General features: G+C 43.9%; 2 protein-coding genes across 3 annotated transcripts; one reads left to right on the top strand and one right to left on the bottom strand.

Annotated features, from left to right (window-relative positions):
* The first annotated feature begins 21,230 nt into the window (after window positions 1-21,230).
* On the top strand, window positions 21,231-33,664 carry kcng2 (potassium voltage-gated channel, subfamily G, member 2). Its single transcript, XM_076301847.1, has 3 exons — window positions 21,231-21,355; window positions 21,416-22,127; window positions 32,804-33,664. The coding sequence occupies exons 1-3, from the start codon at window positions 21,231-21,233 to the stop codon at window positions 33,662-33,664; spliced, it is 1,698 nt and encodes a 565-aa protein (XP_076157962.1).
* Window positions 33,665-37,151: 3,487 nt separating this feature from the next.
* slc66a2 (solute carrier family 66 member 2) lies at window positions 37,152-67,441 on the bottom strand. 2 transcript variants are annotated; one of them, XM_076301653.1, is made up of 5 exons: window positions 66,435-67,441; window positions 66,126-66,259; window positions 64,453-64,503; window positions 53,756-53,972; window positions 37,152-41,156 (listed from the first exon to the last, which is right to left on the bottom strand). In XM_076301653.1, the coding sequence occupies exons 1-5, from the start codon at window positions 66,635-66,637 to the stop codon at window positions 40,949-40,951; spliced, it is 813 nt and encodes a 270-aa protein (XP_076157768.1). In that variant the 5' UTR covers window positions 66,638-67,441; the 3' UTR covers window positions 37,152-40,948. The 2 variants fall into 2 exon arrangements, with proteins under 2 accessions (XP_076157768.1, XP_076157769.1); XM_076301654.1 differs by lacking the exon at window positions 64,453-64,503.
* Window positions 67,442-72,089: the final 4,648 nt, after the last annotated feature.

The raw sequence follows: 72,089 nt of genomic DNA, 5'->3' as shown, positions 1-72,089 counted from the left end.
CTTCCTTTATTTTTTTCCTCATGTTTTTCACTCCCTCCGTTTGTTCCAGGAGAAGCTGGCCCAGGAGTCCACCCCCCTGCTTCACTCTCCCCACCTGCCCCCTGCCCCGGCTCCTGTGGTCAGTCACTGTGATGGGCTGCACTAGTGGGCTTCGCTTTGAAGTCTTCTGGAGAGCCGAGGAGGTGCCGTCGCCGGCAGGCCGGCTCTGGAGCCACAGAGGACGGAGAGGCTGGGAGTTAATGACAGGATGTTCAATTTAGCTGAGCTAATGCACCACATACAGACAGACGCACAGAGATCCCAGTCAGTGGCCACGGCTTTCAGCTGGAGAGTTGCTGAAAAATGTCACTCTGAACCTCTCAATGAAGGGGGTTATATGATTATCTCTTTGTACGTACAGTACATAAGTCTTATTCACCCAAGTGGATAGATATAGATAGATATTATATAGAAGAGGTGTAAAGGAAAATATTCATAGGTTTGCCAAACAGCCATAAAACAACTTTGTAAATATTTATGAAACTGCTCATAAACTATTCAGGACAGTAAGATTCAATTGTTCTAACAATTGTTTAAAAATTCTTAAAAATCCCCAATTTCCAAATTTGCTGACGTATTCAGAATTCATGATGTATTTATTCCACATTGTTATTAATTTCCACTGACAGAAACAAAATATTTCAGCTTACCAAAACAATTGCTTTTCTGCATTTTGTTTGTGCTTGTGTGTGTGTGTTTATGGTAAGCAAAATGGGGATGTGTTTCATTGTCAACTTACCTCTAAGAAGAGCAATTTGTTATTGCTGTTTTTTTATGAAATTGGAAATATTGTTATACACTGTTTTATGAAACAAGTCATGCATTCTCAATTCTTAACCGATAAAGTGTCTGGAAGAGCATATAGTTTATTCAGGATACTTACAACAGCAATGGCAGTGATACACCCAAACCACCACCCATTTCCTTTGATGTATTCTATAACACAAATGTTTCACAACCTTATGAATTATCATTTAAATATGGTTTGGTCTTTATGTTATTAGTTTCAGTTTTTACATCACTGTGTTTCCCTGGCTTAGAAGCAAATTTAAAGTCAGATTTTCATTGGTTCTGTGGAGGTTAGCACAAGTGAATGAGTGCTATTCCTTTGCCCCTACACTCAACCGGAGACAGAAGGATAAAATATGGATCAATTTGGCCCTGATCACACAGAGGCCCAGTCAATTCAGATGGAGTTGGGAACTGCCCTCTGCCGCACCAGTGAAGTTAGATGATGTGAAGGAACTCATTATGACTAATCATTACATGGGTCATTACTAACCATTTCAAATGTGCAATTTATAATATCGGCAAAAAACTGCTGACCGCTGTACATGCTTCTTTGACCGCCTCAGTTGGACAAGCTGTTGCTGAAGGGCATGTTCTCACTGTGAGTTTGCCATTATGTTCTTGTTCCACCCAACTCATCTATCTTTCCAGTGGCTGTGCGGTAAGAGGCGACACCTTCTCACTCCATTGCTCTACTTTTCCTCATCTCTTTATCACACCCTCCACTCCTCCACTCCTCTCCTCTGCTCCTCTCCTCCGCTCCTACCCTCCACTCCCCTCCACTCCTCCCCTCCACTCTCCTCCACTCCTCTCCTCCACTCTCCTCCACTCTTCTCTGCTCCTCTCCTCCACTCCTCTCCTCCCCTCCACTCCTCCCCTCCACTCCTCTCCACCACTCCTCTCCTCCACTCCTCTCCTCCACTCTTCTCTGCTCCTCTCCTCCCCTCCACTCCTCTCCTCCATTCTCCTCCACTCCTCTCCTCCACTCCTCTCCTCCGCTCCTTTCCTCCACTCCTTTCCTCCAGTCCTCTCCTCCACTCCTCTCCTCCACTCTACTCCTTTCCTCCACTTCTCTCCTCCACTTCTCTCCTTTCCTCCACTCCTCTCCTCCACTTCTCTCCTCTCCTCCACTCCTCTCCTCCTCTCCTCCACTCCTCTCCTCATCTCCACTCCTCTCCTCCGCTCCTTTCCTCCACCCGTTCCTCCGGTCCTCTCCTCCACTCCTCTCCTCCACTTCTCTCCTCTCCTCCACTTCTCTCCTCTCCTCCACTCCACTCCTCTCCTCCACTTCTCTCCTCTCCTCTCTCCTCCTCTCCACTTCTCTCAGTCCCCACATATAATGGATGCCAGCGCTCATAAAAGAGGCCCAGTCCCTGTCAACGTTATAAAGGTGACATTTCATTTGAAAATGAAAATGGCAGGTGGCATAGAAGAACCCACTGGGCACTGTGATTCAGAGGTGTTACGTCACACAGAAATGTTGAAATAAGCACACTGGATAAGATGGAAGGGATGATTATAATACAGTTATGTCTTAATAACTGAGTTTTGTGTGGCCATATTGAACACCTCATCTTTGTGATGACCATAGTCATATATTTTTATATGAATTAAGGGTTGTTTGGAAACAGAAATGGTCTGGACAGGAAAAGGTGCATTAATTGTCTAGAGAATTCAGAGAAAGATCATGATTGTTTTGCATTAGACGGACCAGCTCTCAGTAGTTTCATAATTTCCTCTCAATGGTTCCAAATGTGTAGACGTTACTAATGGCTCCAGACAATGTGCACTCTGTGAAAAACTATCATCCAACTTATGAGCAGCTTTGCATATAAGAGTTGTTATTAAAGTTGATTTTGTGCACATCTTGTGCACATTTATTGTGTAATATACAAGTGTTTGCACATGTGTGTGAATGCGGATGTTACATAATATTGTAATATTGTTTACAGTGTTGTTTTGTTTGTTTACACTAAGGCAAATTACGCATTCCTCTAGCAGGCTCCTTACACTTCAGACGCTGGGATCAAAGGGATGGGCTTGGGCCTTATTATCATCTGATGCCTTTTATATTTGGGTCATCAGCAGCACCGGTAATTGAACGCACATCAAAAGATCACTGCCTTTTACTGTAGTTTGAAACGTTATATTCATATTAATGCATCCTTTTTCCGTTTCAACGACACACGTGTTTAGTTCAATGATTTCCTGTGGCATTGGAACTGTAACAGCATGTGTCTTGGAATTGTATTTATATTTGGTAAATGTCATCCATTACTGTGAGTGTGAGTGTGTGTGTGTGTGTGTGTGTGTGTGTGTGTGTGTGTGTGTGTGTGTGTGTGTGTGTGTTTGTGTGTGTGTGTGTGTGTGCATCTGAACTCTGACTGTCATGACAGAAACATGATAGAGAAACCTTGTTAAAGCCAGCATGATGCCTTACAATTGTGGCCAAGCCATGATGAAACCCTTAGCAGGGTAATGTCATATTACTGCTCCCCAGATGGTGGTGGAAGTCCCCTGGACAAATAACTCAATAAGAACTGATAGACCATATCCTCAATGGAGGAAAAACAGCAGAGATGTCTGCCAATGCCTCTGGGTTTGGAAACAGTCAATGTCTCATAGTCATTTGCATAGGAAACAATGATTTTCTTTGTCCACCTTCCTATTCAAGTTTTTCCTTTACAGTAATTTAACTTTCATGAGAATCCAATATGCCTTCTTTCTTTTGAAGAATCATGTCACCATCATCTAGGTCTACTTTGTGACTATCTTTTGTCTGACACCCTAATCTGATATTGCTTAATTGAATGGAAATTTGCTTTACCAAGATCTTGTATGCAATGTAATTTAATAATCTGCAGTTGTGCAGACATGACTGTATTAATCCACGTCGCTAACTCGCTTTTCAAAGCAGCGTCTCGGCCTGTAACAGGATTTTCCGTGGATAGGCATTTGATCGCTCTTAATCAGGGGCCGGCAATCATCAGGCAGATCCGTGCAGCCGCGCTACTTTTCCAGCTCCCTGTTTGGCTCATTAACCCGTGATGTAAACCCAGAGAGAGAGAGAGAGTAGATCAGAAGGTTGTAAACGACACGTCACAAATGCAAGCCCAAAGCAAAGGCAAAGATCCGGAAGCTGATGAATGGACTCTGATATGGATAATGGGGTTCCGCAGGCTGTCCATTCATTTGCTCGCTGTTTGTTTGTTAAGACTAAAAGGATATCCGCTTGTGTGGAATTGATCCCGTGGAATCAATAGATCCTGTGGGTTGCAAACATCATTAGCTAGGTGAGAGTATTGGCCTGGCAGCCCTCAATATACAAGTGTTTGATTGGACACCCGCATTTGCTTCATTATTTTGTACTTAAACGGTACAAACCTCTTTCATTTCTGTTTTCATGCATCCAGTAATTATGTTTAGAGCAAAAAGAATACACAAATGAAACGGTCACATTAATGGGGATCGATGATATACATTTGCTCAGTATCCATCAGTTTTTTTGAGATACTTTATGTTTGCTATGTTTGCAAACATTTTCACTATGTGTGGAGTCGAGAGAAAGGAAAGGTTCTGGAATTCTCTCTCTCACTCTCCCCTCAGTGTGTGTGTGTGTGTTTGTAGAGTAATCAGACTTCCTAATGCTCCCGAGGGAGCACAGTGCAGCACAGTGGGTGCTCTGTAATTCTTCTTTGTCGGCAGCTTCGTTCTACTCTAGATTGTAACTCTTGTCAAGCATAAGACACTTTTATTCATTTGATCTGCCACAAAATATGAACCAGAGTCAGTATTTTGTGTGTGCTGACTTGTTTTCATATCAAACTTGTTCACGGTTATAAAAGTTTCAAAATGCTACACAGACTCAGTTACTCTGTAAATTATAAAATGTGCTGACAAGAAAACCTATTTAACATGTGTAGGAAACATTGCTTTGTACCAAGCCATGATGAATGAGAGCTAACGGAATGGAGACTCAAGTTCACTCAAGGCACTTTGTTTTTTAGCAAAATGCAGAAAATGGGTTTTCCAATTGCTTTTACGCCTAGAACAGTGTGGGTGTGTTTCTCAATTAGAGGATATGAAAGGAGGATTAATAGAATGTATCAAAGATCTGTAACACAATGTTGATCCTACACTAGGCTGCTAACACTGTGCTCTGCCACCTGTTTCCTTCAATATGATGGGGGCAGGTGGGCAGAGGGGGTGGGGTGAAAAAAAATGTCAATGAGATTTGCGAAGCGACTGTACAGGGAAGTTGACATTTAAGATTCAGTGTGTGTTCACTGAGAGACAGGAGGATAAGTCACAGCTGTGTGTGTGTGTGTGTCTGTGTGTGTATGTGTGTGTGTGTGAGTGAGTGCGTGAGTGAGAGGGTGAGTGAGTGAGTGAGTGAGTGTGTGTGTGTGTGTGTGTGTGTATGTGACGGATGTGAGGTTCTCAGCTTTATGCACACACACACACACATACACACACAGCGGTGTGATATCACACACGCAATATGAATGACATCTCAGAGGGATGAGTCAGCCATGACTCTGTCACACAGCCATGCACACAAACGTGTGAACACACACACACACCAGTCTGGGACAACAACAGAGAATTTTGCTCAGCAACTGAGCATGTATGTGTATGTGTGTGTGTATCTTTCCAGTGGCGCCCCAGCACCTCCTTCTAATACGTCTCTCTTGTCTGACACCAGTTCACCACTCAGCTCACGCTGGCTGTCAATCAACCCCACCCCTTCACGCTGGCAGCCAATAAACTACCCCTCTGAGTGTCTGACACTCACCATGTCACCACTCCCTTCCATCCATCCATGTTGTCTTCCCAGTTCAGCATGTCAAAGTGTGGATACAAATCTGTGCAGTGGCTACTGTTACATACATTACTGTTAAATACGTTTTTCATAGAACTATGCAGTTGTGTGTGTGTCTCTCTCTCTCTCTCTCTCTGTGTGTGTGTGTGTGTGTATTTTGAAAGCATAAAATATGTGTGTGTGAGTGTGAAAATACAAGATTGAATTTCACGCACCATGCCTTGTGTTCTGCTGTGTAATTGTTGTCGTTGGCATGTGGTACACAGCGTGTCCCAGCCTACCTCACTCACTGAAAAAGGGGAAAAAACATAGACACACACACTCTCTCTCTCACACACACACACACACACACACATTCACACACACATACAGAGCTTTCCCATATACACACAAACGTACACACCTTTCCCTGTAGCATACATGCAGCTACATCTCCGCATGACTGTATCTCTCTGCAGGTCTGTGACACTGTGACACTCATCACACATGCAGAGCTCAAGACAAATGGCTCCCAGTAGCTCCTCACTCATATGGCCAGCGCTGTTTGTCACACAGACACAGGCGCATCAATATGAGTGCTCCTTCCCTAAAGATTGCGTCTGCTTGGCCTGATTAATTGCATCTCCTCTCTCTAGTGTGCTATAAATGACTTTATCAATAGCCTGCCCAGGACCTATTGCCCTGGACCACACCAGGCAGTCTGCTGGACAGAGGAACCTCTCCGATGTCTTTATCTCGTGTCCAGAACAGTCTCATATTACATGTGAATGTAAGTTGTCTTCATCTCATTTTATCCACTTTTTTTTTACATTAATACACAGGATTAGATGTTAAAATCCCTTGTGCCAAAATCCAAGGTAAAAAAACACATTCAGAAGCCCCTGCTCACGTTTAACTTTAAAAAGCACACTACCCACAAATCCGCCAACAAATGGTCACAAGCACAATGCAAATGGCCTATCCAACAGCAGTAGCCTATATAGTATGCGGCATGTCATTGGGGTTATCAAGTGGGCACCCTCATTCACCGATGTTTCGTTAAGTTAGGCCTACGACACCTCATGAAGGCTTAACAGTGAAACCAGCGTCCTGGAGACACTCCCCTCCATGCTGCCACCATATTACCACATTGAAATATCCAATACTCAAAATACTCTTAACCAGCCCAGGCATGGTCTAAGTTGGCTAGGTCGGTCCGTCCCGTTGATGTGGACTGAACCATAAACCATAAAGAACCTTAGCCAAGTACCATCACCCTAGGCACAGCCCATCACAAACACAAAACAAATTAGACAGTTAGCTTAGCCCATTATCTTAGGCCCCATCCCAAACACAAAACAAATTAGCCAGCAGTTAGCAGTTAGCTTACGCCCCATGCTGCCCCATATTACCACAACAAGCATCCAAATACCCTTAACCAACCTAGGCATGGTCTAAGTTGGCTAGGTCGGTCCGTCCCGTTGATGTGGACTGAACCATAAACCATAAAGAACCTTAGCCAAGTACCATCAACCTAGGCACAGTCCATCACAAACACAAAACAAATGAGCCAGTTAGCTTACCTTAGCTTGCGCCCCAGGAAGGGTAACTTCTCCTTACCCACCACCAAAACAAATGAGCCAGTTAGCTTAATCCACATGTATTTTTTCCTTTGCTGTCCAATCTTTAAATCGTACTAATTTATATTAATCTTACATATTTTACGCAATCCCATATGGTTCATGCCATCCCATGTGGTTCATGCCATCCCATGTGGTTCATGCCACGCCATGTGGTTCATGCCATCCCATGTGATTCATGCCACCCCATGTGGTTCATGCCATCCCGTGTGGTTCATGCCACCCCATGTGGTTCAAGGGAGATGCTTTGCTGTCTTGTTGTTTTATACAATGACAACAAAGATACCTTTACATGATCTCATGGTGTGCCCAGAAAGATCTCAGACCACATGCATCACTTAAGCTGATGTTTAGTTTTGTGTCTGTTGCCATTTTGCTGTTCTTCGTCTTAAAAACTCCAATGCAGATATTTTAAATTACAAATATTATCCTGCGTCGTAGAGAATGGCTTCAGGCAATCTCCCTCATCTCAATTATAAACAAGGTCAAAGATCCCCTTTATGACGGTATGTGATATGAAAATGTAATCCCACTGTATGAGCTTCAACACAATTTTATTCCACAGCCACAAATAACGGTAATCTTACCATAGGCCTACTTTTTTTTGTTGTGTATACTTTCCATTTTGTTTATCGGAGGGGTAACAGCTGCCACATTTATAATTTCCTCCTAGGCCTACAGTAGCTTATTTGGTGTTTTTTTTTTTATTATTTTAAGCCAAAACTTGGTGGAATGGAATCTAATGGAAACACTGACTTCAGTAAAAAAAAATATGTGCCCCGATAGATAACTAAAGCCCTACAGATGTTGGACAGTTGTTGTAGGCCTATCCTTTAAGTCAAGGCCGTAGCCATGATATCAACATTGGGGGGGACCAAATCTGTGGTGCGGTCTGAATTTCAATAACAGAATGTCAATACATTTCCTGCCATGCAAAAATATTATTAAAATCACAAACAAGTCATTAGTTAAGTCAATTAGGATATACCAAACTTTTGACGGACATAGGCACGGATGGATTATGAACCCCTGGGCATAGATGCAAAAAAAACCTCCCCAGTTAAGATAGGGGGGCCCGAGGGCATACTCCCCTGGAAATGACCCTTTATATTATGACGACTTGTGAGTTTTGTGGAAATAGAAGAGAAGGGCGGAGAAGCAACTTCACACAGTCTTAGGCTCCCCTGAGCTCTTGGGCCCAGTAGGTCGATTCAATAATCCATCCCTGGACATAGACCTGTGGTATGACGGTGTATGTGGTATGACTCCATTTTTCTCCTAAATATATATTTTAAAAGAAAATACAAACTAGAGTATCTTTGATAACATCTATATTACACTGAATGCTTATAGGTTTGGACCTATAGCCCAATCATATTTTGTATTTTGATTTTATTATTCTGGTGGCTAATCGCACAATTTTAAGGTAGTTTGAAAGGGATGGGATTCAAGATAGGCTAGACAGGTCCCTCTTCTGTCTGACTCACCTCAAGTTACCCTATGCATAGGCTGGTTTCTGACAGAAATTACTTGTGTTAACATGTAGAAACACAACCTTTATTTGGTGAATGGAGGTGGAAATTACTTTCTTTGGTTATTGTCCGCGATTCACATTAACTGTAGGCTATCACCGCCATTGTAAAAGTTTTTTCAACTTTTGTGCCATCGCCACATTTGAGTGCTATGTTTTGCCTGCATGGATGCGCGATTGAGTGCGCATCTAAATGTAACATGCAAGATGCAACAACCATTTCTAAGAGGCTTATAAACCGGTTCATTTCTGACATTACTACTAGCATATGAATCCATTATTTATGTTGTAAGACATGTGAAAGAAATGAATGACACAGGCACGCACAAATTCAAATAAAAACACACTACGTTTCACTTTCGCTATCATTGCGAGAAAATAGGCTACAATATGGAAAATGTTTCAAAGTTCCCTTTGAGTCTGATCAGCTTCAAAAATGAATGGGGTTTCCTTAGTCAGTGCTACACCTTTCCAACAAGTTTTGTGAGAATTGTACCGGTATATTTTGCGATATTGTTGACAGCCTGCACTGCAGTAGGGTGCAGGAAGCTTTTGATAGCACACGCCTCTAACGAAAAACGCAAAACCACCAGGACAAACCACTCTAGGCTACTCTCTCTGAAACCATCAATAGCTCACTAATTTGTGCGTTATTTACGTTTGATTGATTCAGATGGTGGGACTTGTTGGTTTCCTGTAGCCTATAGCGTTTTTTTCTTTATTTATTTTTCTATGTCCGAATATTGGGGGGGGGGACATTTTGGTCACATCTGAATATTGGGGGGGACACGCACCCGCAATGTCTATGGTGACTACGGCCCTGCTTTAAGTAAACGGCAAAACTAATATAGCAGACTCGGGCTAGTGACATCAAATATATAGAATTCTCGCCCAACAAATCAGTTGTGTCTCGTCCTGGAAAGCCTGAGATTTTCATAGCTGCTCATTTGCTGCTTATCTGATTCCAATCACAGACGGAGATCGGGATGCAGCTGAATTGCTCCTCCATCTCTCACCTCGAGCTCCACTTCTTTGTTGAGTATTTGATATGACCGCTAAAAAAGGTCTAGGCTCCCTCCAGTGGGAGGAAGAGCTCGGTGGTCGAATGATGCAAGGGGGTAAGTGTCACACTGTGACTTGAGGCTTTTTGATGCAATGATTTTGGTCAGACAATGCGCTGAGGTTGATATTTCTGGAGATAAGGCATAGGCTACACTAACTTCAGCATTCTGTGAGCATCGTTGTGTGTCAGTGAGCGAAAATAAAGAAATACACTATAGTCTACTGGCCAGTGGCCAACCGTCAGTTGTGAAATATTTGGCCTTACCAGGTTCCATTTAAGTTTTAGGTAGTTTTATTATAAATCAATATTTTAGGTCATCTCATTTTAATTTCCATTTCATTTTAATATCTAAATCTAGCTTTCGATACGAGATCCACAATTTAGGTTAGAAATTGAAATTGACAAAAAAAAAGGTAACACAAGGTAACACAAATATTAATGCTTAAAACATTCAAAACGTGTGGCAGGTTTTAGATAAGCTCTTTTTCTCTGTAAGCCCTGTTCTTGAACGTTTTGTCAGACAGCACGCAACCTCTTCTTCACCAAACTGGCCCAACTAGTCCAATAAATTGGCGCAAACTGACAAACGAGGTGAAACTGGTGCGTGCGGCTCCGATGTGGAGGATGTGAGGGACGAAACCACTACACCCTTCTTCCAGCCAACTGTAAGAGCTGAGCGAATTCCGCCTGTTTCTATCACTCTTTTCTGGTGGGATGTTATGCTGATTTTATGTAGCCTATTTCCTCCTTTTAAACGTTTGCCAGCCAGCTTACGACGACTGTGGTCAAAAATCGTAACTTGAGGAAGGCGTGAAACTTGCTCTCCCTCCTTCGCCTCTCTCTGCGTCTGGATGGAAGAAACCTGCGGAGTAAAAGATCGGCTGTGCTTACCTGATTGGGGTGATGAGGATTCGTGAACGATATGTAGGATCGATGGAGTCGCCTCAGTTATCTTTTTCATTTTTTGCATGTTGAGCCCCGACATGCAAAGAAGTTTCTTCTCAATGGGTTTACGCCAGACACAGCGGGTGAGTTGCAGATATGAATATTCACCTTAAGTTTGAGAATAACATAATTTTTCGTTTGTGTGAGGCTGTTAGCCTCTTCACAAATTTAAATGAAAGACCATCACTGCTGCGTTTTTGTGTTATTCATAATATATGTAGGCTATATTTTATCAAGACCAACACCGTAGGCTACTGAGTGACATGAAATAAGAATGGGTTTAGCGTTTATTTGTATAGTTCAGCAACCTTTTTGCAAGGCAAGCACATTTACTCTACCGGCAGTCTTTTCTTTCATCATAAGCTACTAGCCTATATTGTGCACATTATAACTGCAAAATAAAATCAGACTAACATTTCCCATTAGTAAGAGTAGTTTATTATCTAGAGCTAATTTCTGTGTTTTCCGAAGTTCAACATTTTGATCAGAGGCATGTTGCGCAGACAGATGTAGTCGACCAAGAAAGATGAAAAATGTTCACAGTTATACATTTGCTTCGCGCAAATAACATATTGTGTCTTGTGTCTTTCCACACGACCTGCTTTATGTAAGCTACTAACTTCAGATATGGTCCTGGAAAAAATGCAAATGTATTGGGGGGGGGGGGGTGGTTATGCATTACGGTTCTAGTTCAAAACAGAGAAGGTCCCATGAACGGTATATCTTTAAACTGGTTGACTGTTGGTTATTTCAAGTGCGATGAGGAGATTGTGATGCTAAATGCATGGTCTATTTTTCCTCAAGTTAGAAATGTAATGCAATGCAAACGTGCTAGTAAATAGACTTTGCCTGGTGGTAAATTGTGCACACAAAATATTGAGCATTGCACTCAGAGAGAAAAATCCAGACCACCTCAGAGTTGAAGCAACACCTTGGAGTGTAACCCCTAAGGGCCGGTCTTCAGCAGCCAATACACAGTACATGTGTGGAGGCTATTTGTAGTCTGGCCAGAGAGAAAACCATCTGTGCCCTGGGAAATTAGCTACAAGAGCATCCCACATGAGCCATTCAGTGTCTAGTCAATCATTTGTGGAAGAATTGCAGCATATGTCTTTGATTATGTTTGCCAGATTATTGCTCTTGTGACCCCTTGTGACAGTGTGTCCATGTTAACAAAATTACAGCTTACCCAAGTTTAGGCCTTCAACCTGATGTAGCCTACCTGTCTACCATGCCTGAATTTTAATTATGCTTTGTATTCATGTATCCTTTTGCATGTTGAACCATTAAGTCAAATTTTAAAATCCTTTATTCACTTGTTCCTTTTTCCATTTATTACCTTCAGCTTTTTATGCATGAGTTATTTCTGAAATGCAAGTTTGAGAGAGAGAGAGAGAGAGCGCTTTCTCCTCGGGGTCCTCCCCAACCAACTTAGTATCTTAGTGTTTATGAAGAACACAGACTCGAGTATGTCTCAGACTTGGTTTGCAGTTTCTTAACATGCACAAGCATCCAATACACACACTGGCACTTCCTGATAGACTGGCATGGGTAGAACAGGGGGGTAAAGGGTAACACATACCCATACATCAGGTTTACAACAAAGGAAATTATAGTCCTCAATAGAGCATGCTCGTAATCGCCACAGCTGACTCTTAGGAACACATGGTCATATTTGTAAACATAACACCTTTTCAATCACACAGTTCTGAACGCACTGCACCCTGGGAACATTTAATTCATAAACACGGAACTCTGCTTAGTTATCCCTTGACAATCCCCATGCATACAATATTCTAGTTATGATCTCAAGAAATAAACGCACTGAGCACATTCAGCACTATTCTGATTGCTGAAGGATTTTACAGGAGAAATTATTTAGTTAACTAATCTGCAATTAGTTTGCTAGAGAAAATCGACCAGAAATGTTGCACAGCAGCCGTACACAAGTTGCACAGGGTTTGATAAAGCAGTTTTCAAAACACCAAAATATCAAAACAAGGCTCTGATGTATCAGCAGCACAGCACATCTTCCCACCGTGTCATGAAAAGTCAATCTGCTGAGTCACCACAGCATCACTTAAGTCATTAGACGTCTGCCATCACAGACACACAGAAAGGTCACTGGAACTGTTTGGTGGACACATCATAGCCATGGTGGCCACAGATGTCGCCTTGTTTTTATTCCAACATGACGCTCCGGAGATAATCTCATTTCCATCCATCTTCACAGTGCCCTTTGCTGTTTGTCTAGTGCAGTTCTCAGCCTGGCTCAAAACATCCCTGACCCCCCAGTGAACTGTTTGTAGTGTCCACTAACCAGCTTTGTTTTCTGATGTAGTCAAAACACTATTGTGTGGAATTGCTATCATCTTTATAATCATTATTATTTTCTAGCATCTTTCCTGTTATTAATCCCAAATTGCTGGGATTATTGTCTGGCATGGCACCTACTGCCAGTGAGCTGTAGGGGAGTAGTGGTGATGAGAGTAAGGAAAGGGTCATCCTTCGATATCCACCGATAACAATAAACAGCAGCTGCTGTCAGGGAGTCAGAGGAGACCTGTGGTACCTAGGTAAGTAATGGAAGACTGAGCAGGATGCCTTTAGGCCTTCCAGGGGGAAGGATGGTCAGACTGGTCTCTGTTTAGTTCAGTAAGTTCATTTACATTTCTCTGTCCTGACTCACTCTACGACGAGCAGTCACTTTTCATGTCATTCGGATTGATGACACAGCCCTAATCTTAATCAAATCTGATTGCACCGCATGTTTCCAGACTCTAATGAATGCAGAGACTCTCGTGAATGAATGAGACGATCATGATTCAGCAATAATTGTGGGGGAAATGGTGGTGACACAGCCGTCTGGTTTCATTATAACAAACTTCTGTGCATATGAAGTTTGCAACAGATGGTATTTTACTGTATGTCAGGAGTGCCCAGTCTTCATCCTGGGGATTCACCCTGCTGCATCCAAGAACTCAACACTTTTGGGTACTTGGTGTTCAGGTGCTCCTGAGAAGTCTCAGCAGCTGTGTCAGTGGCCTCACATTAGTCCCTTAATAAAAGGAGGTTTGGATCTGACAGAGAAGGGAATTGAGCGCACCTTCCCAAACACCAGCATGTGACTTTATCTAGCACAGGCTCTGGTAGGCTCTGGTGTTTATGACTCCTGTGGTTAGTTGAGGTAATTTCTTTCTGAACGACATGCCTAATAGTTGATGATTATGCCTGGAAAAGAGCGAGTCTGGAGGAAGCCAATTTAAGCAGACGTGAGCCTCCATTCACTTTCGCTAGGCTGCCTTCCGGTTTCATTACCTGCAGACCCCTCCATCATAATCAGAGCATTAATTCAGGAATTAAAGTTTGTTAAATTGCCTCGGCACTTGGAAGTGTAAAAATTTTGAAGAGTGATTTAAAGTTGTTATTTTTAAAAGGAGGTCACAATGCAAATCTGAGAGTGGAATTCCATTAAGAGGCTGTGATGCATAAAATGCTTTGAACCTTCTGGACCTTGAGTAAAATCCAGCCAAATTGAATGACTTACACGGTAGTTCTGTTGGGCATCTTTGGCATGGTTTGTTAGTAATGCTTGTAAACTTCCTCTTTAAGCTGTGTAAAAGCCTAATAGCCCTATGGGGCTTTTAAAAACTGCCATGATCTTTTATGAGGTTGCTTTCTTATGCTGTTTCAATAATCTCGAATAGGCTTTTCTTTCAGCCAGTTCAGGACAACGTTCTGTTTAGTTTACATTGTCATATGTATCTTTCTGCATCGCCTATACAAGTATTTACAGAGTAACTGTTCACTCTTTGCAACATAACATCTGTCTCTCATCATCATTGTATTAACATTGGAGTCAGAGACCAATTGCTGCCATTAATCAATGTCATTCCTAGGTAGATGTGTACATTGTGGGGTCTTTCACATACGTGTGTGCTTTTGTTCTGTAACCATCACATACTCAATACAACCACATAATTCACCTGAATGGGGTTCTACTGCAGGTGGAGGTGCAGGATTGAGCCAGCTGGTTTCCAGTTAGCTTTTATAATAAACACTTTGGAAGCTTTAAAGGGAAATACAGTAGATTGGTTGAGTCTTGGATATTACCATACTGTCATATCAAGCCTTTCCTGCCTGCATTTGAACAGGACTACAGTTTAGAGATATCTGTCGAGCAGGCTGAGATAAAGATCCATGTCACATGATGCATTGATCTCGCAACTCTGTCATTGCAAAACTGCACATGCTGTTGTAGCACAACGGATGGACGGCAGAGAGAGAGAGAGTGTGTGTGTGTGTGTGTGTGTGTGTGGCACATGTCCCTGTGGAACAGCATTGTGCAGCATCAGCGTCATTCTGATCTCATTTCTGCCATTCCAAAGCCTCTCATTATCCATGCTGTTCTTTGGAGGATCTTAGCATTCATTACTATAGCCACCCCACCCCATGTGTTTGAAGAACATACACTGTACATTACTGACAGAAAAGAACAGTCTTCAAGAACCGTTAGCTATTACCTCAAGGGGCCAATTGCAGCTACTGATAGCCCTAGGGGATCTCTTAGTGCCTTTTTAAGCAGTGATCGGTCTCAATTTTGTGTCCCTCTCGGGTGAAAAGCTTAGTCGGATAAGCTGTGTGTCTCAGAGGCTGTGATAAGATGAGGCTTTGAGCCCCATGGACTTGGGTAGGAACCACGAGACAGTCAGGAAGCAAGACAGACCTCACAACTCACTGGCTGATACTCTAGTCTCTGTTTTGCTGTTCCCTTGCTGTGATCCTGATGCTTGGTGTCAGGTTAGATAGTGTGGGGTCGTGCAGGTGGTTTCAAAAATAACCTGTTGTGATGCTGTTTGTAGATTTCAGTTAAACTAGACTTCAGCTTAAGCTAAAAGTTGTTTTTCCTTCATGGACTCACTTAGTCATACAGTATGTGTAAGAGTTTAGTTGTGTAGATGTTTAGTTACACTTTACTTGAAGGTACCTACATAAGAGTGACATGACACTGTCATGAACGTGTCATAAACATTATGAACAAGTCATAGATGTTTATGACATAACGCTTCTGTCACTCGCTTCTGTCAAGTGTCATTCGGTTTTTGTCATGACAAGTTAGGGTTAGGGTTAATGGTTATGATAGTGTCATGTCACTCTTATGTAGAAACCTAAGGTAAAGTCTGGATGTTCTTACTTTCCACATATTTGAACTTACTGTAAGTGCATGTGTGGTGAAACCTGTTTCTAATGTCAACTTGTTAAAAACCAACAAAAGCAGAGAGCAGCGCTGTGATTATAACCACTGTAAATATTAGCAAGTAATCAGTTGGTGAGAACATGATTTGGGTGGATTTACTCCTTTCGGCCACAGCAAAAATGAAACAATTACAATATTTCCTGCATATTTAATGAGTTGTGTTCGGCTGTAAACATATATTAAACTCATATTTTCATACTGGTTAATATAATAACCCAAACGAGTGATTGTGCAAGTCTCTATTTATGCACAGATAATGATGCAATTCTGAAACCAAAACAAAAAGAGAATGAACAAATATCTCCACTATATTATCCAGCTCAGCTGAAAGAGTAAAATCAAACTATACTAATCAGTCAACCCAAAGCAAGGTTCGGGTCTAACTTCAAAAAAGGCCTTAAGGTCTTGGAGACAAAGAATAATTAACTCCATCTCCTCTGCAGTAGCCAGTACAGTACATCAAATGGAACATGTATAATTTGTTTGACTGTCTGATCTCTCTCTCTCTCTCTCTCTCTCTCTGGCTGCTGTGTCCCAGCAGTAAATTGCACTCAAGGCAAAATGATGTTCCCACATGCAAGGTCTTGGCTCTCATTCCTGTTGCTCTGTCATCTGTTGCCATTAGCGCTGGCTTTTTGGCTCTACCGCCGGCCGGCTCTCTAACTGCTGATGATGACTGTTAGCGCAAGCTTCTCACCAGTTGCTTCCCCATAATGGATTTGGAAACACTATCAATCAATATTTTATGAAAGAGAAAAAGGTTGGACTGACATGTCGGACAAGGACAGTCCAAAAAAAATTAAACACTGTGAAGTCATCAATATTCTCTCAGACTTTTAATGACATGCCTAAATAGACATTTAGCTTACTTTAAAATGCATTTGCAATGTTCAAATTGATCCCTTGGGACTGATTACATCATATGATTTCTTCTTTTCATCAGCATCAGCATAAATAAGTCTGCATCTGATTCGTATCCCTTTTCCCCACATCACATACTGTAGCTGTTTGTTAGGTCCCATCATCACAATGTCTCCCTCATGAGCAAAAGTCAGGAAGGTTCTTCGGTGATGGAGGGTACTCTTTGTTCCACAGAGACCCATCTCTGTAGCCTTCATACAAGCTCATTGAGTTTGCTGTGTGATCTCAATAGTGCTGTAAATGAATCATTTATGGGCAGGGAAAGCCAGATCGTGGTATTTCAGATCATTTTTGAATGTCTTTTGATTCCAGTTCACAATGTGCACTGGCATGTATTTTTAAAATCGCTCCAGACGTGACTAGTGCCGAGACTAGACTTCACTCTCACTCTCTGAAAAATGGTGCTTTCTAGAAATTAACTGTTTGAGTTTACCATAAGGTACCGACCTGTATTTAAATTTATCTGAGTGAATTAGTCTTGCATGGGACTAAACCTCGGGCTTATAGTTGTATACATACAGCCACTGATGTCTCTGGACTCCTCGTCAGTGATGTTCCTGAAATCATCTGGTATTTCAGGTTTTTTAACCTCAGGTCTTTGAGTTGGAGGATCCACCATCCACCAAGTCACCCAGCTGGTGCTGATGCAGACTCCACCGGCAGCATTGAAGTGATATTGAGGTCACTGGGTATTCGCTCTTGATCTGAATTCATGTCTGACAAGTTACTGTCTGTTTCATGCCTGCATTTTAACCCACTGTTCTGTGGGTTGGCAGTAAACCAAGATATAATCAACAATATGCTAAAGACTAAAACCCTAAAACTGAATTTAACTTGGGATAGGGGATATTGACTTGTGCTGCCTCCTTGCAAACCTAGAAGTTAATATATTGTAGTCAAGAAAACAGCGAAGCATGACTTTTAGAAAGGGTCATAAAAATGTGCAGTGTTCCTTAAGTGTTTCCACTCCAAGGCACAAGCTGATGAGCTTCAAAGAGCCCTGGGGCCTATTGCACAAAACTAGGATAAGGGATTAAGCCAGAATATCTTGGTTATCCTGGCTCAATTTATCCGTGATTCAGTTGCACAAAAGCGGGATGGGGGCAGCAGGATATGTTATGGTATAAGTTACCATGGCGATTTATTCAGTGGAGCTAGCCTGCTCCAGACCAGGCTAAGCTCCAGGATCTATTTAATCTCATCCCTTATCTCAGTCAGCAGTCACCACAAACAGAAACTAATAGTTATTTCACTGCCCACTACTCATTGTCATGACATATAACTAGACCCACTGTCATAATGTAAACGTTTGTGATCATTAATTAACTTTTACATACTCGCGACCCGACCATGTGTGACAATGTGACGCCACGGGAGTGCCTAACCATTTCGCGCGTGGTGGTCGCGGAACTAGTTGCAATATTATCCTAAACAGGGGGTCGTTTCTAGAAAAGTTAGCAACGACGTTGCTCAACCACCATGGTACGACGCAACTTGCGACCAAACAACGACACTGTTACACCTGTTTCCAGAAAGCATCGTACCTGTGTCGCAATTCGCTACCTCCGACGTTCGAACACCATAGTTCCAACAACGTTGTTGATGATGCAGCGATACATATCATTGGTGGAAACAGTGACAACGTGTAATACCCCACCCCCTAGAAATGTTCTGTCACGGCCTATGTCGACATGTTTCTAATCTTCTTTTACTGTCTATGATCTAAACCGAGTGATTAATGCTGGTATTGTCATTGCCATCAGCCAAAACCTAAACCTATTGCAAGCATATGAAACAGTTAACTTAAGCAGACCAATATGAGTCATTAGTTGTGTTAAATATCTATGTGTTGGAAAAAATATATAGCCTGGACAAATATCTGGGTATCCCATAGGTTATCAATTGTCTCGTGGCTTAACGGCAGCGCGTTGGTGCACTGCGAGCTCGGCCGGAGTTCGCATCCTATCTCTTCTTTTCATCTCTTAAGAATAGGCCTACGAGACACAACAATAGGTTTTGAATATACATATTTATGTATATAGTTACTCTACATCGAGAGACCATAGGTACAATACATCAGTCAAAAACAATTGAATCTACGTGTCACACAGTTCACCTGCAGGTAGCGAGAAGCAAGAGGACAATCTCACATCATAAGAAAATCGAACCTACAACGTTGGGATGACAAGTCTTCTGCTCTAGCCACTACACCATTTATCACTGCTGTTTTAAGAGTCTGTGAAGATTATAATACTAAAAGCAAGGCAATACTCGAATTAACATAAATAGCAAGAATGAGCCAAGTAGGGGAGTCAGTGTCTTAATCAAAATTAAGCTACAGGATAGATCAATCATTGAGTCACGAGATAAACATCCACTTTGCAGTTTTTGGTTAGGCGGTTGTGGTTTTTGGTTAGGCGCTCGGGACACCAACAGGAACTACCAAGGAACGACACAAGTGCGACTGCCTAGGGGCAGTAGTTCAAACGACCAAACTTTGCGTCCTTGTTTGCGATTGAGAGTTCGAACTACCTTTTCTAGAAACACCAAATCCAAGAACGATGGAGCGTACTACCAAGGTTGCGACGCAAGTTAGCAAACGACGCTTTCTAGAAACGACCCCCAGAGCTGTTTGTTGCTGTTGTGAAAAGGCTATCGCTACCTACTTCACACCGTAGAAGAAGCAATGAAGTGCTCTAGTTGCCATGAGCCATAAGCGCGCACTTATCCAGGATAGGTTTCACCTGGCTTGATGAATCCGTGTCTGCTCATCCTGGCTTGCTCGTTGTGCAACCAATTAAGCCTGTACGCTCTTGTTTTGGATTCATTGAGCGCAGCTCAGTAACTTATCCCGGATGTCTTAATTCTGCTTTTGTGCAATAGGCCCCTGGATCATTCAGTGGCTTGGCTGCCATATTTGTTTGCCCAAATTGAGTCCAGTGGCCACTGAGTGATGAGCATCCTCTATCCTCTAACACCCCCCCCCCAGGGTGCAGTTTCTTCACCCCATGATCCTCCTACAAATGAGCTTCTACTGTGTTCACCACTTAAACTACTCTGTCTTTATTTTGGATCAGTGGGCCGTATGAAGCAATTGTTTTAAAGCAAAGTGTCTCATTTAGATATGCAGTGGTGTGTTCAGGAGAGAAACAACTTAATTAATTTTCTTTCTCCCTCTTTTGCGGATTAGGCAGTGACTTTTTCTGTGGAAGTTTTCTGTGCTTTGAGATGCATGCTGCCAATATAGTTTGACATCTTCAAGATCCTTGACAACTTATTTTGACACGGGTCATTAAAAATTAAAATGTGGGCCTTGGTCTTTAGGTATCAGCACTTTAGAGATTCTCATGTTTGATTTATGCATGCACAGATGTAGCAAACATGTCGTCACAAGCTCTGACATACACTGTTGGCTCAGAAAGAGGTGAGATCATTGCTCAGCAGTAACAACACCCACTGTGTCTCTGTGATGTGATTTTGATTAATTTTCTCTGAATAAATTTAACGTTCATAATCAGCTCTTTAGTAATTCTTCAGATATACATGAGAAATGTTGTAATGCTTTGGGTTCATAATATACCATATTCAGCAGGAAATTGTCTGCTCTTCCAATCTTCCAATGTTTATAGGTTACTTCATCATTGGTTTGGTTATAGTTATCTATGTTTGGTGTATTCATTTATTAAAGCAACAGCAAAGAGTTTTTTGTACCTTAAAATAATGTTTCCAAAATTGGTTCAGTGGTTCATCAACTTGGGTGAATCGCTGCATTCGCTTCGCGACCCTCTATCGGCTATAACCGCACAATGCAAGTTTGGCAGATCGGGTAGCGGATCTGTAGTTCGATGGAATGAGAAACTACAAATTTGACTTGCTTCTGATGTCGCAATACACCATACTTTCATGCAACATATTCTACTTTGTCTGTGGACATCGTTATTTGCAAAGCCGGTACTGGATAAACAAATAGTGTGTGTGCGACAGAGGAAAAGTGCTTTGCTGTTGCTTTAATTTTTTTGCTTGCTTTGAATTTAGAATCTATTTTTGGTTTATTCATTTATTTATTTTTTTGGTTGCTTTGAATTTAACATAAATGTTTTCCTTTGCTCATCCTCTTCCTCCTCTCTCTTAGGGAATATCTCTGTTTCTGGAAGGGTGACCTAGCTGTCCTCATTCCCCCTGACCTTTGACCCTCACAGGGCGGGGACCCTAACCCCCCCGCCCGGCCCAGCCAAGCTGCGGAGATGTACCAGGAAGTAGCCCTCCTGGCTGGCAGCTCTGAGCGCCAGTTCACCACCTTCCACTTCAACCCCGTGGAGAACCCCCAGGAGGTCACCGCCAGGAAGGGCATCTTCTACAAGCGCGTCCAGTTGCTCCGGCTTGACCACGAGTCCTCACTGCCCCCCCGGGTCGATAGCCTGGCCCCCAGCGCCGCCGTCACTCCACCAGCCACCACTGACGACACCCCGGCCATCATCAACGTGGGCGGCATCCGCTACCGCATCCCGTGGTCAACGCTGGACGAGTTCCCGTTGACCCGCCTGTGCAAGCTGCGTGGCTGCAGCAACGCCGAGGAGCTCCTGGACGTCTGCGACGACTACGACGTGAGCCGCAACGAGTTCTTCTTCGACCGCAGCCCCGCCGCCTTCCGCTCCATCGTGACGTTCCTGGCGGCGGGCAAGCTGCGCCTCCTGCGCGAGATGTGCGCGCTCTCCTTCCAGGAGGAGCTGCTCTACTGGGGCGTGGAGGAGCAGAGCCTGGAGTGGTGCTGCCTGCGCAAGCTGCGCCTCCGGGAGGAGGAGCACCGCGAGCAGCTGCGCCGCGACGAGGAGGAGGCCGAGCTCGCCTCCCCTCAGTCCTACGACGAGGAGGGGCACCCGGGCAGCGGGGGAGGCGGAGGAGGAGGCGGCGGCGGCGGCAGCGGGAGCAGCAGGGGAGGCGCAGGAGGTGGGAGCGGGTCGGCGGCGCTGGAGGAGACGCGCATGGCCTGCTGCATGCGCAAGCTGAGGGACATGGTGGAGAACCCGCACTCGGGGCTGCCGGGGAAGATCTTTGCGTGCCTGTCGGTGGTGTTCGTGGCCATCACCGCCGTGACACTCTGCGTCAGCACCATGCCGGACATGAGGGCCGAGGAGGAGCGGGTGAGTGAACAAGAGAGAGAGAGAGGGAGAGAGAGGAGAGAGAGAGAAACGGAGGAAGGGAGGGAGGGATGGAGGTCCGTTGAGCAGATGGGGAAGAGAGATCAAGTGAATACTCGACTAACAAAGTGAATTAATGGGGATGTCAATGTCTGACGCAGAGGAGATAAAAAAAGTAAATGAATAAATCAGTAGACAAGGGACGGAGTGAATGATCAGATGACATTGATTCACACACACGGTGAATAAATGTTATTTACATACTAGTGGTGTTCAGATTGAATATGCATCCCTGTGCACCAGTGAATGAGAGATTCCAGCGGAACAATTGGGGGAATGATGGGAAAGCTACTGAGAACAATGCAATATTTTTTAATTATTTATTGAGGGCAGCCGTGGCCTACTGGTTAATGCTTCGGACTTGAAACCGGGGGGGTTGCCGGTTCAAACCCCAACCAGTAGGCACGGCTGCTCCCCGAGCACCGCTGTTGTTGCAGGCAGCTCACTGCGCCGGGATTAGTGTGTGCTTCACCTCACTGTGTGCTGAGTGTGTTTCACTAATTCACGGATTGGGATAAATGCAGAGACCAAATTTCCCTCACAGGATCAAACGAGTATATATACTTATACTATATATACTTATACAATAATATAAGTGGTGGCAGAGACGGTTCATCAACTGTTCTGTCAAACTGTTCTAGAGGATCTTTGGTGGTGGTGATAGTGGTTATCAAAAAAAAAAAAAAAAGTAGAACAAAAGCAGGCTTGAGTTGTGACAGTGGAGTATGCAGGGACAGCCACAGGCATCTGCAGTCGGCCGGCGTGCTGTTCCCTGGGGTGCAGTGTTGGGCAGGTGAACAGCCTCAGTTCCATTCACATGTACACAGATTAGCATCGCTGAGATATTCACCATTACTGTGGTTGAAGTGAACCGGCGAAAACTTTGAAAACTTTCTTCATATCTGCAACCAGCAAATGAAGTGTGTGTGTGTGTGTGTGTGTGTGTTATTCTGAATAGGAGTTATGATCCTGTATGTACCATATGCTGTATGCTCCTATGCATGTTGATGAGGTTGGTGTCTGCATCCACTTTGGCAAAATATTCTCATCTAATATTCCCTGTGTTTCTATGTGTATGCACTTGTGTATTTGATTCACTCTGTGTGTGTGTGTGTGTGTGTGTGTGTGTGTGTGTGTGTGTGTGTGTGTGTGTGTGTGTGTGTGTGTGTGTGTGTGTGTGTGTTTGTGTGTGTGTGTGTGTGTGTGTGATAAAGTGACTGAGGGATTCTCTTTGCAGCTGGTCTGAGTTCAAGACAGGAGTGACATCCTCAGCCAAGGGACAGCCCTTAGCCAAGTCTATGAATACTAAAACACAGGAGTTGCTCAGTACACACACACACACACACACACACACACACACACACACACACACACAAACACACACACACAGTGTCAGACTTCTGCATATCAGCTCAGTTTACAATATGTTGCTTTCCGCTTGCTTCTCTGTTTTTGTCTCTTCTCTCTTAGCCCATGCCAAGAACTCTGTCGTTTCGAAAGTGTTAAATATGCAACTCATAAAAAATGAATGCATGAATGTGGAAAAACATTTTTTAAAACAAGGCTGTACAGCTCCTGTGTATAACTTCAGAAACCCATTATTTCAAAAGCACACTGTTCCAACAGCTGTAGGGGGCCAAGTCCAACAATCCATAAATCTTACTGCGCTAAACACTGATTTGTGGTGCGTTTGTGTTTCACAGCAATACTTTAAATTTTTTCACAGCCATTACCCAAAGAATGACTGAATTAACAAATGAGCTCAATAACGCTGTGGGACAAAGCTTTCTAAGGCTACCACACATTTTATTCACAATATAAGAAATGATATGCTGAACTACCAAAAGTATTGTCCACATTGCTACTAAATGTCCAAGAAATGTCCATAAACTAAGTAACCTCTCTTAACGGTCAGCTTGTCTGACATGTTGCAACAGTCTTGTTGACATTTATTACTGTAGAGGGGCAGTGTATGTCCAAACCGGACCACAGGCCTTTGCCTTATGCTCTGACTCTTCTCCCCTTACTCCTGTCTCCCCATGTTAGCTCCTGGAGAGAGCCAAGAGAAAGGGCTGGCAGCAAATCTAACAGTCAAAGAGCTGCTTAGAGCCGGGAGGAGTAGAAGGGTGTAGGGAGAGAGAGGATAGGTGAAGGTGGTGGTGGTGGAGGTGGTGGTGGGGAAGGGGGTGTGGAGGAAGCACCTGAACTTCAAAGTGTCAGGCTCGTTGGAGTGCAGCCGAGGGAAGGGAAGGGGAAGGTGCTGCTCTTCAGGGCTGGGGCCATTCATCTCCAATTAACCTGCAGCCCAGAGAGAGACGGGCCCTCTGGGGAAGCACAGCTCACAGGCTCTGGGTGATGAAGGTGCGTCTGTGTTTGTGTGTGTGTGTGTGTGTGTTCGTGCGTGCGTGCGTGTGTGCTGGGAGATGTCGGAGAGAGGCCTGGAGGCCAGAGGTGGAAGGTGAAGCAGTGGGAGTTTCACTGATCTTTACGCTTTCAGCAAGGTATTTAAAATTAGCTCCGTGAAATCTTTGAGTCTACCTGGAATTAACTGCTAATAAAATGTGGGATGATATTTATGTAAATCACAAAAATAGGGAAGTGCAATCTAATTTAACTAATAACCTACAATCAATAATCCTATTTATTATTCAGATCTGGAGAAGATTATTATGACTGCCGCAAGCGCCGGCGCAGAAATCAGTTCAACTTTACAACCATTGCACCAAAGATGACGCAATTTTTTGTGGTATGCAGGTCTCAAGGTGGCTGTCACTGTTTCTGTTGCTGCAGACTTGTCTTAGTGAAGCAGTGCACATACATTTGTAGAATCGCACACATACACACACATGTACATGCACACACACTCTCACACACACATATGACACACACAGATGTTTAAACACTTCAAGTTGTTCAGACATTGCTGTATAGCATTGTTTAACTCTCATTGAATAACCAAGGGGAGAACATGTAACACTTTGTGACAGATGTTTGCAAAGAGTTGCAGGAGTAGGGCAGGGAGTCATTGGACTTGGGAAGCATTATGGGGTACTTTAATTCAAAGTAACGGCGATTGGACATAAATGTCTTGCTATTGCAGAATTATATGTTTAAATGAAATTTTCAGTGACTGCTAGTTTGATTCAGGGGGTTTTGGCCATACAGCCTCGCGTACCCCCACCATCCGACACATAAAAATGTAACACATTCTATTGACGCATTCCAGCATGTTTACTGTAGGCTAATTAGCCGCACAACATAATAACAAATAACAAAATCAAAATGTGCAACTGGTCTATGAGCTCTCACACTAAAGAAACAGGGTGGAGAACTACATTATGAAACAAAGAGAACATACGCTTAAGATTTAAAAAATAATAATTAATCAATAACATTGCCCTTTTCATCTCGGGTACCCCCTATGAAGCTCGTACCACAGTTTGGGAATCCCTGAGCTAGAGTTTCCTAAAGGATTCCCCCTGCCCCCCCAGCAGGTGGTGGTGTAGTTGGACAGTAAAGTGGGGTAATTTGACTCCCAGTGAATACAATCCTATTTCCAAAAATGCTGTGTAAAATGTAAATAAAATAGAATGTGCTGATTTGCATATCCAATGAACCTGTATTTAATTGAAACTACAGAACATATCAAATGTTGAAACTGACAAATGTCATTGTACGAAAAATATAAGCTCATTTTGAGTTTATGCCGGCAACACATTTAGAAAAAGTTGGGATGGGGGCAACAAAACAAAAGGCTGGAAGAGTTGTGTAGCCTAATGCTAAAAAATCACAAGGAGGAACATATCACAACTAATTAAGTTAATTGGCAGCATGATTGGGTATAAAATGAGCATCCCGGAGAGGGAGATTTGATGTTTGCAAAGAATTACAGGAGGGGAAGAGAGCGTTATATCTAGTTGTTAATAACCGCATGGGAAAATGCTGAATAGACACATTATGGTAACCTGGAAGTGATTTCAGGTGGTTTTGGTGTGTTCATTGACTGTAATACTTTATAATACTAGTAATACTTACACCATATACTGTGTTTGTCTGTTACAGTTTCCTCTTGATTAACTTTGAAAATGGATGCAATGGAGAAGTGATACACTATATCCACTGTAGATTATGATTGTGAGCTTTAACTGGATGGCTAGCTGCATTGGCTATGTTCCCTTTTACGTCATCTGAACCAACAGCTTAAATGGGCTTCTGTAATGGCCTGTGATTAGCCTACTCTTCTTCTTGCTAAATAATTTCAAATCACTTTAGTCACCACAGCTTGAAGTCTGTTCTGAGCATTGACATGGAGCCAGGCCTAGATAAATGACTGGATAAATGACTGGTTAGATTGGGTTGGACTCTGTATGTGCAATTCATTTTGCAGTGCAGTGCATGTGAGGATGTAGTATGTGCTTGTGTGCCTGATTGACAGAACACCCAGTCGCTGAAAGCTTCAGCTAACTAAGTTGCTGCTGAAAGTATGCCTTCACTGCATATAGAGTTTTTTTTTTTAGATAATTAACTGACCGGACATTTAAAATGCAATACTGACCCAAGAGTGAAATGCAGCAATTAACTGGTCTGACATCCATTATAAGTACATTCAGACGAGATGGTGTGGAAGTGTCGTGGTATATTTTCCTTTTGTGGGAAGCTAAGAGCGCCTCCATTCAGTCCAAGCTATTTGAACAGTGATTGCTACCCTTAAATCTTTGCCTGGTGGTATTAAAGTACCATTTCTGAAAAGAGAGGGCTAAGCTTGCTTTCTCTGACTCATGAATAAAGCCTCCACATCAGTCTGACTCTGACACTGAATAGCCTTCGCTGCTATTGTAAATTTGCCGGTTCTCAACTAGTTCATTTTCCGCATGAGTCGGTCAGGCTGATGAACGATTTTGTGTGTTTGGCCAAATGTGGTCAACCACACTGGCGTTGTGATTTAAATCAGAGGGGCAGGCAGAGTAATAACCACCGCGACCCCTGTGACACCCCCCCCCCCCCCCCCATCTCATGAACGAGGCTTCAGTTTTGCCCAGACAAAGCTAGAGTAGGCTACCGAATGCAGGCTGGCGGTGTTCGGAGGGTGACATTCTGAGTAACTGCGTTAGACGAGACCTACCTGTCTGTCTTTTGGGCATATATTAGATTACAGGAGTGAACTGAAGCCATTTTTAACACAGTTTTGGATTTACAGACTGGTTCACCTTTTCTTCCTGGTCCTTTGTGCTTCCTCACCCTCACCACAGGCCTCCCTGGCGATTGAGCACATTAATCAGCTCTCCTCTTTATGCAATTTTTAGCATTTCGGGTTTCAGAACGGCGTCTCCTTTCTCTATAAATGTCTCGAAATGTATGAGCTCTGTCTCTTTTAAAAAATATGAGATATGCCTCAACCGCTCATGAAATATATGAGGTTGAGGAACTTTCAGGCTACACAGGTGGGACACAGTGGAGATGTAAGCCTATGACAAACTCTGTCGCAAGTGAGAAGAGAAAGAAATGGAAAAAAGAAAGAAAGAGGTTTGAGGGGAAAGAGTAGTTATAGAGTGAGAAGATGCCATTGTTTATGGTTGGGAGCTCTGTTAGTGTTTAGAGTTAAATGCATGTTGTCCTCATAAATCTTAGGTCCTTATACTGTATTGCCGTTTCTGACAGTGTGTATTTTGTACAGCAGTCCATGAGGTACCTGTCGGGGTGAATGAGACCCAAAGCACTGATGAACATGATTAACGTAATTATGTTACTCCAGATCCTCAGCCTCATCGTAATCAAATCACAGGCAGCTGTCTCTGACACGCCGTATTATTCTGTAGTGCTTTGAAACAAGCTTTTGTAAGAAGTGGATCGTCATTCTGGTCATACAAAACCTGCTATTCACGAGCAGCAAAACCTACAATTCATGCTGTAAGCAGTGTCTGTGGTTTTCTGTAGCACTTACTGTATTTCTCTGACTCAGCCTCTCTGACTCTTCTTGATTCTTCCCTCAGTTGAAACGCGGGACTGTGCAGTCCCGCGTTTCATCCCTCCTAGTTTTCGATGTCGGGAAGGTGAAGTGAAGTGATAGCAGAGGCTCAGGTTCTCTCCCTGCCATATCAAGGCAGCAGCCAGCCACACTAGAACTGAGGGATTGTTTGCTGTTCCTGTACACACACACACACACACTCACATTTGTATGGGGAAATACTTTCTGGGCATAGAACAGGTGATTAGAAATGTACATTTGCTGAATTGGTCCTGCTGGGAACAATGTTTATTAGTTCACTGCACATTACACATCTCCTGCCTACATACACACACACACACACACACACACACACACACACACACCACACACACACACATTTATATATTGACAGTTGACAGTGACACAGCACATCGAAGAAAAAACTGAAAAGGTTGACAAGCTCTTGTCCTTGAGCATTTTCACTTGCATGAAACTGTCTCTGTGTGTGTGTGTGTTAGAGAGAGGGGGTGGGGGGGGGTGAATGCTTAGAATTACAAAGTCAAAGCTGTTGACAGAAAATGGGGAGAAGAAAAAGGAAAGGATCCGATGCATATGGATAAAACACACAGAAGAAAATAAGTGCGTACAGACGGAGAGAGAGAGAAAAAGAGAGAGAACTGGTTTCTCTTTTTATCTAGTTCACCCAACCTTGCAGAGAGGGTGTAGAGAGGAAAACTCAGGTCTTGTGCAAGCAGACGGAAACACACACACACACACACACACACAGACATACAAACAAACACATTTATTGTCCTCAGTGAATATCCCTCAAACATATTTACAGATCGCCATTTTTTCCAGGGCCTTGTTAACTGACATGCTGTGAAATATCATTTCTGGCTCTTCGGTGTCACAGTGGCGTGCGGTGAGGACAATGGAGAGCGAGCATTGACAACGCTAATGCGTATGCTAACAGCACCCCCGCCGGCATTTCAAAAGTCTATTTCCCCCGTGCACCGCTCTGCCTCACCCGGTGAATGGGCCCTGCAGAATGACTACTAGGCCTAGCAGCCCAGGAGGTGACAGACAGGCCGCTAATAAGGTCGTCGAACGAGTGGCATCGATTTCTCAACGCCTCCTCTTCCTCAGAGCAAAAGAGTTTGGACCAGACAGCAATGGAGGTGCGGATTGTCGGCGGGGGGAGAGGAATCGATAGCCGTCATCGCACCTGCGGAGCTGTGAGACGAGAAGACAAGACAGACTCACCTGAGCAACGGCCAAGTGAAAGGAACAAAACAAAACAAACCCAAACAGTCTCCCCTCTGTGTGTTAGTCCATGTTCGGTCCGTTGGGTTCAGTGAGAGGTTTAAACTGTCAGTTTTTTGAAGGGAAAGATCGAACTAATCTCAGTTGCACAACAAAATAGACGAGGGTAACGGAGCAGAAAGGATCAGACTTTTCAGGGCTGAACAGATTTAGGATGTGTGTGAAAAAGAGGTTCAATCTCCCACATGTTTGGTTGAAATGGATCAATCCCGTCAGGCAGTTGCCTTCATAGACCTCCAAAATAGCCTAAGTGGGTCTGGGAGCTAGAGGGTGGAATAAAACCTCAGATGGAGTTGTGGGATGTTGCACCTGGGAGGCAGAGACAATGCCTGTATCTTTATGTCTTTCTCAAAAAGACAATCTCAGTCATTACAATCTATTGCTTGAAATTTTAAGATCTCTCTGGGATAACTGAGCTCACTGTACTATTTGAGAACATATCGTAATGCAGGTTCCATTCCGGTCTATTCAGTATGATGGTACAGGCATAGTTAGCCAATCCACTTATTGCAGATTATTAATTATTAAAAAGTTATAGGGACATTGGATAAGGCCGTTATTCTCTGTCAAATCAGTAGTCAGTAAACATTTTCACCTGACATTTCCTGTCTACAGATCTGGCATGCCACAAAGCAAGCATCAGTGCTACTACATCTGTAAAAGAAGTGGCATCTCAAATATCCCACAAGATTTATGCACGGTGCTTCTCCTTCCACAAACAATAGCTTGGGGCTTAGCTCTTTTATTGACTTTGGAATTTATTTATTTAAGACTATTATTTATTTATGTTTGTGTTGGTTTTAATGGTTAGTTAGGATAATGACAAATGAATGGTTCAGTGATTTAATTATATGGATGTCAGATTCCAGAATAATCCATGACAGTATGAAGACCACTGTGTTGTTCCTCTTCTCCTCATCTGTTAGCTGACAGTAATTAAAACAATGTTAGGGCAAGCATGAAGCCCAGATATTTATCATTCCAGCATCGCCGATTACAGTGGCACATGCACTGCACAGTGCTGTCAATCATCCCTTCAAACATCACAACAAAAATGTCACAAAATCAAGCCGAGTAAATAGTAATCAGTGGATATATTATGTTAATAGAATAACAACAGGACACATGGATTTTGCCTCTGGCTCACTCATTGAAAATCAGTCCTGTCTGATTTTCTGCACAATGCATGTGGATGAGAATGTGGACACAGTGCTAAAATATGTCTCTCGCTCCGCTTACGCACAAACACACACACACACACACACACACACACATACACACACACACACACACACACACAGAGAGAGAGAGGAAAACACAATGCAGTCAGTTAGGCTAGTCTGGGTAAATAAGTTGAATAAAATGAATAAGTAGTAATACCCTGAGCCTCTCTCTCTCGCTGTACTTCTTCTTTCTCTTTCCCTTTCCCCCTCTCCATCTCTCCCTGTATGTTTTCCTTCTCCCTTTATCTCCCTTTGTGCCTCTCTCTCTCTCTCTCTCTCTCTCTCTCTCTGTGTCTGTGTGTGTTTGTGTGTGTGTGTGTGTGTGTGTGTGTGTGTGTGTGTGTGTGTTTGTGTGTGTGCATGTGTGCGTGTGTGTGTGTACATAGAAAAAGCTAGCTCAGCAGGGGTGGTGGTGGTGAGCTGATCCGTTTGTGAATCACGCCCACTCAAGCAGAGCTCCGAGATCAAAGGTCTCTCGTTTCAGTCTGCTGCGGCTCGCTCCGAACGCCGCCGCCTTGTGTCGGGGAGAGGAGGAGGGTCGGAGGTGTCCGGCGCAGCAGGATGGATAATTGCGTGTTTTTTTTAATTTGATGCGCAGTGTTTTTACATGCAGAGTCAGGGAAAGATAAACATGAGTGGGAGGGGGGGGGGGAGAGAAAGGAGAAAAAAAGAATGGGAGAGAGAGAGAGAGAAAGAGAGAGGGAGAGAGAGACAGACAGAGAGAGAAAGAGAGAGAAAGAGAGAAGGAATTGAATTGTCAGCCTCCTGTCAAAAGAGAGAGCAACACAGTGACATTTTGTAGGATGGAGCTAATGGCCTTCCATAAAAGATGTTCATGCATATCTCACACAGGCACACGCACACACACACACACACACACACACACACACACACAGTAAAAGGAGTAAATCAAATCCCTTGCTGTTTGTAAATACTGTGTGCTACAATTGTAGGGCAAAGACATGATGTAGAATCTAAGATGCAGCTGCCAACTGTGCATCATCTAGTGCCCACATCATCACACACCAATCCTAACTCCCATAGGTTTCGTTTGCTGAGCTAGAGAGAGAGACTTTTTGTGTGGTTCACACACTCAGATCCCAGATCAGAGGCTCATGGCTCCCACTGCACTGCTCCTTCTTTCTTAGAGTGAATTGGATTCAGAGGTCAGTGGTTTACTGTGTTTGCTTTCCCTCCCAAATCAAACTTCCTGCTGCACCCTTTTTAGGCCTAAGTGGACTCAAGTTCCGACAGCTTGACACTGGACACATCACCATGGTTACATCACCAACCCAGCGGTCTTCCCCTGGAGACCTCCAGGAACAATAAAATAAAGTCCTGCAAGCATCACACATATCAAATATTGATGGCGTCCATTTTCAGAGAGTATGCAACTCAGTAAATGGGTGCGGTGAACGTTAATGACTGAAATGATACATTAGGAGTCATTTCCGTGTTCCCCATTGATTTTTTCGGAAAATAAATGTGTTCCTCTAGCTGCAGCTCATTAGCAAGGCTCTTCAGTGGAGACCGAAAGCAGTATCTGATCGTTTCCTTTGGTCTAGCCCTTTGTGGAAATTAATGAATCTGGGAACTTCTCATGCGACGCTGTTCAAACATCTTCATTAAGTTTCACTGCAGTAAAAGGAGGGCCTATGATGATAATTTCATTTCTGAATGCTGCTTCTTTTTTGTAGACCATCTAATCCGTTAAATGAATAGGTCCACAGCGTTTAGTTTTAGCAGAACAAAATAAAGCACCAGCACATGCTAAGCCCCCATTAACAAGTGGAAATAGAGGGATGAAATGCCTGCATGGACTAAGGGACTGTATGTGTGATGTGTAGATATTCCACAGCTATCATGTCTGTTACTGCTGTTCTAGAGATTTACCCAGAGGGAGTTCTCTCATCTCTCTCGGCTCACTGTCTCACTATGATTTTCCACTCTTTTATCATGTATCTTCCCTCGTTCTTTCTCTTCCCTCTGCCTCTCTCTTCTCTCCTACTCTGTCTGTCTATGTATCTGTCTGTCTGCCTCTCTCTTTCTTTATCTGTGCCTGCATCCCTTTGTTTTTTATCTCTCCATTGATCTCTCTTTTTCTCTCTCTCTCGTCCCCTCAGGGCGAGTGCTCGCAGCGCTGCTTCAACATCTTCGTGCTGGAGACGGTGTGTGTGGGCTGGTTCTCGCTGGAGTTCCTGCTGCGCTTCATCCAGACGCAGAGCAAGTGCGACTTCCTGCGCACGCCGCTCAACGTCATCGACGTGGTGGCCATCCTGCCCTACTACATCACGCTCATCGTGGACGCGCTGTCGCCCGAGGGCGAGAACGGCGAGCGGCCCGCCGGCTCGGGCAACAACTACCTGGAGAAGGTGGGCCTGGTGCTGCGCGTGCTGCGGGCGCTGCGCATCTTCTACGTGATGCGGCTGGCGCGCCACTCGCTCGGGCTGCAGACGCTGGGGCTGACGGTGCGGCGGTGCACGCGCGAGTTCGGCCTGCTGCTGCTCTTCCTCTGCGTGGCCATGGCGCTCTTCTCGCCGCTCGTCTTCCTCGCCGAGAGCGAGATGGGCGCCAAGCAGGAGTTCACCAGCATCCCGGGCAGCTACTGGTGGGCCGTCATCTCCATGACCACGGTGGGCTACGGCGACATGGTGCCACGCTCCATCCCCGGCCAGGTGGTGGCGCTGTCCAGCATCCTGAGCGGCATCCTGCTCATGGCCTTCCCGGTGACGTCCATCTTCCACACGTTCTCGCGCTCCTACCTGGAGCTGAAGGAGGAGCAGATGCGCGCCTCACGCCAGCGGCCCGACGCGCACGACAGCACCAAATCGCAGAACAGCGAGGACTCGCAGGACACGGACAACTCCTACCACATGACCACCGCTGCCGCCGCCCAGGCCTCCGTAGCCGCGCTGCACCGGCGCTCCATCGCCGTCATGGCAACACAGAGGCCAGAAGATGTAAAGAGGTCAGAGAAGACCTGAGGTTGGAGTAAAGAAATGGTGGGGCTGTGGACTGTCTCCTTTTAAAGAAAAGAAAGAAAGAAAGAAAGAAAGAAAGAAGAAAAAAAACTGCAGTAATTTATGAGGGTGTGTGATCTTTCACTGAGCTGGAGTATAGCTTGGGAATAATCCAACACAGTAGCTGCAAGCAACTTTCAAAGCAGGGAATGCATTTTTAAACGGCTGGAATCGAGCCGTATTTTTCCTGGGCTAGTGACAGTGATCATTGATCAACAACACATGGACCCTGCTGCTAGCTTTTAACTAGTGTTTGGGGCAGACTCTTTTCACAGAAGTAATCACCAGGAAGCCGTTCACTTTTCTCTTGTTTTGTTGGACCAATGAAAAAGGAGAAGCTGGATGCAGTACCACCTTGTGGCTTTTCATTTTTTATTATTATTATTATTATTATTATTATTATTATTAACAGGAAATGAGACAAAATATTGCCTGTTTTCTGTTTTTTTTTTTTTTTTCTTTTCCCTTTTTTACCAGAGTATTTCTAATCCTACTGCAAAAATCCTTTAAACTGATGAGGGCTCGTAGCAGGAGAGACAGAGGCAACCAGTGCACTTAAATGTGGAGTTTGGCGGTCTGTTCGGTCCGTGATGTCGGTCTGTGTTTCTGCGCGTCTTGCATTGCCAGTGGAAGTCTGGAGTGGAGAGGAGTGCAATAGCGGAGGTGCATTTCTCTGTGTCTCTCTGCAGAGACGATAAACGTGTAAACTATCTGCCTGTACCATCTTTGTGGAACCCATCCCAATAGCCAACTCACCTTCCTGTTCACTTCATGCACAGCAGCCCTGTTTTGACATGGGCCTGAATCCTACCACTCTCTGTATGGCTTGCTTCTAGACTCCTTAGACTCAGGATTTGCTGGTTTCAATAAACACGATGAAGCATAAAAGTCACTCTCCCATTACTCTTCCATATCCAGTGAACACACATTGAAACATTTCCTAGTATTTGTTGGCCTGATTCAAATAATGGTTATTGTTCCATTTTTAGACACCTCATTAGGCACATTCCACAGTGGCTATGTCAGTGTTGTGGACGAGACCAAACATAGGCTATTTATGTATGCTGCCCCAAGGTCAGTAATGTTACATATTTAGCTTATTTGCATGCCATTTAAATATTCCTTGTGCATAAGAAGAAAGGGGTCATTGTATTCACTAGGCATGCCGAATCCTCAGCACCAGGCTCATTGTTGCAGTCACAAGCTGAATAAGAAAAGTGTATTAATATTAATACATCAGAATTTTTAATATCATGAACAATTATTATGGATTACCGCTGAACAATGTTGGCGTGCATGACTCCTGACATCATTATTGGACTAGCACAATGGGTAAAATTCTACTTAAAAGGCCAATATCCATAATGAATGTGCTATGAATGAACAGCTGTAAATAGGAGCAAATGACCACCAGTTTGTCACGTTAAAAAACGTCTGAAAATAGGATCTGCCAGTTTGGTCTGTTTAAAGCTTCATAAGCACAGAGGATAATGGAGAATAAAGCAGACGTGGCTGGTTTGGAGACCCTGGTAAACAAACACAGACATACTCAATAAACACACACACACACATATACAGGTACACATCGACTGCCTCTCTGCGTCATACACATTACTCATGATGCACTCATAAAGTTTTCTTGATTCACACCCATAATTATCTTGACATCGTAATGCAAATCAAACATGCTTTTATAATCGTGTTCCTCAGAGGACACTGAAGATATTCCAACCGTGAATCATATTTCACTCTCTGCGACAGTGGCAATAACCTTTAAAAAAGCCAGTCAGTCATTTAAATAGCCATGATGAACATTTTAGAAGGAAAGTTCAGTAGTTGACCGAATAATGAACCTCAGCACCACTTCAAAAGTTTAGACATACTCAGCCTTCATAGAATATCAAGCTAGAGGACCGTTCCTGCTCTCACCTCACTGTGATGTGAGCATCAGAGATGAGGGTGCATTTGAATCCCCTGCTGTACTCTCCGCATTATAATAGATGCCAGGACTTGCTAGTTTCCTGTTTTTAATTATATTGTGATGTCTTGATTGAGCAATACATGGAGAGGCTGAGTGCAATCTGATCGAAATGACCCCGCCACCATTTTCTGTCAATTTGTCTCTTGCTTTCTGGAGCAGTGCTTTTTTTTTGCAGGCAATCAGGAGTATGACAAAAGCTCCGAGACACTGAGATGGTCTTACTCATAATGGAGTCCATTCACAGTTTGCAAACCCATCCAATGGAGGCATTAGTTAGCCTATATGAGAACTGACAGAACAGCATGACGTAAGCTTGTGCATCACTTTATAGCCTCTGAGAATTTGTTAGATTTTTGTCATCTAGTATATCTAGCTAATTTACTTCATTTCAAAAAATTTTCACCAACCATTTAAGATCATTTACATTTATAATAATGGTCATAAGACTACTGCACATTACTGATTAGGCCAACAATGCCATAGAAATGCTAATTCTGTTAATTAAAATGAAATTTATAAGAAGTAATTGTAAGCGAAGAGAAATGTCAGGGAACAAACATTAGATCAAAATGAAGCATTGGTACATTTTTTTATGTTCTGAAAAGGGATTCATAATATTGCCTCATCTGAAACAACCTGAAAACCCAACGGCCTTGTTGCAAATTCATTGCGAGCCAAACTAGAAGACAAGAGTAATTTCACTGACTTCTAAATACCACAAGACAACCAGTTAATAAATGCTTGCAACACTGGCTGTTGTATGAATGATGAAATTTGAGCAATTGTCCTGAACTTTATGATTACATTAACTGCAAGTAAAGAAGTCAGGCCTGCTGTTATAGCACCACTTATGGGTATGTTTCTATTCATGTATCCAATTTACAAAACCACGATGGTGTTAGACCACCAGTGTTTGTTTTGAGCACACACATATAATGGGCAGCTACATAACTGTATAGTAAAGGTAAAGTAATATGACCAAAAGTGTAATGGATCAGAATAGTGGACTACCCCTTGAACAAGAACCTAAGAAGACCTAAATTGTTCTGTTTATAGCCAGCTACCGAGTATGTCGTTTTGTAGTTTGAGGAAAATAGTTTTTGATGTAGTACACATTATTGTAAGTAAATGCAATTTTTCAATTTATCAGTGAACATCTTACGCAAACTTCAAAGCAAACTTTTTTTTTTAGAACACTACAGAAAACAAAAAACATTCACTGTGAGTACATTTCTGCCTACACCATAATGTCCCCATCAAGCTTCAGGTGCAAGATTGCATGTCATTCTATTGAAAGAAAAACACTGATTTGCATGTGATTTCTGCTGTGCAGGAAACAATCCCAAACATTACCTAATTAGCATCATCCTCTCCAAGCACCTGTTGTTCTAGCATGTCTCTCCGAACCCCTCATAGCCCTTTTTCTGTTTGAAGACTGAAGAAGGAAACTCGCACACACAACCATTCTTCAAAGAGGGGATTCCATATCGCATTTTAATAAATAGGCATAAAAGTCCCATATGGCAGATATTCACAAACCATTCTCAGGCAAAAGGAATGTATGTTTGGAAAGATTTGAACAACAAAACAAAAACCCTTAAAAAAAACAAATTAAAACAGACACAGACTTTGGTAACCCACGTTTGATGTTCAGGTGTGTGAATAAATCATGGCATACCATCAATATATTTCTCTTTGAACATGTACATTTAAAGCAATATAAAGCAAACCCCATTGATTTTGTTTGTACATTTCTGAGATCCATACCAGCATGTAAACGTTAAGGCTGCTTGTATGTCATTGAGTACATGAGATGAATAAAAACTGCAATGCCACAGTGCCCCCACTGCAAATCAGGGTCCATATCGACTGATCACTCATCATACAAGCCATTTAGCAGTTACATAATGTGTATCATTTATTGACAAACTTTTTTTTTCTGGCATAATGTCAAAAAGTAGAAGAACAGGAATGTCCAGTATGTGTGTTTGATGGTTACCCCATAGTGATCATGTAAAGGAGCGATATGCAGCAGACCATTGAGTGCACCCACCAAGACATTTGGCAGCTAATTCGCCTGATTGATCTCTCTCCTCCCCTGACATTACCAAGGCAACGCCAGCATATTATGGCAAGAAATAAGCTCAAATAACAGGTCACTGAGCAAGTGACTTAACCGACACCCACTTCCTATACCTCTACTACAGCTAAGCAAATACTGACCCTATAAAAGCAAAGAGAGATCTCCGCTTCCACAGATGAAAAGGAAACTGGGTTGTTAACTGACCATTCAACCTAAACTTCTCCTTATGTTTCTGGTTAACCTTTACACAGCTCAACCTGGCACCGCCCCTTCATTCTGACTGACGGTGGTCAGATGAACAGATGATCAACCCAATAGGCCGATCAACAAAGTCCCTTCAAGGGACTTGTTTTTGGCTCACTGCTCAGTCAAAGTAGTTTTCCTGTGAGTTCATTTGAGGGACCTTCAGTATGACACTACTACACATCTGATCAGCATACCATATTCAAAACTCTTGAGTGAGAACATCATTCGTCAAGAAGGTACAGTGTTCACTCCCATTAAAATCTGTGTTTTTGAAATCAACATTGGTTATAAAACTATGGCAAAGGGAAATGTATCAAAATGGCCACGTAACACAAAGAAAGCACACAGTCAAAACAGGAATAAGTACAACTCAGTAATAACAATCTCAGTATTAACTTGACAGATACATGAAAAATAATAACAACAATAACAACAATAACAACGGAAATTTAAAAGGATAAAAAAGGATAACAATTTTAAAACAAAGAATATATAAAAAAGATATACACACACCAGTATTCGTTCAACATACGTAACCAAGCAACCCTCAACTGCACTTCTATAACTTGGATACATAACCTTCATAACAGATGCATTAGAATGAACTGCTGGGCATTCATCCACTATTACTTTGGGTCATTTTGGGCCTTATGCCCTGAACGGTTCAAGTGTCTCGAGTCTGAACGTGGATAAGAGGCAACAGCACTCATACTGGCGACCCCTGACAACCATTTTACATTGAACAAAAGAAAATCTTACAAAACTACAAATATGGCCAGAGAAGGGAATATAAAATGGTCATGGAACAGAAACATGGCTGAGGCAAAAACACATGGGGGGAAAAATCAGTGATCCAACAGCAGGATAACAAGGGTGCTGTCACAACTTAACCTACATGAGTCCCTGAAAGTGTCCAGCTTCCAGCAGAAAGCCCCCAACACACACACACACACACACACACACACACACACACACACACACACACACACAGACACAGACACAGACACAGACACAGACACAGACACAGACACAGACACAGACACAGACACAGACACAGACACACAGACACAGACACAGACACAGACACAGAGAGAGAGAGAGAGAGAGAGAGAGAGAGAGAGACAGAGACAGAGACAGAAACAGACAGACAGACAGATACATCTAACTTATGTCAATCCTTTGTACATCATTCCAAAAGAACATAACTGACTCCTTGATAACAACTCTAGCGAAGGCTTGCGGGTCCCTTTCCTCTCCTCAAAGGGCCCACCAGAGTTAGTGTGACTGTGAGTGAGAGTGAGAGACTTAGCAGCAGCTTCAACTTATATCACCATAGCAATCCCAAAGCAGCTCAGGGGTTGTGTGCTGGAGGGGTGGGGTGGGGGGTCGGGGGTCATGCAGCATTGGCCATCCGGACGAAACTCCACCTGATATGTACGCAGGTGCAGCTCACCGAGACACACCCTCCCATTGTGCCCAAGATTTCCAACTCAGACCAAAACACATTGTGTGCACGAACATGGACATACATAAACATGTACATCTACAACACACACACTCATACAGAACCTCAGCAACAGATGTCTGACTTGTTCTTCTTTTACACATGTGGACTGAATAAGGGACAGTCCTGATACCCGTACGCACAGATAAGAGGTCAGTTCAGTTCCCTCTGATAAGGCCGACTCCTGCCATCTCCTGCTTCGTTGTCGGCCTTTGGGTGAGAGGGCATGTGCGGCAGCTGACCATGGAAACACTGGACCGTCTTGTCCTTGGCGGATATAAAACAATGCTAGCCTAAAAGCGACATCACAGCCATCTCCATACATTCATCAAGGCCAGGATGAGCTAGTGGGGGACATTACATTTCAGCCTCAGAGAAGGAGAAAAACAGCCCTTTTTTGTAAAGGAATGTCTGTAAGGCAACAGTGTCCATGCAACAATCATCAGTTGTGGGCTGTGTGTCCTCAGAGGACTTCCCAGAATGCAACACTCTTAAGTCCAGGTGTGCAGTGCATTTGTACAGACACAGATTGTATGCATGCACAAGAATATATAAATTCAGATAGATAGAGAAAAAAAAAAGAGTATGCATACATTGCACAGTACACTAATGCAAACAGGTTTAGTGGCCAACTGTCTCACAACACGCAAACATTTCCAGAGCTCCATAAATACGATTGCGTTCCTTCACTAACAAAAAGAAAATATAAAAAAAAGAACAGTAACAAGAGTTCAGGAGGTCATCTTTGTGTGGCAGTCTTCCTGACCTTTGTCTCAGTATATGAGTGAGTGAGTGAGTGAGTCTCTGTGTGTGTGTGTGTGTGTGTGTGTGTGTGTGTGTGTGTGTGTGTGTGTGTGAGTGTGCGCTCATGCCTGCTGTGCACACTATGGGCTGTGTAACGAAGTTGCTGCCGTGTGTGTGTGTGTGTGTGTGTGTGTGCGCGTGTGCATGAGATGTGTGCTGTTTTAGAGCGCCTTGGCGCTGGTGGTGTGTGTGTGTGTGTGCGTGCGTGCATGAGATGCGTGCTGTTTTAGAGTGTCTTGACGCTGGCGGTGTGTGTGTGTGTGTGTGTGTGTGTGTGTGTGTGTGTGTGTGTGTGTGTGTGTCTGTGCGCATGAGATGTGTGTTGTTTTAGAGCGCCTTGACGTTGCTGGTGGTGTGTGTGTGTGTGTGTGTGAGAATGTGTGTGTTGTTTTAGAGTGCCTTGGCGCTGGTGGTGTGTGTGTGTGTGTGTGTGTGTGTGTGTGTGTGTTGTTTTAGAGTGCCTTGGCGCTGGTGGTGTGTGTGTGTGTGTGTGTGTGTGTGTGTGTGTGTGTGTGTTGTTTTAGAGCGCCTTGGCGCTGGTGGTGTGTGTGTGTGTGTGTGTGTGTGTTTGTGTGTGTTGTTTTAGAGTGCCTTGGCGCTGGTGGTGTGTGTGTGTGTGTGTGTGTTGTTTTAGAGCGCCTTGGCACTGGTGGTGTGCACGGTGTGGGACACGGGCTTCTGTGGGTAGCGGCTGTAGTAGTAGACCTGGAAGAGGATGGCCACGTCCACACACACCTGCAGCATGCCGCAGATCCAGAACTGCACCGGGGCCTCGGTCAGCAGGAAGTAGCCCGTCTTAAACGTGTCCCCGCTTGTCCACATCAGCACCATCTTAATGCTGCACACAGAGACACACACACACACACACACACACAGACATTAGGGGGACATGCATGGCTCCATCTACATGTATAATGTTGGTCAAGAGAGGGGACTCCAGTTTTCTTGAGTGGACAGCCCCTTTCTGTTTGACACAGCAGACCCAAGTCTTTCAGGCCAACAGGAGTCCTTGTTGGTAACCACTGCACAAACACATATGCACGGCTGATGCATTTCCAACTTGCTTGGCAAAACAAAGGCTTACATGAAGAGTTTGGTTCCAAAACACTTGATCTCCATTTTTAAAAACATTAAAAAGTCATGTCATTTCAGGTAATAAAATTGCAATTGTGTTGTTTTGATTGAGTAAAGATAAATCAAACAACAATATCCAATTACAGTTTTACTAAAATTACTTGCAAAACAAAATGTAAAAAATATATTTATTTTTCCTTAAAATGGAATTAAAATTCATTAAAATGGAGGATATAGCATTTTAGAACCATATTTACATGTGTATGCAGTATGTACAAATGCAAAAAGCAAACATGTACAAAGTCAAATAATAATTTCCATAAAACATTTGGAAATGGATGGAAGGCCTTAATGGAAGGCCACTCCCCAAAGACAGGGTGCACAGGCCGGCTGTTTGACTGGCTGATTTTCTTTTGACAGATGGAATGACCAAGAGACCAGCTTTGAGAGAGCAAAGAGGGCGTGCCGGTGTATTAGGGATAATAAGCTCAGTTAAATAAAAGGCTGCAAGTCCATTTAAGGCTTTGCAAATTAAAAGGAGAACTTGAAAATCAGTTCTGGCTTACCAGTGTAGAGATAGTAAAACAGCTGTTTTAACGGTTATCAAAGTCTTCAACTTCAACTGCAGCCTGAACACTGTCTAAAACTGTTATATGTTGAGATATGGTCAAGAACCTATAAAAAAAACCTATATAAAAATGTATAATACATTTTCACTACTTCAGGTATTTATTACCATATTGCATCTTACTTTTACAATGGTCATCCCCTGTCATGAAACAGCAACTTTCCTATGGGGTGACCAGCACAATCTCAGGGCTTGATGCGACTAACTTGTCCACTGCAGAGTTAAATATGGACTCTAATGAGACACGTGGGGGACAAAATGGCAGCTTATCTCCTCCTACAGAGAAAAACAACCACCCCCCCCCCCCCCCCCCCGCCCCCCGCCAAGAGACGGTGAGAAGAGTGGAGAGGCTCTTGATGTTGGCGCGGAGGGCAGGGGAGTACCTGCGCTTTGTCTGGCACAGGATGTGCCAGTCTGGGTGGCACTCAAAAAAAAGGGCCTGTGAAAGGCGCTAATGAGGAGCGCAATGTCAAGAGCCCTGACAGCAGAGAGAGAGAGAGAGAGAGGGAGAAAGAGAGAGAGAGAGGAGAGGGAGATAGAGATGGGAAGAGAGATGGGAAGGTAAGATGAGAGGGAGAATGGGAGGGAGGGAGAGAGAGAGAGAGAGAGAGAGAGAGAGGTAGAAGGGTAAAGAGAAGGGGAGGCAAGGAGAGACAGCCAGAGAGTAGGGGGACTGGATCGGAGAAATCCAGTTGGAGACTGATGTCTATTCAGCACCCGTCCCTGCCCATAAAAACCCGGGCTGACAGCTCGAACTCCAGCCCCAGACAGCTCTGCTGGAGTGTTTGCCAAGTGGATGAGCATGGCTCTATCTGGCTAAGTTAGCCATTGTGTCTCCAGGGCCTCTTTGGCAGGTGGGAGCTGGGTGACAGAACAGTCATCACAGAGAGGTAACTCGGGGGGGGGGGGGGGGATCTGATGCAGTTAGCTAAAGAGACCACATTGGAAAAGTGTGTGTGTGTGTGTGTGAGAGAGAGAGAGAGAGTGGGTGTGTGTGAGAGTAAGTGAGTGAGTGAATGAAAGAGAGAGAGAGACAGAGTAAGTAAGATTTCCACACATAATCACAACAATGAGAAAGAGAGAGATAAATAGAGACAAACTGAAAGGAAGGAAAAAAGAAAGTGAAATGGAGAGAGTCCAGAAAAGAGATGGAGAGAACAGATTCTGGGTTTGGCTGGTGATAGTGCTGACAGCAGCCTCATCTCTGTTCTGATTGGGTTGGGTGGCTCTCTGCACACAGAGGGCTGTATTTTGGGCACCAGCGCATGGCGTAAAACTCGTTATTCACCCGCGGAAAGTTCAATTTGGTATTTTGCACGTTTATTTTTTAAGCATTGCGCCCAGGGGTGTGGCAATTAACAACCTTGGGAGGGGCCTGGCGCGTTGTCTAAAAATCGCTATCATACACCACCTAAACCTGGTCAGAAGTCACTGGTGAGTTGTTCATATGCTATTTTAAGAGCGCATATCAACAGTCATATTGGCAGGTGCACGCACCATCCTTCTATCATTCATGAACGCACAACAGCGTACGTCCATGCAGCATTACAAATTGCACGATTACAATGGGAAACATAATTAGAATAAAGATATTACGAAATACTGTACATCTCATAATGAGTAGTTATTCACCATCATTTGCAAATTGGTAATGACGGTTAAAAGTGATTAGGGGAGAGGCGAGAGACACGTATATGGAGCACAGATGAAGACGAGATATAAGCAACGAGATATAAGCCTCGAGATATAAGCAACTCCTCTGCAGGATAAATGTTGTTTTATTCAGTCATTGAGCAATATTAGGGTAAGTGTTGCTTTTTCCAGCCTATATTTTCGGTGGTAACCCATTGTCAGTCAATAGTGAAAGTAACTGCATATAACTGTCATATAATTGTCATTGACTGACTCCTTGGTGAAGTTAGTTTCACTTTGCCAATGAGTTCAAATAATAGACGAGTGCAAATGCGTGAAGGCTATGCTAGGTTTTAGTAAAGCATGGTTTAAGAATGACTATTCCATACGGTCTCGCAAGCAGCCTCCTTCAAATGCGCCGTTGAATGCCAAAATACCGATGCATTTATTTGACATATCGCGCATTGCGCCGTTAAAGGGAATGACAGATGTCATTCTCATTAGGGGTTTGCACGGCGTGTCATCAGATCTGGACATCGCCATATTGGAGATAGTCGCCTCATTAGAAAGCATTAGGGACTGAAGTAAATCCTTAACATCGTCAAGGAAAATGGTTAATTATTGCCGTGTTTTAGGTTGTACCAATAGGTCAGACTGAGAAAAACATCTGGTGTAGGTATCGACTTCCAAAAGTTATTAAAAAACCAGGGAGAAGGGACAATAATGCCAGAAGTTATCAGAAGAAGGGGGGCGCTTGTGGTTGAACTTGGTATTTCGTCTCCCTCACCCAACTCATATGGATCTGCGCTGCCAATAATCCGTAATTTCTCGAAATATCGCGCCTTTTCTTGTGGTCCAAGTCCTGCCCTATATGCCTTTGCATCTTAGACGCATTTTGATGAGCTTTTCTGTTGTTTAGACACGGCTACAATCACGTAAGATATCCAAAGTGCATAATACTCCATTGTACTTCATTCACTGAGTATCGCCAATATGGCCGCGCGTGCTGGGTTACCATAGTTACCGGCCAGAACGTGACGTCGGTGCAAACCCCTAATTGGTTTAAAATGATGTTACGCCCCAAACACACCCATATGACTGATTAAAAAACCTAGGAACACCTTGTTGCACCATGCGCTCCACGTTTGATAACGAAACCCCTCCCAATGTGAACTGGACATCCTACTAAATTTGAATAGACTTTTGACGAGTGACGATGCACTTTAGAATGTCATGATAGGGCCCAGAGGCAGGCCTGGAGGCTGCTTTCACGTCAGGGACAGAGTTAGCTTCATACGCTCCTTCTGCTGCTGCCTTGAAGCAAATGTGCGATTTGCCCCTTGTGATTGTGATTAGGGACTCTCTGCAGAGTCAGCAAGTCTCAAGAATCAAATGTTTCAGACGACATCAAGGTGTGTCTCGAGCTGGCACCTTCCTAGATTTTTTTTTTTGTCTGAATGACAAACACACTTTCTTTTCTAGTTTCTTCCTCTATCAGTTCTTTTATACATTTCTTTTTTTCCCTATCTCAGACCAGCCTTCAGGTATGGTCATGATTACTAACTACAACTATTGATTTAAAAAGTAATCCTGGTGAAAATGCTGGAAGCTCAGTGTAAAATGTGTGACCAATGTTGTACAATGTGCAGCAGCATTTTATTTATTTATATTAATAATACAGGGTTCTAACAATGATGTCAGAATATGAAATGGAAGGCTGTCAAATTATGCAGAGATGTGACTGTACAGTGAACAGGTGTATTTACCCTCTATAACGTTGTTTAAATGACAGCTAAATTATTCACATCTGCCATTTGCCTATTGATATCCATGGGACCTTTTATAATTTTTCTATGTCAACAACTGAGCTCAGGTAACAATACACTATAGTATGCAGTCCAGCCTGTGGCACTAGAATAAATATTACATGGAGGTCATCCTGGAGGTGGAGGAGAAAGTGAGGGTCTGTTGTACCAGCAGGATGTTAAATTAACCATGGGGCCGAGAAAAGTGGGAATCCCAAAGGAAGTCTGGGAAGAGGGCACAAAATTGCAAAAAATCACATCCACCACCACTGCCACAATCATGGGTTAATTTATAACCGGCTTCATTAAAGTGGATTTAAATGAAGTATTAATTTGATGAGGGAATGGATGAGTCTACATTGCTGACGGAAAATTGGTTAACAGAGAGGCTGTACACTCCAGAGCGTAAGGAGGGCTTGCTGGACACGGCTGTTTCTATGGTGACAATTACACAGCGTAGACAACAACAACAAAAATGCTCTCGCCCATCATGGCACCACAGTCGATGCTTCAAGACAGGCTGGCATTCGCCAGACACGCTGATAGTTGCTGAGGAGACCGCTGCACCATGACAACCGAGCCAAATTGCAAGCAACCAAGGACAAACGTGTTAAATCAAAAAGCTCTCACTGGCCTTAAGAAGACCACTAAACACATCTCATCCTGACAAATACAAAGATAGTGGGTCATCTGAAGTACTTGTCATTGCAATTTACAGCTCAAGAAATGGAGCACAAGAATAAATCTCTTCACTATATGACTGTCCTGTTGTCTAGTGGATGGTATGGCATAGTACAAAAGTTGCTTGCTCTTTGTCTCGCAGTATATGGTTTAAGCGGTAGCTTAAAGGGCCGAGAGAGAAAAAGGAGTATTTTAAAGGTGAGGGCAGATTCTGATGGTGCAGACCCCTGTTTCACAGTACTAAGGGTCAAGGTTTAACAATGCCCCAACAATCTTTATCTCTCTACTCCTCTCTCTTTCACACACACACACACACACACACACACACACACACACACACACACACGAGGGGAGACACCTCACCTTCACCCATTAACCTCGCACCCTCCCTCCACCACACACATGCACTACGACCATAAATGCATGTAAGCAGAGGGAGGTGGGCCACGCCTGCCACATGCCCTGCAGCATACTTCATATGCTACCTTCACCTTTAACCCCATCAAGCTCAAAGCATTTCCAATGCACCTACAACACTCAACGCATTTCCAATGCACCTACAACACTCAAAGCATTTCCAATGCAACACTCAAAGCATTTCCACAACACCTACAACACTCAAAGCATTTCCAATGCACCTACAACTCTCAAAGCATTTCCAATGCACCTACAACTCTCAAAGCATTTCCAATGCACCTACAACTCTCAAAGCATTTCCAATGCACCTACAACACTCAAAGCATTTCCAATGCACCTACAACACAACAGACTCTCTTTTTCTCTTTTATATTATTTTATTCCTCTCTCTCTTAGTGAACACTCGGAGGACTTTGGCTTGGATGAGCTCAATCCCCCCCCCCCCTCCCAGGCTGAGACTGAGAGAGCGAGACCAACAGGGAGACGGGGAGCTGCAGCACATGTCTCCGTCCGCAGCTGAGCTGCCCCTATATGGGAGCGACGGAGGAGCTCGCCAAACAGGAAACACAAAATGTAAGGCCAGCAGAGACCCCGCAGCTCGTGTTTCTACAAAGTTGGGACACTGAGTAAAATGTCAAAAAAAAATAAAAATGTGATAATATCCATATCTCGCGAACCCATGGTTAGATACAATAAGGACATAGACAACATATCAAAAATGGACTATTTCATGGAAAATATAAGCTCATTTTGAATTGATGCCTGGCAGCAACACATCTCTAAAAAGTTGAGACGAGGCCAACAAAAGGCTGGAAAAGTTGTGTAATGCTAAAGAAAACACAAGGAGGAACATATCACAACTAAGTTAGGTTAACTGGCACCATGATTGGGTATAAAAAGCATCCCAGAGAGGCAGAGTCTCTCCGAAGTAAACAAATGGAGGTATTCAGTTTGAGAGAACCTGTGTGGACAAATAATGGCACAATATTTAAGGAGAACTATGCAGGTTTTTTTAGCTTAATTAACCTTAACTTAACAGCTTCGGAGTCAATGGAATGGTTACATTACTTTTTTCTGGGGTGAATGGTGGCCGTCTCGCTTCCCCCTAGCGCTTGTAAGCGGAAAAACCAGCCTTGCAACTTTGGGCCGGCCTCAGTCAGAAAGAGCTATTAAACTAGTAAACTTTGTTTATTTGAAAGGTCTATTTTTGAAATTATGCCCCCATACTTATTTATAAAATGTATATATAATTTGTATGATAAACAAAAACAATAACAATTTTACACAGCATCCCAATTGTTTTGGAAACGGGCTTGTACATACTGTTTGGACATTGGGAAAGGAGAAATACGTAGGCACACAGAATAAAAAGAAATAACAGTGAGCTTTGCCAATTCTCACCTCACCAATTCTTACATTGCTCCATTATCGCTCTCTCTCTCACACCAACAAACACACACACACACACACACACACACACACACAGACAAAGAAACACCTTCCCCCAGACCTGAATCAATGTTTTTCTCTGCGTGTATGGAATAATGAGCAGGTGAGTGGCTGAGGACATAAGCGGCTCTTTGATCGGCTGCTCTGGTCTGTTATGATGGCCAGGGCAGCTTAAGGGTCACGGCCAAAAGCTGCTGGATCATGCTCGCGCTCTTATACGTCCAATCTAGTTCGCACTAGTCTCTCAGCCACAAACACGCTCACACCTCACAGTCACTCTGTCTGTCACTCCCTCCACACACACACACAAACAAACACACACAAACCTTTTAGACTCTAAATTAGACTACACTTCTTCACATTTAGACACACAGCCTTTTTCTCTCTCGTATACATAGGCAGACACAGACACAGACTTAGAAGCCATTGTAGCACACTGTCATCAAAGTAACTAGCAAAAAAGCACTAGATCTCTAGAACTGATCTCATAGTTCTTGTACATCACTCCTGTGATGAAAAGAACACAGTTATGTCTCAAAGGCAGCCTTTGTCAGTAAGTAGACATTTCACACCAGCCTCACTAGACTTTCAATAGGCAGTCGGCTGAGTACAACGAAGCAAATACACCCGTTTGACTCCTAGCGTGTTAAGGACACTGTCGTTAAATTGAGGCCGCTTCCACTGGCAGCACTGTCTGGCCCTCACACCAACAGAAGATGGATGTCAGAGAGCTAGTTGAACGGAAACAAACAGCATTGTTCTACTACTCGTACATACACACGTCTTCCTGCATGCAGATGTTGAACAGATGTATAGGAAATAAATTACGTAGCTTACCGGTGGCGTAAGCTTTGGCAGCATCGGCCGTAAAGATGGCTGGACAACTGTAGCCTAAATAAGGCCTGAAGCTTTTGGTGGCGGCCGCATGTAGTCTGACCCAAGTGCCTTTTAAGGACCGCGGCAGGAGTCAGGGTGGCGAAGGGATTGGGATTTACAGGTGGTCCACAAGACCCTATCCCTTTCATCTGATGGCAACGTACTGGAGATAAAACACTCCACGTTCCCAACTCCGTGACACTCGACTGACGCAACAAAGATGGAAAATTCTTCATCTTAAAAGAATGAGATGCTATCTCATGGAAAAAGACCTAACACACCCCAAGAGTCCTCTACCTGAGACACCTTCCTACGATAAGTAGATCATTAGGGGGTGGATAGGTAAGATAAGATCTCCTTTCTGAGGCATCAGCGATGTTTGCCTGATAGAAAAACAGCAGCGAGCGATGATATCTGCAGCAGTGTACTCTTTGATGAGCAGTGGGGAAAAGTGAACTTGTGAGTGAGTGTGTGTGTGTGTGTGTGTGTGTGTGTGTGTGTGTGTGTGTGTGTGTGTGTGTGTGTGCACGTGTGTGCGTGTCTGACTGAGTAAGGGAGTGTGAGAGAGAGAGAGAGAGAGAGTCTGAGTGTGTGTGTGTGTGTGTGTGTGTGTGTGCGCGCACGTGTGTGCGTGTCTGACTGAGTAAGGGAGTGAGAGAGAAAGAGAGAGTCTGAGTGTGTGTGTGTGTGTGTGTGTGTGTGTGTAAGAGAGTGTGTGTCTGCGTGTATGTATGTATGTATGTATGTATGTGTGTGTGTATGACACTTGTAAATTATTACAAACACAACCTTAAAGTCTGGCAGGGATGGGGCGAGGCAAGCTAATCTGCTGACCTTTCCACACGGCTCCTCCTGGACACTGAGAGCCGTAACAAGACAAAAACACGGCAATTAGCATCTACCTTTCCTATCTGGTATTCCTAGGGCAGGTGTTCATGCAGAGCCAGATGCAAACAATGCAAATAATTATTTTGAATGAGCCAATTTGGTATTACCTTTATTTTTCAATACAATTCTGAGAATGTAAATAAGGGAAATACATAATTAAACTCCAAATTTATGAAACTTGAGTGAGAAAAAAAACATAATTAAAATCCATAATTTAAGTCACTTTACCACCCACCCATATACACACTGACACACAACACTCAACATTACATTCCCAATACACACACACAGACACATGCACACACACGCTCACTCCCTCTCACTCCCTGAAAACAGGCCTTGGCCCTTGAGAATAGTGTTCAGTTTTTACAGGTAAAATCACTCTCACAAAGATTTGATCCATAAACTACACAACCACAAACACACACACACACACACACACACACACACACACACACACACACACAAGCCAACACAAGCTGAAAGAGACACACACCATTCCTCTGGCACAAACCAAGCACATGCTGGCACCCAGCACTGGCAGAGTTCCCTATCTCTCACGGCTGCCATCACCACAGCAGTCCCTGTTAAAGTGTCATCCACGCAGCTGGGAGCGCGCGCGCGCACACACACACACACACACACACACACACACACACAATGAAGTGAAATGACACCCTGCACACAAACCCACCTACACAGAGATGTATTGACACACACATACACAGTATAGACCCGTGTACTGATTTGGGGAGCCAACCTCATGCTGAGCATTGTGTGTGTGTGTGTGCGTGTGTGCGTGTGTGTGTGTGTGTGGTGTTTCTGTTTGTGTGTCTCCAGCCCTCTGCGTGTAGGTGGGTGGGTATGAGTGTGTGAAGGAGAGAGGTAAATACACTTAACTCACTGTGACAGAGATCTCCTCCACTTGCACGCACAGTCGCACACACAACCCAACAACCCAGAAACAAAAACCTCAGACTCTCACACATCTCGCACGTACACAGGCCCACACACACGTACACAAATCCATACATCCACACACCCACACACACCCACACACCCACACACCCACACACACACACACACACACACAGGCAGAAGAAATCCGCAGCCCTTCTGAAGCCCATCCGTGCCTACTCCCCCCTACTTTAGTTTTCCCCGCGTGCCCATTCTTATTAGGCAGGGACACAAAATGAAGAGGTAGTTCAGACCTGATTCATCCTGACAAGCATCCATGCTGAGGGTCGAGCTCCCGCCCCAGTCGCCCCGCGGGGGGAGGGGGGAGGGGGGGGGGTGCCATGCTTTGGAGCAATTACACGTAACCGTCACAGGGCCTCGTAGCCGTGGCAACGGCCCCATGGAAACAGGCTGAGTAGGAAGCCCCCCGACAGCCAAACACGGGGGAGGACTCATCACTACGACAACAAAAAGCTTATTTTCTTCACGTTCTCCCGCCACGTCCCAAACCCGACGCCCGAAGCAAACTTCCTCAGCCAAGAGAGAAAAAGGGAGGAAAGAGACTGGAGATGGTTAGAGGAAGAGAGATGAGGGGGAAAAAAGAGCAGAAAGGAAACACAAAGAGAGTCAGAGAACGAGAGAGCAAGAGCAAGTGCAAGAGCAAGAGAAAGGTAGAGAAAAAGGCAGAGCGGGCCAAGAACAGGGGAAAAGACGAGAAAGAAGGGACACACCGAGGGCCACTTGATGGCAGTAAATGACCCGTGGCTGCCGCTGAGCAGCCGTCATATTGCTGAATATTAGAGTACACCACGGCCGCTTCTGTGCTGTAATTAGGACTGGTCTGCTGCCAGCCAAAAGCACCAGTCACACTGAAATTTAATGGGGGAAAAAAAATCTCTCACTGGATGAACGGTCTGTTTATTCAAATGAACACAACACAAAACAATTTGTTGGCATTTCACAGACAGAAATGGGGATTTATAACTTTAAATTCTGCAATTTTCTTAACATTCTTCATGATCACTGCACTGCACTTTCGAGACAAGATGAGACGCTGGGGGCATTCATTTGTACTTTCTCAAACCAAGACTCTATTTGGAGCTTGGAAAGTATCCAATGGTAATGGTGTATTGTTGTCTAGAGGAGGATTATTGCACACGGAGTGAGGTTATATCATTGATTTACAGGCAATCACCAGATATGTCACACAAAGCAGGCATTACAGGAGAGGGGGGAGAGAGAGAGAGATAGAGAGAGAGAGAGAAAGAGAGGTGTTGACAGAGAGATGAAGAAGATGAAGAAGAAGATTAGGACATTTTTGAATGGAGAGCTGAGGGAGCCATTGGCAAAGTAGTACATTTACAGACGCGGAGTTTCCAGATAAACACAGATAATTCTGTGACAATTAGCTCTAGTGAAACCTCAGATGTGAAGCAAGTTAAAAACAATGACAAATTATTAGATGTAATGAATGAACAGAAGCAAGTTCTTTCTCAGTGAATATTCCCTTTCTACACTATCTACATCTCAAGGAGGTTATGGGAAATGTAGTTAATTGTGAAGGCCACTGGGGTCCTCCTAACATGGCTCTCCGTGGCACTGAAGTGACCCTGTTTAATCATGTAGTAATGACCGATGGGATACGGTGCTGACCGGCTGTTGTGTGTGTGTGTGTGTTGCTCGCCAAGTCCCCTATGGCCTTTAGCACATTAAACTGCCCCCATTAGCCATAACACATGGAGCCATTATACCACAAATACAGCAATGCTAACATTTATTGTCCTCATTACCATATCAATCTACATAACATTTGTTATATTCACACAACATTAGGGCATTTACTCATCAGATAATGTAGTTATAACTACTGCATCTAACTACTGCATCTTCAGGATGATTACTCTGCGCTGACAATCATGCACTGTGGGTGAAAGGCTGAGAGCCATTTCAAATCATTAGCGTTATTTCAATGAGTGAAAAAGAGTTCCAGAATGAGTAAAACAGATTTCCATCTCTCTAGTCTTTCTCAAGCAATGAGTAAAACAAGGCAAATCAGCTACCGCCCAAGCTATTTGGAAAGACAAGGACAGGCCATGTGCGGCCTAGTGAACATGTGAATATGATCTTTAACACGGATAGATTGTTCCCGCACACTCCAGAAGACTTGCCCTCGCCGCCCTCGACTGCTAAACGCGGAACACAAATCTTCTAAGGCCACTCCAGGGGGAGTCGGCACACAAGGCGAGTCCCAGAGACCTTTTCAAACACAGGTACGTCTGCTCTGATCTTCAGATGGAAGCATCGATAATTACAGCGTGCATGTGTGTGTGTGTGTGTGTGTGTGTGTGTGTGTGTGTGTGTGTGTGTGTGTGTGTGTGTGTGTGGTGGTGGTGGGGGGATTTGTGGGGTTGCTGGCACATGGCTTCCCCAAGGCAGAACGTTGTGAGTCTTCATTAAATCAAAGGATAGAACAAGGAGAGCTTTGACAGAGAGAGAGAGAGAGAGAGAGAGAGAGAGAGAGAGAGATAGCAGGAGAAAATGTGTGTGTGTGTGTGTGTGGTGTGTGTGTGTGTGTGTGTGTGATGGCACAGGTGTTTCATTAAAAAAGAAGAGGCGGGGGGCGTGGAGGTTTAGCGGAGAACCGAAAGAGCCTACAGACAGGAGTGAGGAAGAGCATTCTACTCTACTAAACTAGCACAGCCTCTTCAGAAGGGTGTGTGTGTGTGTGTGTGTGTGTGTGTGTGTGTGTGTGTGTGTGTGTGTGTGTGTGTGTGTGTGTGTGTGTGTGTGTGTGAGTGTGAGTGTGATTAATGTTAGTCTTCTATATAAAGGCTGTTCTGTAACCTCTGCCTATAAATGTGCACATGCCTAACAATTCTTTTTATCAACAGGTTTCAAATCATTTCTGCGGCCTCGTCTGTGAAAAAGGTGTTCTGTTCAGGTACTTAATCTACAGGCCATGCTCAAACAGCATGCATTTCAGAGTGTGCATGCAGTGCACCAGTCCAGTATGTCGTTTGCATTACCCACCTCATGCCCTCTGTAGACTTGTTCTGGTAGTTGCAGTAGAGCTGGGGTGTGCCCAGCATGGCCTCGGTGAACACGGCCAGGAAGCCCAGGCTCTCCACGAACACGTCCGAGTCCAGCAGCAGGTAGGTGACGTAGGCGGCCACGGCCGTGAAGGCCAGCACACACTGCAGGTAGTCGGCGAAACGGCTCCAAGACCAGAAGTGGCCCCAGTCGAAGTCTGAATGAGAGATTTGGCCACGCAGATCAGCTCATCATATACAGTACATACACATTTACCGATATACAGTATATAATGCAAACAATCTTCTAGCACAGCGTGCTAAATTAATGTGTGTATGGGATGCACAGATGTAAATGTGAATGAACGAAAACAATGACTGGGGTTAGAGTTTCAATGGATGAAGACTGTAGCATCCAAACAGGTGTTAGACACGATTTAGTCCAACCCCACAATAACAATGAACTGTTACAAACCACTTCAAGGACGCCAAGATGTGAAAACCTCAGAGAAGAAGCACATTATGAAAGAAGCCAGAATATTTATACAATATTTAACAACAGGAAGGAACATCTCCATTATAACAGACAGGAAAGATAATTAGGGATAGCCTTCCCTACAGACAGCACTGAACGGCACTCTCTAACTACACGGAAACACCAGGGCCCAAACTGTACAGATAGATTTCCCCCCAGATACCTTTCACACAGACGTTACTTCCATTCTGTTAATTACGCTCATATTCTTCTGGTAGTACAAAAGCCAGACTTCCTACTCCTGCTACTAGTCTAGATCACAATGGTTTCCACTCCAGCTGAGAAACGTGGGAAATGAGACAACACTCACTGGGACACTGCTGGGATTTAAAATAATCCTTTAGAAGATAGTCCGTTTTTTTGTGCCCTTCAACGGTGAAACTTGAAGGTCATATGCGGGAGACCCTGACCTGTACTGTAAGAGAGACCCTGGACCCCTCAGTAGGTTACTAACGGGCAGAGCTGGAGAGTAAACAGACAACCGAACCATCAACACAGAGCTGAGGGTTGACACCCGGAGGGCTAATCCACACTGCCAATTAACCCACCTGGGAACCAAAAAGATTCTGGTAGATTTCATTAGGATGGAACATCGACTTTTTGAAGTGATTCAACCACGTGTATACTCAGAAAGTTCTGATGGAAGATGTTTCTCCACCCTGCTCCGCCCCTTAATTATCTCGGACGGTCAGCGAGTTCTCAGCACGCAGGGGAAAGGAGATCGGCGGCTTGAGCAGAACCAGAATAATCCACTGTGCCAATTAGCTGTGCCCCTGTGAGCCGAGAAGCTGGCCGTGTAAGCCCCGGGCCCTGTCCCCCCACGCTGGGTCAAGGCTGACCCCCACCCCAGAACAGGGCACAGATACTACACAACAGTGCACAATACCAAAACCAACACCTCACCACACCACACCTCACCTCACCTCACCTCACCTCAACATAACTAGATCATTTATTTCATACAGGAGCTTAACAAACACAAAAATCAATGTTTCATTAGTTACAAATGACTGAAGCCTTATCTAGAAAGGAAAATACGATTTTTATGCTGAAATCAATACTTGCAAAAAGCTACTCTGACATGACCCTATTGACATTGGGACTCTGGCACCCTCTAGGGCTTTTTAGCTTCACAATTCTCCGGTCATACTAAAAAAAACAAGTTGTTCTTACTTAAACGTTAGTGATGGCTGTTAAAAGGGTTACCAAAACAGTCTAAAAGCAGTGTGAATTGAACACACTGGAAGTTCAATCAAAGGTGAATCTCAGTGGGGGACAGCCCTGAGGTCCTCATTTTCAGTGGAGTTGTACATCTTCAGTAGCCTGGAGATTCCAGACCCTGGTAATCTAGAAAGATTAAGGGTCTGGCCACAAATAATGTAATAGCCCAATTCGAGGGGCGGCACCAAGCGTGCATTTGAAAATCTCACTGCACGCAATTGGATAAGACTATACGACCAACGTTTACTGACTGATTCCGGATTTCAACACTACGACTGTCATCTGTTTAGCTCGCCTTTGGCCTGCCTATATCAGATACACCTATGTGATTGGCTCCCCGCGATACAAGTGGCAAAAGTAACATGCATCATTACTCATTGCCAGAGTGTCTCGCAGGGACAATTTAAATTGTGCTCTTGCGAGAACTCTGGATTTTCCAGTGCACATCTTCAGGAGTACAATTACTCTACACTAGGCTCAACATTCAGAGAACTGCCCCCAGGTAGGTTTTAACAAATCAGAAGGTTTCGATTTTGCCATCTCTTCAACAACAGGCCAATCTGGTTGCAGGGCAGGTGGACAAGAATCAACTGCTGACTCGGCAGGTCTCTGCATAAGAGAAAAAGAACTCAGAAGCGCTCGGGTAGAAAATAAGTTTTACATCGACTGCGAGGGATCATTTAACTGATCCAAATGACTTTGTTTCATTGATATCTTTAAGCCTCACTGGTCTCATAAAAAAAAAATCCCTCCATGAACTCAAAATGAAACAATGACAATGACAAAAAAAATAAACAGAGCGAATATATTAAAGGATTTGGGGGGCTTGGATGAACAGAGAAAACCCCAGCACAGCAGGGAAGACCCCCACATAACAACAGCCACCCAAACCCATGTTAAATTAAGGGACTCGCTCTCCCATCACTGAATCTGCCACCCGCAGAGATCCCTGGCTACAGATCCCAGAACAGTGCTGAGGGCCAAAAAGTAGACAAGAATGCACCGGAAAGGGACGATAAGCAGTACAGAGGAATGCCTGGTTGTAGATGTCTTTTTTTTTTTTTTGTCGTTGTTTTTATTGCGGTTACTTAGTCTGTCATGTTTTATCATCTTCAATGATCTCTAAAAAGCCATTAGTGCTCCTGCGCTACTTGAAAGAGCATGTTCAATATCTATACCGGTATGAGAGGACAAAAACAAAAGAGAGAGAGAGAGAGAGAGAGCGAGAGAGCGAGAGAGCGAGAGAGAGAGAGCGAGAGGGCGAGAGAGAGAGAGGGGGGGGGGGGGTCTTACAGAACAAACACAAAGGGGGGCGCCAAACTTCCCCAATTCTAAATGACATTACGGAAGAGGGGGAAAGTACACAGAGCAAATTCAATCAGCGCTAAGAGGGAAAAGACCTGACACGGCTGCTCTCGAATGAGATTCCAACGGCATCCCATTCCCCACGCCCCTCTCCCTTTCAGCCACCCCAATTAGCTTACCCAGGATCAGATTTACTTTCCTCCACTGCAGGGGCAAAAGCGGATATAGTGTTTATTTTTCATTACCAAGATGCAATACCCATTATTGCAGTTGAAGGTCTCACCCCCACAAAGATAAAGGCTTGCAGCTTACACTGCCAAACAGGTGGAACTACCGGGACTAAGAAAAGCTGATGTGAGGTTTGAAGTGTCAGAGAAAGCTAAAGGGTCTTAACATGTCACTGTCAGTCCTTCACAATGTCTTAAACGGCCTAAAGGGTAAATATACAAAAGTTTATTGTGCCATTTCACAGAGATAATCAGTTCTGATTTCTGACTCAATTATCCTTTCACATATTGTTGTGGAAGTGAAGACTAATGCTCGCTCACTGACATTTCATAACAACGCAAAATTGCCATATTGATAGTGGAAACTACTGGTATTTCGCCTGACATTTCTGCCTCTGTTCAATTACGCCTTTTGTTCATAAGGGTAGTCAAACAATCAAAAGCTCTTTCTCTCACACACTCTGTGTGAGTAGGTGAGTGTGCGTGTGTGTGTGTGTGTGTCTGCATCTGGATAGCACTTGAAAAAGCACAGCAACAGTTACCTCATCAAAGGTAACAAATGACAAGGAATTACTTTGGGAAAAAGCAAATCATAGTCACAACCACCATGACAAACATTTCTCTAACACCCCCCAAAAAAGAGCAGGTGTTATTTCACACTAAACCAACCGAACAGGTTTCCATGGGTTTGTATCCACTGTAGAGATGGGGATTTAGTCTCATTTGGCGTGATATGGTCACTGCACCCAATGTTCCAGTATCAAAGCCAGGACCAGTGTCACTAAACTGGCATCTCTCGCCAACTCAAAAGACAATCCTCGTCTCTCTCCAATATGTACACGTAGGCGCACACACACACACACACACACACACACACACACGCACGCACACACACACACACACACACACACAGTAAAACCACTGAACTGGGGCCTGTTAAACTCATCCTGGGATTAATGTGGCAGCACTGCGGGTGTAGCCCTGAGTGATATGGCACGTCACTGGCTGCGCTAGCATCTGGACCTCACAGATAACAGCCAGAGCCTGGGGGGGGGGGGGGGACGGACACCAGCCACCGCTGCCCACACCGGACACACCGAGTTGGGCACGGGGTAAACCCACAGCCCCCTCCTCTGGAAACCTTTGCTGGAGCTGGATTAACTTGCACTGCGAGGAGAGTCCGCCACAGAGGCACTGGCCAGACTGGCTGGCACTGGCACCTCCTGTCGTATGGGTCCGAGTGCCACATGACCGAAGACACCGATGAGTGTGTGTATTTGTACATGCATTTTGATGTGAAGTGAAGTGAGAGAAAACTGGTTTGAACTGACACTGACAAATAAATTGTCTACTGGAGGTAGTATATTTTAACTTCTACTGATTGCAGATTGCTGGAGGCAGCACTTCCACACCTCCAGGGAATGAAGTGTTAGCTTCAAGCTAAAATTAAATACTAAACTCCTAGTGCCCTCTGTAACTATCTAGAATAAAATCAATTACCTGGAACATTCCATCATCTCCATTCAAAGAGGACATTAATATGTGATGGGAATTATTTTGGAGTTTCAAGACTGGTTTTGGTGGCCATTTGGGGCCTCTTGGCATTAAATAAAGACATCCTCCCCTCCCCCAATGAAATGCTAGTGTACTGGTTCCAAGGGCTATCAGATCCACAAAACAAAGGATGTTACCTTGCTATAATGTATCCATGTGTCATGAAATGTAAATATATTCATGTTTGGTATCATTGTAACAGTCTCAGTACAAGGATTGTAATGATTTGATTGTGAGAATGTTTGGAACATTCTATAAGTGATATTTCTGATATATAAGATATCTCTCCTCATGTTCTTCAGATAGGTGTGAAGTAGGTGTGTGAGTAGGTGTGTCTGATGCCAACTGGAGAACAAATCATGTGGGCTTGTTTTGCCGCCAGTTCTTCCTTTGTTTAACCCATACAAAAGTGATTAAATTGCATTGTTAGAAGAATGAGGATTAGAAGGATGGAGAACTGAGGAAGAGATGGAGAGGTAGGCCTCTGTGCCATGGCCTACACAGACTATAGACCATTTTTACTCTCTCTGCTTGTAACAGAATAACCCTGATTACTGAGTCTTCCTGAAGTTTGCCAGTCTAAGATTAATATTAAGTAATTATTCACCACAATTACTTTCATATGTCAGGGTTGGGGAATGTTTACGATCACCCCATGAGAAAACCCAGAAGACCAGACACCTGTTCTAAATCCCACCCGTTTTCCACCAGGACACGCAGCGCTGTCTGACACGACAGACTTCAGCGCTCTGCAGCTCTGGCTTCTGCACACGCAGTCCACCAGGATGAGAGTGCCTTTGTTTGTCTCGGTGCGCCGCGCCATGGAATCACAAAACACACACAAGCACTTCAGGTGCCATTGTGTTGTCACTCTAATACCAGCCATGGCACATGTGTGTGTGTGTGTGTGTGTGTGTGTGTGTGGAGGGGGGGATGACATAGAGCTGTTTGTGGTCTTTGTGTGATTGCCAGCACAGAGCTCTCTCTTTTCTTTCTCTTTCCCCCTCTCTCTCGCTCTCTCTCGTGGTGTTCAATCCCTGCCAGCAGGGTGGCGAGTGGGCATGGACCTGGCACTGCTTTCAAACGGGTCCTCCCCGCTGTGCCCTCCTCTCTCAGCAGGAGGCTGCGAAACTGGCGATGGCTACGGGCGAGTGTGTGGGCAAAGAGTGGACGCAGTGAGGTGCCCGCTCCCAGGCTCTAGAACACGGTCAGGTGACTCTCTCCACTCCCCATCCCCCCCCCCCCCCCCCCACGCTTCTCCAGCCTAAAATCACACCACATTTAGACTGGGCGGCTACATCTGCACTTCTCACTCGACTGCAGTGTGTGTCTACACCACACACACACACACAGATTGGTATTGGGAAACTGTATTTAAGAGGCTTTATCCTTGCTATCCTTGCACTGAACGTTTGTATAATCTCTCCTAATAAATATTGCACATTCCGTTTTTGAGGATTTACTGGGAAAACCATATATTGACAAAATGTTTACAGGTATACAGCCAAGCCTTAAAGGCAAGGCATTAAATGCATGTTGAGGGAGAAGTCGACTGAACACAGCGATATCCTAGTGTGACTGCAGCTTGGAATAATTCCTTCTCTTTGCAGTCAGAGCACAGTCCTCATGAGAGCACATAAACACCTTACCTGATACAACAGGTCATAATCATTCCTAATCCCATAATAATCCTTTCAAACATGTTAAAAAACACACCACTGTTTATCCAGTTTAAAACCTAGTCTATACCGCTTCACTTTTTAATATGGCACCAGACCAACTTTACAACTTTTAAACTGACTTAATCTAGAGGATATACAAGACGGCATGCAGTCCCATTCTACCTACATACTACATACTACAACTGCATACTGTTTGTACTCAATCGGCCACCCAGTGGCCACATGAAAACACAGGCCCATTAATACATTTAGGGACCACTTCTCCACAAAAATCATACATCCATTCCACACTGTACAGCTAGGCGCAGTGGCTATTACATGATATCATGGATCACTGAGCCTCGATGTGCCACAGACGATTGGGGAACAGCTCAGCCATTTTAATGCCCAATAAACAGACTTGACAGTGTGGACCGCGTGAAGCCTAATTCTCCGTCAACTCCGCAAGACAGCATGCAGTCCCATTCTACCTACTCTTACTCCAGTTAACTGCATACTGTTTGTACTCAATCGGCCACCCAGTGGCCACATGAAAACACAGGCCCATTAATACATTTAGGGACCACTTCTCCACAAAAATCATACATCCATTCCACACTGTACAGCTAGGCGCAGTGGCTATTACATGATATCATGGATCACTGAGCCTCGATGTGCCACAGACGATTGGGGAACAGCTCAGCCATTTTAATGCCCAATAAACAGACTTGACAGTGTGGACCGCGTGAAGCCTAATTCTCCGTCAACTCCGCAAGACAGCATGCAGTCCCATTCTACCTACTCTTACTCCAGTTAACTGCATACTGTTTGTACTCAATCGGCCACCCAGTGGCCACATGAAAACACAGGCCCATTAATACATTTAGGGACCACTTCTCCACAAAAATCATACATCCACACTGTACAGCTAGGCACAGTGGCTATTACATGATATCACGGATCACTGAGCCTCGATGTGCCACAGACTATTGGGGAACAACTCAGCCATTTTAATGCCCAATAAACAGACTTGACAGTGTGGACCATGGGAAGCCTAATTCTCCGTCAACTCCGCAGGGCATTATGCACACCTCAGTGGAGGGTCAGGATCCTGCATTGGCACGACTGAGAACTACTATAACTGTGCAAGTGGCATAATAAAGTCTCCTATTTGGAGAGTCTCCTGACAAGCCTCTCACCTGCCCCAACATATAGATGGGGGGGTGGGGTGGTAATAGCCCTAATCTGTTATCTCCTTAAAGATTTCATTGGACCCAGCTAAGCAATGCCTCAGCTTTGTGAATCATAAGATTAAGATACTATCAGAAATCAGAAAAACTATTCATATCTCACAGAAGTGGAGACACACACACACACACACACACACACACACACACACACACACACACACACACACACACACACACACACACACACACACACACACACACACACACACACACACACACACACACACACACACACACAGAGAGCGTGGCGCCTCTGCAGATGGCTGACGAGACAAAAGTCAATTGAAACACTCCCAGAACACTAAACCAAGGCAGAAACGCATTAGTTTCAATAAACACATTACGTTTCAGTCTCTTACTCCCATCTCTCTCTCTCTCTCTCTCTCTCTCTCTCCCTACACAGCAATCAAATGGTAATTGTGTCTGGCACAGAGGACCTGCAGAGATAATGTGGCACAGGCTCCTGCGTATGTGGGAGGGCTGTGCTGTTTGTGCGTGCTATTGTGTTTGTCAGGGTGTGTGTGTGTGTGTGTGTGTGTGTGTGTGTGTGTGTGTGTGTGTAGGGGGGGGGGCTTACGAATTGTTTTCGGACGCACAAGCCTGCTGGGGCCATGCCTCCTGGCCAAAAATATCTGCTCCAGTCTGGAGCTGTAGCATGCATACATGGATACACACATGCACACACAGAACAAACAAACACATATTCAGACTCGTGTTTTCTCGAGTCTGTGTCGCACGTTACGTACCTTTCCTGTGGGAAGTGAAAACCTGTGATTATACTGTGTCTGTACTTCAAAGTTGAAAGCTTGTGTGTAAAGATGTGTGCGTGGATGTTGGATGTATCTTTGTGTGTGTGTGTGTGTGTGTGTGTGTGTGTGTGTGTGTGTGTGTGTGTGGGGGGCAGTCCAGGCTTTGGGCACATATGAGCAGAAGGTGGTCAGATTAGCAGTAGACAGCCACACATATACACATATACTGAAACACACACAGATACACACACACAAAAAGAGTTGCAATTAGGGGGACATGGCTCTCTGTCAAATCTAATGAGGTAAGGCAGGAAGATGGAAAGGCGATTGAAAGGCTGAACCAGCGAGCAGTGAACTCCCACTGCAGACAATGTGTGTCTATGTCTGTGTGTGTGTGTATGCCTGCCTGCCTGCCTGCCTGTGTGTGTGTGTGTGCGTATGTGTGTATTCACAAGTAAAAGAGGCATTCAATTTATTATTGACAGTATATGCATTTCCCGAGCTCTTCACATCTTTTAATCCCAGCATGCAACATCCAAATGACCACTAGGGGGCTCACATGGGTAAGAGACCAGTCAGCACAGGGATTGGCCATGAGAGGCCTAGACTGAAAAGATGGAGAGACATATAGCACAAGGATAAAGACACATATCTAGTTTCTTACTGAGCTATGTCTGCTTCTGGTGTGTATTATTTTTGTTATCAGCTTTCCGTCCAGTTAGGGATTACGTGATCCCTGAACCACTCCATCCCGCCGTAAACTTTAGAAAAGACTAAGACTGAGGACATGTGAGCTTTGTGCCATCACAACAAGACAAAAACAAAAAAAAAGCCATGGAGCATGATGGTGGGGAAAAGGCAAAACAACAAAACACACACACACAATTCAAAGAGCAAATACTCCAAAATCCCCACAATAACACTGGTGCGTTCTCCAACCTTAGAGTTTCAGTGCCATCTAGTGTCCCATTCCATTTTAGTCCACATCAACATCCAGCACAATAACTGGTCTATCTCAACTCATTTCAACTCAGCCTAAATTCTCACGTAAAGCCATTTTCAGTGCAGTAACAGAACTGTAATTCTCTGAAACAGTGACTCCGGTGGATGAAGGTACCACTTAAAGCATCTCGCATTTGACCCCTGAGTGAACCAGTAACACAGATGCAACCAGCACAACAGGCAAAACCAAGCAAAGAGGAGCAACCACTGTTCCCAGGCATCAGGAGAGAGTCCTCAGCAGACGGGTCAGACAGAGGCCCCTTTCAAGCATGCATGCATTGTGAGAGCTCCTACCAGCGGTGAATGACCCAAGTTAAGAGTGGCATCCGAGGCGGGTCAGCCAGCGTGCACATGACAAAGTGTTTTTCTGCTGTCCCAGTTAGCTTGTTTATATCGCATCCAAACCAAAGCTTAAACAAGTTATTTTTCCTTCAAAGACAATGTCTCACTGCTTGCAACACATACTGTCAACAGTTATCAGTGTAAATAAGGCTTTCATATGTGAACCATTCACATGCAAACCGCTATTTTTAAGATTTAACACAGACATGCAACACATAGCCGTTGTCAACAGTTATTGGTGCAAATAAGGCTTTCATATGTTAACCATTCACATGCAAACCACATATTTTTAAGATCCAACACAGACATAACAAGAGATCATGTACTGAGTACTGAGATTTAATGTCATTCAAGGTCATTAATGTCCATGCATACACATCTGTGCACTCACATATACTCTGTCTCTCTCTCTCTCTCTCACACTCACACACACACACACACACACAATTAATGTACATTATTCTTGCCAGCATGCAATAAGTGAACATCAGCAATTTCAAAATATGACTTAGAATCAGCTAAAGCTACCATGCATGCAAACAATGGCACATTATCATGCTCAGTAGAGTAGAGTGTATTTAAAACTGAAATGAATCAAGCTGGGATGATTCACAAGCTTCCGACTTGGAAGCACATGCAGTGGGGATGGTTCCAACAGTGGTGATCAGTCGTGAGTTAGTGAGGGTGACGCCGGTTAGTGTGTGATGGGGTGGCGGAGTGCCATCACTGGACCATGCGTGAGTTGGGTGACATAGCGGAACTGGAGACGAGGGCACAGTGTGGGGAGGGGGGTGGTGGGGTGAGGTGAGGGATGACCTTGGCGCCGTTTAGCGAAGCGGAAACGGTACATACCCAAAAAGTGCTTCTTGGGGAGTTTGATCTCCTCATCCTTAATTTCTGAAGCTACAGACACAGAACAAAAAATGAGAAAAAGAAAACAGAAAAAAAGAGAGGGAAGATGAGAGAAGAGAGGTTGGTCTTCACATGACCCCAGTAGGACGTGCGCGCGTGTGCGTGCGTGTGTGTGAGTAAGTGACTGACTGAGAGAGACCTTATGTTTTAAAGTGAGTGTTTTATTTCTGGTCAACGAGAACTGACTACACCTTCAAATCATGATTCATACGTGACATGGACTAACAAGTTTATCCACTGTAAAACACACCTTTTATAAGACTACTCTTTTAATATACAACCTAACCTTTAAAGGGTTTGTTAAACTTTGAAATGGCCTTAGGGTCATTGACCCCCTCTTCAAAGGAACTGGTTTTAAGCAAAGATGAATCATCTTTCTACTAGTCAAACTATTTTCCATTCAATGTGACAAATATTACATATGATTCTGTCTGCATGGCCACTACGCATCTGATAACCTACTCAGAATGCCATCTGCCCACTCAGGTCATTGCAGGCATGTGACATAACAGAGAGCCCCCTTACACAACGCAGTTCCTCTGCTCGCCTAATCTCCTCATAGATCACCATTTAAGCCCGAGAGGGGGAAAAACAAAGTCAAATCCCTGCTGATTATTGCAGCCAAACCCCCACCCTGGAGCATCTCTCTCTCTCTCTCTCTCTCTCTCTCTCTCTCTGCGCATTCATTCAGACTGTACCCCCCTCTGTACTGTGGGAGTTAGATAGGGGGTGTGTGCTTTGTTGTGGCTGTGTGTATAAATGGGTTGTAGAGCCTGCAGTACATGATGACAGATCTGGAGTGTGACCAAACGGGCACTGCACAGAGGTCCCAGATGGGACTGCAGTGCAGCCTTTCAGACACCTGTGAAATCAACTGAAGTTTAAAAGGTTAACGTATCCCCCCTTCTCTCTCTCCCCCTCCCTCTACACTCATGTGTTCCTTTTCCTGATGTGTTCTTGTCTCATGACGTCCACGTGAGCCAGCCCAGGGGAGGGGTCTGGAGACGTTCTGACATGACCAGACCCAAGTAAGGCCGCAAACATGTGGACTCGCCAGTGTTGTACTTTCTGTCTGCGTTCTGATAGGCTACTGGAAATGGAACCTACTGCAAGGAAATAGCTTCCACTGACAATACCACCCAGTTTAGTGATCATTCCAACCTGGCTTGGCAGATTAAAATGTTAATCTTTTACATTTTGTTTTCATTCAACTGCAGGGTGTAGCTGTTGAACATGGTAGGTTCATAGCAGAGTGATGCTTACTTAGTAAACAGTCGTGTATAAATGAGCTGAAGCCTAAACAGAGCCTTACTCAAAGGGAATATGTGGCTTCCTGAGGCTATCGAATTACAGAGGTTATTTGATGTACCTTTACCACAGTTCTTGGCCAAGACCCATAACCCAAACAAATCCCGTCAAGTGAACATTTGTCACATGGCAACATCGTGCCAGGAAGTAGTTACTCAAATACTAGTGTGTGTACACTGAAATATCTGTTGTACAACAAGCACACACTTACTCACTCACTCACACACACACAAGACTGTATTTCTTCACACACCTATGACAGGCTGTAAAGCAGTAAAGAGGGATTGTTTGGCGAGGGGACTGACCTGTGAAAGAGCGGCGTTTTGTGTTCAGCTCGGCTGTCACACGGACATCAGTGCACAGGTTCAGCATGACCAGCATGGTGACAATCATGATGATGCTCTGCCACAACAGGGGGGTCTCAAAGTAGCGCCCAAACCTAGTGAGACACACATTTGCCTTGATGAGTAAGAGTCGATTTTTTAGATCATTTGAACTTCCCTTTGAGGTGATGAAGCTTTTTCACTCTAACTCATTTGATATGTATTTAGTAAAGCAGAAGAACCAAATTTGACCATTCTAGAAAACTGAACCTCTTAACACAAAAAGATTACCTGAACAGTATTCTTAAAATATTGGCTACGAGGAGAACAAGGCAAACATAGGTGGAGAACCCCTCTGCATTCTGAGTCCGCTTGATCTCCCTGTATTGAGGAATGTATGGCACCACCCCACCAAATATGATGGCTGTGGCAGCTGTCCAGGTGACGAGCAGATTGACAATATGCATAGTCTGTTGAAAGACTTCATCTTCCATTGTAGTACTGTCGCTCAGGGCTCAGCTTGCGAAATTATTTCCTTTTCCCCAAAGAGTGTTGTTTGAATAACTTTCCTTTAGAAAACCAGGGTCAGTTGTATCATGCTTAGTGTAGCATGCAGATACACCAACAATTTATTAAAGATTACCCAAATCAAATGCTTGAAACGAATCAATTTGTTAACGCGGAAATGTCAGCTACACCATCAAGAAGGTTACAATCCCAGAATGTACTTTGAGCTAACTTTGGTGTAAATACACAATTGTATGATGTAACCCGTGATTCAAATGGGGAAAATCTCAATCCAGAAAAAATGCTGGGTTTTCATAGATGATGGGCTAAGATGGTTAACAAGGTAGGAAACTCATAACGTACCAAACTAATGTAGGCAATGAAGGCTAACATTACTGAATGTGGCTAGCTAGCAAGCTAGCCTAACGTTGCTGTTATGGTATTTCTATCAAAAAACCTGCCCATACCCAACAGTTGGTAGATTTGAGTTAAGATAAGAAGCAGCTGTTACTGTTCATCAACGAGATTTGCAGTGAAGAAAAAAAATATATTTCCCTGTTGTACTTCCATGGACTGCTGCATCTGATCTCGTCGACATAAACAATTCAAGTTATCATTTGATGACCAGCGTTTGCCGTTGTTGTTCATCCGTCATTATATTTATATCCCAAAGGCGTTTTGTGGAGTGAGCTGATCGGTTACTGTCAAATCGTAACAAATTCACGCTCCCATGAGTTAAATCACTGCTTAAAAGGTCCCAGTGAAGTGATGAAGCCACTGAGACTTCTCATTCCAACAGCTGGCGCAGCAGTGCTGCTTCCTTATTGACGCCCGACACGTCATAACCCTTGACGATCCCATGGTCCTAATACTAGTTGTTTACAACCTCGAAGGCTACAAGTTAGGCTAGTGACAATGGCCCCACATTTTTGAGATACCCCTACCGGAGGAGGTAGAACTAAACCCAACAATGTTTTTCCTCATCTCTAAGGTCTCCCATATATGAAATTGATTCTTGGCTAAAAATATTTTACTGCTAAGATTGTTAAATTAACAGATATTGTTATACACCCCAAAACCAAAAAGGACTAAAATAAAATATAGCCTGTCCGTATGGGAGTTAAGGCATATAAATTAGTGCAGATCAATCACACAAGCTCTGAGAGCTTTGAAACTTGGCATGTTTATAGTCAGGAAGTTTCTTTGCCTACTAGAAAAGACTAGATGTGAATATCTTGATGTATGGAATGAATAGGGACATGTAAACATACACCTAAAATATGCGTACATGCAAAAAATGAATATCTATGCAGAATGTTTTCATTTACTTTAGCTGCTTTACCAGGGATTATCGTAGAAACACATGGTGGCTTGTTGGAAAGGTGGGGTTGTACTGAATCCAACAATACCAAATATGTAAATATAGTATGACAAGTTAGGGTGTTCTGTCACTCAGGGCTGTATTTTGGGTCACCAGCGCATGGCGTAAAGTTCGTTATTCACCGGCGCGAAGTTGAATTCGTTATTTTGCACCTTTATTTTTTAAGCATTGCGCCCAGGGGTGTGGCAATTAACAACCTAGGGAGGGACCTGGCGCATTGTCTAAAAATCGCTATCATACACCACCTAAACCTGGTCAGAAGTCAATGGCGAGTTGTTCATATGCTATTTTAAGAGCGCATGTCAACAGTCATATTGGCAGGTGCACGCACCATCCTTCTATCATTCATGAACGCACACCAGCGCACGTCCATGCAAAGCATTACAAATTGCACGATTACAATGGTAAACATAATTAGAATAAAGATATTACGAAATACTGTACATCTCATGATGAGTAGTTATTCACCATCATTTGCAAATTGGTAATGACGGTTAAAAGTGATTAGGGGAGAGGCGAGAGACACGTATGGAGCACAGCTGAAGACGCACTGTCACGAGATATAAGCAACTCCTCTGCAGGATAAATGTTGTTTTATTCAGTCATTAGGGTAAGTGTTGCTTTTTCCAGCCTATGTTTTCGATGGTAACCCATTGTCAGTCAATAGTGAAAGTAACTACATATAACTGTCTTGTCGTTGACTGACTCCTTGGTGAAGTTAGTTTCACTTTGCCAATGAGTTCAAATAATAGACGAGTGCAAATGCGTGAAGGCTATGCTAGGTTTTAGTAAAGCATGGTTTAAGAATGACTATTCCATACGGTCTCGCAAGCAGCCTCCTTCAAATGCGCCGTTGAATGCCAAAATACCGATGCATTTATTTGACTATCGCGCGTTGCGCCGTTAAAGGGAATGACAGATGTCATTCTCATTGGTTTAAAATGATGTTACGCCCCAAACACACCCATATGACTGATTAAAAGAGCTAGGAACACCTTGTTACGCCATGCGCTCCACTTTTGAGAACGAAACCCCTCCCAATGTGAACTGGACATCCTACTAAATTTGAATAGACTTTTGACGAGTGACGATGCACTTTAGAATGTCATGATAGGGCCCTCAATGTATGAGGTGTCCAAAATTAAAGAAAACATAACACTGGCAAAATACAGTCTTAAGTCCAAATCACATTATCAGTGGTGAGAAGAATGTTGACAAATTCATTTTTACTGCAAGGTAAGTGCTGCTCTATATTTACATTTAATAATGATACATTTCATATGAAACACAGATCCAATTGAATCAGGGTAAAATTGGAATGGAACACCTTTATTAAAATATTTACATTCACTTGAATTATGTTTTGGTCAAGTCATTACTGAATAATGGAAAACTAGATGTACCGCAGAGCGGTACAAAATATGAACGCCGCCCAGTCCAGCACATTTTTTCCACAAAAATAAATCACGCTGAAAGGCCTATATGATTCTAACTGTCTCACTAAATTGCATTATCCACACTCAATTCTCACTGTTATCTGCTAGACAACAAGTACCAAACATGATTAGTTCATAGATTTCACATGTAAAATTCATTTTATACAACCCCACCCCCATCTTGCCTGTTAATAAATCTGAGAAATTCTTGAATTGTGTGCATGTGTGCCTGTACATGTTTATGTGTGTGTGTGTGTGTGTGTGTGTGTGTGTGTGTGTGTGTGTGTGTGTGTGTGTGTGTGTGTGTGTGTGTTTGTGTGTGTGCCTGCGTATGTGCCTGTGTTTGCATGCGTACATATGTCTAGTGAGTATGTGTCATACGTATGATTACTGTGAATGTATGTGTGTGCGTGTGTATCTGTTTATGCACATGTGTGCACATGGAATGGGTTAAGATGACCCCTGGAGGCAAACATACGGAAAAAATTGGTCATCCTAGGCCATACGGTTCTCAAGATATTCACAGAAAACTGTGTCTGCCCTACCCTCCTTTTGGGGAGTCCAGTCCTATGGGGGGGCTACAGATCAAAATGAAAAATGATGGTTCCATCCTATCCATGTGGGGTTACATGCCCACCAAGTTTCGTGTACCCTTGTCTTTTAGTGTCCCGGGAATCCTTGTTGGTGTACGGTCACTAAATCTACACATAAATTATTTTATTGTAAGGCCCCCCATTAATAAAACTTGGCATGCATTCGGAGGGTATCATAATGATCCTACACTTTCAATTTCGTGCAGTTTTGACCATGTCAGCCAGAGATATTGTGATGAAAACATTTAATTTTTTGCTTTTTAATTTTTAACTAGGTGGCGCTATACATGAAATAAGTGGTAATGGGATGGGTTGACATGCCCCCTTAAGACCAACATACAGAAAAAAGGTGGACCTCCTAGGCCCTACGGTTCTTGAGATATTCACAGAAAACTGTCTCCGGCCACCTACAGGCCAGTTGGTGTATAGTAACATAAATTAATTTATTGTGTGGCCCCCCATGGACAGAATTCCATGAAACTTGGCGTGCATTCAGAGGGTGTCATAATGATCCTACACTTCCAATTTCGTGCAGTTTTGACTATGTTAGGTCACAGATACCTGCGATTACAACACCTCATTTTTACTTTTTTGTGTTTAACTAGGTGGCGCTATACATGAAATGAGTGGTTATGGAATGGGTTGACATGGTCCCTTGAGATCAAACTACAAAAAAAATGGTCCTCCTAAACCCTACCCTAAGATATTCACAGAAAACTGTGTCTGCCCTGCCCTACCCTCTTTTCGGGGGGTCCAGTCCAGTGGGGGGGCTACAGATCAAAACGAAAAACGATGGTTCCATGCTATCCATGTGGGGTTACATGCCCACCAAGTTTCGTGTACCCCAATTTTGTTTAGAGATGTAGTGTGCAAGGGACATTTTATGGTATTTGCCATCATATGCAAAGAGATCTGGGCATGAAAGAATTTGAATGTACATTCAGAAGCTGCCCGAAGGACCTTGTCTCTGGTACTGGGGACAGCCGTGGCCTACTGGTTAGTGGTTCGGGCTAACCGAAGAGTTACCAGTTCGATCCCCGACCCAGAAGGGAAAAAAGGCGGGGGAAGTGGTTGAGCACTGCTCTCCCATGCCCACATCCATGGTGCCCTTGAGAAAGGCACCTAACCCCTCACTGCTTCCCGAGCGCCGCTGTAATAAGGCAGCTCACTGCTCCGGGTTAGTGTGTGCTTCACCTCATTGTGTTCACTGTGTGCTCTGTGTGTTCACTAATTCACGGATGGGATAAATGCAGAGACCAAATTCCTTGTATACGCAAGTATACTTGGCCTATAATTTACATTGCCCCTGTACCAGTCGAATTGGCTGTCAGAGGTTTTGATCTAGAGTTGGCCTTCCCACAAATGAAACTGAATGAAATGAAATGAATGATCTCTGTATTTAAAATGCTGTTATTTTAACCCTACTCAGCCTTCTTGGTGCAGATGTGCTCTCACTCTCAACATTTGCAACTTGCTGCTGCTCACTGATTTTTGTCTTACTGCAGTAGTTCACTCTACATGATACATGATACAAAACTGATTTTGGAGGAAATATCATCTGTATATGGAGCCAGAGTTTTATGGACATCACCATCTCTCTCTCTGCTGGGCAAGGGTAATAGTGGGGGGCCTTAAGCACATTTTCACGCAAATTCATCTAAAAGCGCCAAATTTGGCACAGATGTAGCTCAGGTCATACTGAAATGATTTAGCTAGGGTGCCGGAGTCAGCGACCCTTGGGGCCAAGATGGTGGCCAAATCCAATATGGCCGCTGCGCGAAAAGGGTTCCGGCTATAACTTTTGAACTACATGGGTTACAAATACAAACTTGATATATTTTTCAGCTTAATTGATCATGGGGAATACATAGGAATGTTAATATTTATGACCCGGTGCATCTGGACCCCTTATTCCTCCAATTCTAATATGGCCGCTGTCCAAAAAAGCAGTTTTGGCTGTAGTATGGGGCCTTACACCCCATTGTTTGTGTAAATTAATCTACAAGCACAAAATTTGGCACGGATGCAG

This window comes from Alosa pseudoharengus, unplaced genomic scaffold (genome assembly GCF_046254945.1).
Source record: "Alosa pseudoharengus isolate Yale_2024_CS ecotype anadromous, Long Island Sound unplaced genomic scaffold, YU_APseudo_1.1 YU_APseudo_1.1_scf_23, whole genome shotgun sequence".
NCBI lineage: Eukaryota > Metazoa > Chordata > Actinopteri > Clupeiformes > Clupeidae > Alosa > Alosa pseudoharengus.
This window is presented reverse-complemented; position numbering and strand designations above follow the sequence as displayed.

Bases quoted from the DNA above. Each gene is read 5' to 3' on its own strand.
- kcng2 (XM_076301847.1), top strand. From the start codon at position 21,231: ATGTACCAGGAAGTAGCCCTCCTGGCTGGCAGCTCTGAGCGCCAGTTC. The intron at 21,356-21,415 runs GTTGCTCCGGCT...CCTGGCCCCCAG, and splicing joins ATCTTCTACAAGCGCGTCCA to CGCCGCCGTCACTCCACCAG. The intron at 22,128-32,803 runs GTGAGTGAACAA...TCGTCCCCTCAG, and splicing joins TGAGGGCCGAGGAGGAGCGG to GGCGAGTGCTCGCAGCGCTG.
- slc66a2 (XM_076301653.1), bottom strand. From the start codon at position 66,637: ATGGAAGATGAAGTCTTTCAACAGACTATGCATATTGTCAATCTGCTC. The intron at 64,504-66,125 runs GTCAGTCCCCTC...CTGTGTCTGTAG, and splicing joins AAAACGCCGCTCTTTCACAG to CTTCAGAAATTAAGGATGAG. The intron at 41,157-53,755 runs GTGGGTAATGCA...CTCTGTGTGCAG, and splicing joins AAGTCTACAGAGGGCATGAG to CATTAAGATGGTGCTGATGT.